At 35.8% G+C, this 72,089-nt stretch overlaps 1 protein-coding gene across 1 annotated transcript; it reads right to left on the reverse strand.

Annotated features, from left to right (window-relative positions):
* Positions 1-14,406: 14,406 nt before the first annotated feature.
* Fer1 (48 related 1) lies at positions 14,407-53,887 on the reverse strand. The gene is made up of 2 exons (XM_081737382.1): positions 52,061-53,887; positions 14,407-21,049 (listed from the first exon to the last, which is right to left on the reverse strand). The coding sequence occupies exons 1-2, from the start codon at positions 52,497-52,499 to the stop codon at positions 20,889-20,891; spliced, it is 600 nt and encodes a 199-aa protein (XP_081593508.1). The 5' UTR covers positions 52,500-53,887; the 3' UTR covers positions 14,407-20,888.
* Between the last annotated feature and the right edge of the window lie 18,202 nt (positions 53,888-72,089).

A 72,089-nucleotide genomic window follows, 5' to 3' on the forward strand; every position in this document is an offset into this window, starting at 1 on the left:
ACGACAAGAATTTTAATGTATGCAGGGACAAATACAAGAACTGACGCCTAGCCAAATCACCATCGCAGGAAAGGTATTTGAGGTCACACACAGCCTGCATTTCACAATGGTTGACGGCAAAGTCTGTAACGCGATTACGCACACAAAATCAGCACAGACCTGCTATGTGTGTGGCGCAACGCCAAAGGAGATGAACACATTGACAAAGGGCCCTAAGCCAGTAAAACCTGACAATCTTGGCTTCGGACTGTCTCCTCTTCATACATGGATCCGTTTTATGGAGTGGCTGCTTCATGTTGCATACCGCTCCGCACGCACAGTCTTCTGATGATCAGTGCGAATAACTGTGTTAAAGATTATTAACTGCCTATCTGCCACGTTGGTTCTGAACAAAATACTTGTTTTGTATGTACTGTACAATGCAACACGGACTGAGGAGTGTGCACATTTTGGAACCAACGTGGTACATATTTCAGTTAGAAAATATATATTTGTTTACTTTATATATATATATATATATATATATATATATATATATATATATATATATATATATATATATATATATATATATATATACATACGTTCATTTTATGTATTCATATATATATATTGCATGCTATTATACACATTTGGTGACTACATGTCTTATTTTTTTCCACAATCCGCCATATTGCATCCGCCATATTGGATCCGAAATTTTGCATTTTTTTCATTCGGATATCAGATTCGAATTCAGCGACCCCAAAAACCTTTATTTACCCAATTTCAGCTCCATGGCTTGATTTTTTCTTTTTTCTGTCCGCCATATTGGATCCGCCATTTTGAAGTTTTTAATTTGGATATCAGAATCGTACTCAGCGACCTCACAAACCTTTATCTGTCAAGTTTCACGGACATGGAACCACATCTTCCTATTTTGGCCACATTTTCAGGGTTTCTGGACCACTGTGCGGTGGTGTGTTAGGGCAAACTTCACACTACATCAGCTGCAGTAGGACTGCAGTGTGCAATGAACTGGGCAGGCGATGATAGTATAAAATGGATGACTTTTCTGATTTTCAAAGAGACGTGTTTGCTTAAGTCAGTTTTATAGACTCTGAAATATACTTTAAAACGTTTAAAGTGTGTTTATTCACTATTTCTTTAATTCATTTGGTAAATTCTTTATCTGGGAGCCATGAATTTTCAAAGATTTATTGTCACTCAATTCGCACATTATGTTAATAAGAACAATACAGGAACACAATTAAATTTGCAATGTTTATGTTTACACAGCTCTGTACAACTATTAGGCCGTGGCATTAACTGAAACAGTAGGACGGTCAGTGAGTGATACTGCAACAGTGCAAACTTCACAAAAGTTAGTGTTGCCAGTTCTAGAGATTAAAAAGTATGAAAACAAGAATTGAACTAGTAAAACTGTTGCTCATTGTGGATAGAATACTCAACAAATAGAACTTCTAATGTATTATAATTATAAAACTAATAATTTGTGATTTCGTATATAAAAATAAAAAGTAATGCATTCTTAAGAGTCATAGCCTGCAAATAAATAAAAGCAGCCTAAAATGTAACGTGTCGCCTAACTTAAAATTTTGGTAGCAAGAGCATTTAAAAAATCGCTCAATTTTCTACTTATAACCAAATTTGTCAACACTGCCTCTTCTCTCCCTGCCTTTGTATATGCATTTCAATGAAATTGTAATAATAAAAGACCATAAAATACTCCATTATTGGAATACATCTTGTACTCCTCTATTACCTCCGGAAGCAGCCTTTAATAAAAATGGGTGATTAAAAACCACCTTGAGGTAGGTACTAAATATGTTGCAAAATTCATTACAAACGGTTCAGACATTTTACTGTGGAGCGACCACAAACAACAGACTTCTATTTCAATATGGCGACAGTAATTACAAAAAATTCCCCTCCCTCTCAATAACATTTTTTTTTTAAACGGGCGCAACAACTAGCTGATTTTCGTTTTATTCAACTACATCTGGGCTTAAATGTCAAGCGTACTGTCACCAATCAGCTTAGCGACCCCGAAAACTATGAACTCCACCAGTGGCGTAGCACACTTTTGCGGGCCCCCACCGCAAAGTATAGAGAAGGGGCCCTAGTTGTAAAGCCGACAGAAGTAAGGTTGAAGTTCTACTTCTTTAAATCTTTATTCATCGCAATTCGCAAGACTTCGGGGCCCCCTATACGTCGGGCCCCCCCGCACTGCGGGAATTGCGGGGGCAGCTGCTACGCCACTGAACTCCACAGTAGACTCCCAAGTATCCGGTTCGCGACTGTCTGGCCTAGTTTTCTTTTATCGTAATTAAATGAGGTAGGCAAGGTCTTGCATTGGCAACATTGCCAAGGCATTGGAAGCGGGCGTACGTGTCGTGTGCAAAATACAAGTTGTGACAGGAAAAGAACAGCGTTCTGCTCCTTGTTCATTGTTTTGTCAGTGTCTAACGGACCTCAATACAGTACGCTTGCTGCAGTTCCTGTACTGTATCCGTAAATTGTTCTTAGGGTATGCTTAATGCTCATAAAGAAATGATATCATAAAACTCCCGCCTATCCGGTTGTTTTAGTTACCCGGCCTGCCCATACGCCACATTCAGCCAAATACTCGAGAGTTTACTGTAGATAGTTTTCCATTACTTTTACATGTCACTTCCTTCCCACCTTCTCTTCCGATAACGTTATTCTTCTAATATATTTTAAAAATAACTGGAAAACTGCCATTTTCTTAAATTATATTAATTTTCCTTCCTTCCTTTAAATCTGTTATCGGTGGTTAAGTGACGTCATGGATCTAACGTCCATATTGATCACAACCTTCAAATTGGTTTTATCTCACTTCAATATTGATAATTAAATAAATAATGTTATTTATTGTAATAATATGATAATCTGAAGGCGAATTTGAACTGTCTTACAATTGTCATAAAACTTAGTTAAGTTGTTTTTAACTATCATTAAGTTGTATTGATCAAATTATAACTTGAAAATGCACAAAATGTTCAACCGCCATTTGTATAAAAAGTTAAAACTGATTCTTTTAAGATAAAATTATACGAGGGTAGGCCTAAGTCAAAAGTTATCCGCAATTTTGTCATAACTCTTATGTTGTTCATGCTCACCTCTGTCCTTGTTTATTTTATTGTTACGTTGTTGTAGTCATGCTATAAAAGTTTGATCCTAATTCCTCCATTTGTCTTCCTTTTGTTGCAGATAGATCATGGTCGCTCCATCAAAAGTTTGCACCAAAGAGGCTTTTACCGGTATGGTATTAACAAATTTATTCGACTGTTAACTTACAATAATTGTTCACAGAATTGTTAATATTGTTTATCACAAATAATTTGTTTTGTAATACTAATTGTGCAAATAAATAATTAAAGGTTTATAATATTCTTGTAAATAGGAAAAAAATTATTCACACAAAGGACACGCTCCCAACCACTTATTCACCGTCTACCATTCCTTTATAGTTTCCCAATCAGGTATTTCGTTCTTTAACTTTATTGTTTATTTATTGAGATAGAAAATATTGTTCATTCTTGGTCAATAGTTTATTCACCAAGAAATGAATAAAATGAATATTAACCAAGTTTATTAACCAAGAAATGAATAAAATGAATTTTCTTCTAGATCAATCGTATCAAAAACAAATCGTGAAACAAATTATCACAAATAAAATCATATGATTGTAATTTCCAAAATCAAGATTTACTAAAAAAGAGCCTTATACAATTCATGAACAAAATCTAAACACACACACACGCTGGTACACTAAATTACACTGTTCTTGTAACTCATACTTAAAACTTAACTTGTATAGGCCTTGGGAAAATGAAAATAAAAAGAGTCTATGTGTGACAACTGATTTCACACAAAGAAAATTGAATTAGTGGACTGTCATTAGCTTCTAGAGACTGCGTTTGAATTTTTGACGTTCCGACTATCGACGTCCTACTGTATATATATATATATATATATATATATATATATATATATATATATATATATATATATATATATATATATATATATATATATATATATATAGACAGATAGATATAGATATAATTTTTTTTACAATAGCAATAATAATATATTACCAGGAATTTTTCTACTTCGACCAGGAATACTTGTATACTTTTAGAATACTGGATTTAAAGAAAATCATCACAATTGAAATCTATTTATGTATCATATCTCAAGATCTGGAAGTTCAAATAAATAAATATTTCAGGATATAGGCAATTATGCATACAAAATCTATGTCTTAAATGAAGAATCCTCAGAAGAGGAAACAAAACGAGATATATATCTTAAAATTATAATGGAACCTTTAAAAAAAAGTCTACTGCACCTTTTCCAGTTTCATCTGTGTTGAACAGGTTGTAGAGTACAAATTTTTCGCACATGAGTATTGACATCGTTAATAAAATAATTAATTTTTGAACAGTACTGTAATAAATGCTGTCGATTGTTCTGGGATATATTACTTAAGGTTACATTTTACTCCCTCCATTATTATTTGATGCATATATATGCTATTTGTAGATGTTTTGATCATATAAATGTATTCTTGAATGCCGAGTTCTCAATTTTACCTGCAAAATTGTCTAGCTCCTGATGTTCTTACACGTAGCCTGTACAGTACTAAAATCTTGAACGCAACAGAACGTTAAAAATATGGAGAAACGGAATTTTAAAAACCTATAAAAAGAATGAACAAGAAATAGCAAGTAATAAATTGTCGTGATTGCTGATAATTATGAATCGAAATCGAGCGTATCATCGTGTATCAAAGTGAGTTGAACATTTTCCGTGACAGAGTTCAACCGAATGACTGCTGGACAAACATTGCATCGATCCATGTTGGCAAAGTGTAGAGCTGCGTACATCCATTCGCTGGTTCCAGGAGAGGGGGTGGGAAGGGAATTGCAAAGGAGTCAGGTGTCCACATTCCCATGGGACGTCGATATCCTGCGAGAGGGGGGGGGACGAAGGAAAAATGGCGACTTGGTTGTACGGGAAGCAAGAGAGAAGTTTCACCTCATCTTTCTTCTTCTTCTTTTTTATATTTATAAGTTTGAGGACACGAATTGTGAATATATAAAAAGCAGGATTTCGTGAAACAGTTCTTTTTTTTTTTATCTCTTCTGTAATTACATTTGTGTTATAAAAGTCTTCTTTTCAGAAATAACAAATTAATAATCGTTATATTGCAGCTTTTGCGTTCATGAACACGATACTAAATGTAATTTATTAAAATAAGACTATAACACGCTACAAAATTATTTTGAACGTTGTTCTATATGACACAAAATTATTGTTTTCCGATTCTATTAGTATGACTACAAGTGGTACTACGACACATTGCAATTATGTCTGCACTGTTACGTATATGAGTGTCAATGTTGGAGAAACCGAACAACTGGCACAATCTGTCACTTAACAGTGGACAATTTTTCATATACAGTACATCAGTGGTTCTCAACCTAATTACTATCACGACCTCCATTTCACCACATCCACTTGCCAGCCACCTTCTTATAGATATAATTTCTGGTTTGTAATGAGCTTGTGTGGGATTTTTAACCCATCCGAAAAATCGGATGTTGTGTTAATTACGTTTTAATTCATTATAACCTCATATCCAGAATTTTGCGAACAAAACATTGTTGCCCGATCCTTTAACAGTCGTGAGAGGGTGTTATTGTTCTTCAAAAACTTACACTTTGGTTTTGCAGGGCAAATCCTTCAAAGGCGGCCATTTTTGTTGAACATAAATAATGTTTCAAGTACATGACTGTTAAAGAAATGTCAATTCATTGTTAATAACTAAAACCATTAACCGAATTAACCAAGTGTTAATGTTGTATGAAGAATAAAATATTATTTATTATAAAAACATTGGTGAAATATAGACCAATATATAAAAGTATTATATTAGTCCAATATATTAGTCAACTATTTCCGTGCATGTGATAATTTTTTATGGCACTTGCCGCCCACTACAATCAAAAACTTCAGGTAGAATCCGCTACAGTCGTTTAAAGTGCTCTACACATACCCCAAAACAACAAATTGTACGCGAATATTACCTCTAGGAAACTTCATGCACTAATGTTTTAATATACCTATTGCGGAGGTCTCACGATATTCATCTATTTCTATAGTAGTAGAATCAATTTTTGTATATAGTGGAACAGTAACTTCCCTAAAAGCGAATGGATTAAAACCAAATTTGGTCAGTTCATTCATATTACAAATATCAAATCCAATCCGTCATACTGTTTCAAAAGGAGCCGTTTGAAAATTTTCAAACTTCATAACTCCCTTAATTTTGGGTTATATGATAAAAAAAGTAAAGTGATTTCTAATTTTGGTTTTAAAATCTTGGACAGTTGTTAAAAAGGTTATTGGTATTTTAAATAACTTCATAATGTGCGTCACGAAGATTGAACCGGAAATTGCAGCACTAATGAAATATCACCATGCTCAGGTATCTCATTAGCTTTCTATTTTAATTGTATTTCAATATGAAGGTCTTGTTGCATTTGTATTTTTCGGACATTTCAATATGCAGTTCTCATTAGTTCTATATTGTACCTATTTCATTTAAATTGATTTTTAAACAACTCTACACCTGTTGAAAATGTTTAGTAGACCTATTTTTTTTCGTTGTTGTTAACAGTATATATAAAAATAAAAATATGCCTATCAGAAAAAAATTCAAAATAACATTTGAAAATATTTCTCGGTAATAGATTCTAATTATATTTGAGCTCTTCCACTTATCTTCGCGCCTCCCAGGTTGAGAAACATGGCAACGAAAGATCTACATTAGATCACAACAAGCTTCACGCGTTTGTATATAATAAATAATAATAATAATAATAAAAAAAAAACATGCCGATCACCATGTTAACGGAAAGGAAATGACGACATCACTATTTCAGTCTATACAGCAAGCTGGCACTTTCTGAAACTTCCCGATAAATGTTATCTGCATCGACTCAAGATTCTTTTTAAGACGACTGCGCATAAGGTTTTAAACTTGCTAATATCATGTAGATCAACTCTCTAAGATCTACCCATTAGTAGATGTATCATCTTTGATAGTGTTGCCACGAGACGGGACACAATACGAGGCAGAACCCTTTGAGGCGAGACACGAGACGAGACGAGACGTCTCGTGAAATGTCCTGTCTTGTCTCCAAAAAGACAAGCACAGTTTTTGGATTTATTCAAAGATGTATTAACTCGGGATAAATTATTTACCTTCGGAATGTATACTAGAGTTTATTATTTCAAATGAGGATATCTTACCAAAAAGTTATTTTTTAAAACGACTCTTACAAACAGCTTTCATTTCCATTTTTCAATCGATTTAAGTTTTATTATTTTCTGTTAGTGCTCCAGATTCAAGTACAATGTTAAAGCCATTATTGAGATCAGTGTTTCAGAAGTCATTCCTTCGAATCCTTGGCTGGTGGAAGTATCTATGTATAAAAATCCTGTTATAGAAGTACAAGTTCTCTTAATGGCAATTTTATCAGTAACTAACCATTGTTTCATGGTCTTTTTCGTTCCGAACAAAACAGAAACGTGTCAACCTTTCTCGGCACTGAGTTTTGAAAGTATGGTACTTTGACAATATTTTTTATTGTTTTATGATGCTATTCGAACCTAAGCTTTAACTTGTAACTTTAACCACTTGGCATAACAGCTCTTTTTGTGGGCTTTAGCTACTTTATCGTTGACACGAGACGAGACAGAACCATTCGAGACGAGACACGAGAGAACCTGAAGTCTCGTCTCGTGGCAACACTAATCTTTGGACAATTGTTTTCCCGGTAAATGCTAATTTCTATTAGTTTTAATTTTATGAACAGCCTCGAATCGATATAAAGAAAAACATTATTAGTTTTGGAGCAATATGCTTACGATCCTAGGCCCACACACAAAAAAAATCTGAATTGTTGGAGATGGTTCTCTATCGTTTCGGCTGTTCTTGTTGGTCGATGAAGAAGGCGGCTTAGGGTTGTCATAGTAACTACCTTGGATGGAGCGTTCGTTGATTCTGTTTTTGCAGGAGAAGGTGGGTGTTTCAGAGAGAGTCCCTTATTCAGCTCCAGCGTCGAGGAAAATGCGATTGGATTTTAGAAGCGCTTGCAACGTGGGAGGAAATATGTCTAAGATAAACCCTCTTTTTATTCTGTTGGGCAACGACGATTTTGCTCGCAGAAATGGAAACAAAAAGGCATACGTCCTTCCCTACAGCCCAATTTCTCTTATATTTTATTCTTTTCCTTTGTAAATTTAAAATAGGTCTATAATCTTAAAAACAAAGGGAGTAATATACATTTGCATAGATTATTCTAAGCTTTTTTTTTAAAAAAAAAATCCTGTATTTTTCACTTGCTATATTTGATGTTTGGAACAACAAGTTTACCCAGGGGCCTAATACTAACATCGGCTCTCAAGCATGATCAGAGTTTGAATTCGCTATACTTGGCCAATGAAAGTCAATCGTCACAGCATACGCCGTTCCCCACCATATATATCTAGCCTCCGAAAGAGCTGCATTACAGGACCAAGCCATGGCAATCAGTTTTTATTTTATGTTTTGTAACCATTAAGTGAGCTAAATAATCTCAGCCTCTTATTTTCCATTAATGTGGGGGCTTCGTCTGCAAAAGTCCCGAGTTTGCTCGGACTACGCCGTATCCCTATCATATCTCTAACGTTGGAGGATTTCCAGACATCGCCACCTTATTACAGCTTCCACCATTTTGTCTCTCCTTTTCCCTTCTATTGCAGAGGAAATTTATTAATTCAACAACAACAACAACGCTGAAACATGTAGGATATTTAATTATTCTAACGAAAAGTCTAAATACCAAATTCCATGTCTGTAACCTCAAAGAACTTCGAGATATTGCCATCATACATTAAGAATTGCAACTCCCGCCCTTTTTTTCTTCCACCTTTTTTCCCTTTTGTAGGAGAAATATCAAAAAATGCTGAAATACGTCTTCAAATGAAAAGTCTAAATACAAAATGTTTGTCTCCAAGCATAAAGAATTTCCAGATATGATCATCCCGTTATAAAAATTATAACTCCAACTTTTCTTCTTTCCGCTTTTGTTTTTTTCTTGTTTGCTTCCCTTCTAAAGGAAATATGAAAAAGTGTTAAACACATCTCTGATTAATTTAACCCAGGGATGCAATAAAATGAAATGAAATCTTTGAGTTTTACGTCCCACGGTTATGCCGGTTAGGCTAAAGGAGACGGTGATGATGAGAAATGAGTGAAATGGTGGAATGAAGAAAGTGGGAGGAAACGGGAGAACCCCGAGAAAACCCACGAGCACAGTGTTTGTCCATCACAAAATTCACACGGCGCGAGCTGGGATCGAACCAGGGACCCCAAGCACCGGAGGTGAACGCTCATCCCACAATAGAAATCATTTAGTTATCTTCGGTATGATATTAAATACTCGCCCGCACCGATGAACCACTCGCCCCTTACATCCCTGATTTAACCGTTCCAGGAGGCAAACAAATGGACACCTTAAAAATTGTCCAAACTTATGATTGGGTATTCAGTGATTTACTTGACAAGTTAAATGCAACTGCGGCTTATAAATCACACCTGTCATCTCTATCTTGATGACAGAGATAACGCCATCTTATTTTAGCAATTGCAACTATCACCTTTTTCTTCCCGACAATTTTCTTCTTTTACAGGGAAAATATTTTTTTTTTAAAAAGTAAGAAACATGTGTCTAATTATTTTAAATGAGAAGTCTATGTACAAAATTTCATGTCTGTAACCTCAAGAAGTTCCGAGAGATGGCCATTTTAAGATAATTACCACCTTACGTCATAAGTCCCATACTCTGTTCAAATTTCAAGTTTCCAGCTTAAGTTCAAGTTTCTCCTGAGAGTTGATCAATCAATTAGTTAGTCAGGATTTTCCCTTTTATATACAGAGATCTCCATGTAATTGAAAATATGAATTACAATTATGAGTTTACCAGCTATCCTATGGACAAGTATGGGAAAAGTAGTAGGACAGATACGTCTGTCCGTCGGTCGTCAAGTATCAGAGCAAACACGATTTTTTCTATATATAAAAAAAATAGATACAGCGTCCAGAAAAGTATGTTTTTCTCTACCCGTATCTAAGGTCCATGAATTTTCAGATTGAAAAAGTAAGACAGTCTATGAAAATTTCCAGTATATCCATCGTTCTGCACTTGCTTTCTCCTGAAGTATTAGATTTCGTTAAATAATAGGTTAACTCTCATCAAAATCGATTCAGGATGTTAAGAGTACGTTCTTTCTCCTCCCTTAACCATATATTCAATCCGGAATTTGTTCATATTAACGATTTCCGGTTTCAGCCTTTATCGCTCTGGAACAAAAAGAGTAAGGCATGACAAGTAATGACTTTTTCATATGGATTTAACGTCCGAGGAACAGGTTCTATCTTTGATCTAATTCCTCTATTGCAGCGAGTAGTTAGATGTACTACTTCGAGTTCAAGTATTGAATTTGCATACTGAGGAAGACTGCTGTAGTTTCACACTGGAAACGGAACTATTATTATTATTATTATTATTATTATTATTATTATTATTATTATTATTATTATTATTATTATTATTATTATTATTATTATTATTATTATTAGGGATGCGCACGAGACAAGATTTGTGGCTGTCTCGACTCGAAAAGGTGCTGTAAAAGTGATGTCTGGACTGGAAAAATGTATATATTTCTATTGGAAGAGTATTGTCTCGACTCGAATTTTGTCAGGAAAATCCTGTCTCGACTCGTCTCGTGCGCATCCCTAATTATTATTATTATTATTATTATTATTATTATTATTAGTAGTAGTAGTAGTAGTAGTAGTAGTAGTAGTAGTAGTAGTAGTTGTTGTTGTTGTTGTTGTTGTTGTTGTATTCGTATTGAATTTATGGGAATTCAATGGTGAATCTCAACTTACAGAAGGAATCAGAAAAAAAAAAAAAACACGTATGACGAACGAGTGTGAAAGAGGGAGGCGTGAAGCATGCAGGGTTTAAGAAAGGAGGTGTAAGGTAAACAAAGTTAGCTGATTGAAAATTAACTTCATCTAGTTTGTCAGCTTTCCACTGTTCAATAGTTCGCAGAGAAGTAAATATTGTTTGTAAATAATCGGCATAAGCATCCGCTTTTTCTTTATTGATATGAAGGGATTCATCATGATGAATTAGTGGATATGGCGTATGTGTCTTTTTACCTATGGCAGGGTGTTGAATCATTTGCAAAATTTCGCGGAATGAGTAGTGTCTGTAAGCTTATTGTATTTGTCTACTCAGTGGTATTGTTTATGTACTGATATGTAATTACGGATAGTTTGTTCAAATTGTCTTTGAAGCTTCTGTGATTCGACATTTGCAGTACGTTGATAATCTCGATAAAGTTCTCTGAACCACGAATAAATGGAAGGAAAAAGTGGGAAGCTGAGAGTGTTGAGGGTAAACAGTTGACTTAGGAATGTGGCAGTCAGTGAATTCGTGGATAGAAGTGATGATAACATTGAGTGCGTGAAATAAGTCGTCTTCTGTAGTGAGTGATTCTAAGTTGTCAAGTTCATGTGCAAAGGAAACATGCGATAGGATTCCCTGTCTTCTTTATCGACTTCACTGTGCGGAATAGAGCTACAAGAGATAAGATTCGATGTGTAGTATAACGCTTAATTGGGAAGGCGATCACTGCCCATAGGATCAAGGACGTGCAATGTACACTCATGTCCAAAATGGCTGTCGCATATCTATATCTGTCTTCTTGTAAGAATATAATTTGATAATGATTTTCAGGATACTTTTAATACTGATACTATGAGTATAATCGAGAAATGTATATTTGTGGTAAATTTAATAGGAAAAGAATTAACTAACTAACTAACTAACTGTATGGCCTATGGAACCCGGAGGTTCAATGCCGCGTTCACAAAAGCTCTCCACTGACTTCTATCCTTAGCTAACTGCATCCAGTTTCTACTTTGTATTCCAATCTCTGCGAGATCCATCTTAATATTTTCCTCCCATCTGCGCCTAGATCTTCCTAATGGTCGTTTTCCGATTGGTCTTCCAGTCAAGACTTTGAAAGCGTTTCTACTTTCTTCCATTCTAGCTACATGACCCGCCCACCTAAGCCTCCTAGACTTGACGACCCTAGCAATGTTGGGTGAACCATATAAATTATGTTGTTCCTCGTTATGAAGTTTCCGCCATTCCCCATTCCCGTTCCTCTTGGGTCCGAATATTCGTCTCAGGATCTTGTTCTCAAATACTTTCAGTCTATGTTCTTCCCTCAGAGTAAGTGACCATGTTTCGCAGCCATACAGAACAACAGGCATAATTATCCTTTTATATATTTTAAGCTTCAAATTCCGACGACAAGAGATTTTGAACCGAATAGTAACACGAATTCCCTGCTTTTAGTCGACATTTAATTTCTCCGTGAATATGGTTTTCGTCTGTTAATATTGATCCTAGATATTTGAAACTATCCACTTTATCAAAAGTATTATTTAATATTTTAACGCATCCATAATTTGCTGTATTCCGGTCCCGGCGCACTTCCATATATTTAGTTTTCTCTGCATTTACTTCTAAACCCATGTCCCTAAAAGCGTTTAATAAGATCTCTGCATTTCTTTCTATTGTTCTCCTATCATCCCCTATTAAATTTACATCATTAGCATACGCCATCACCTTTTGAACAACATTCAACTCTAGGCCCTGGTTGTTATCTTTGATTTTCCTTATAGCGTATTCCAGGACGAATTTAATAATAATGGTGAAAACGCATCTCCTTGCTTCAGGCCATTTTCGACGTGAAAGCTTGTGGACAGAAATCTTCCTACCCGGACTTTACTTTGGGATTCATTTAAACATACCTTAATTAATCTAATTAGCTTTCTCGGTATTCCAAGTTCTGTAAGAACGTTGTATAATGTTTTTCTCCTAACGGAGTCGTACGCCTTTCTAAAATCAATAAATAGTTGATGTACCGGGGTATTGTATTCCTACTTTTTTCGAGTATTTGGCGAATGGTAAATATTTGGTCGATAGTTGATCGATTTTGTCTGAATCCGCACTGATAATCTCCAATAATTTCATCTACGAAAATTAGAATGAGTAAAACAAAATGCTAAATGTACAAGAAAGTTTCATTTTCGTTTTACTGTTCTTATTTACTGCTCTTTTCACATGAAATTTGCCACATACATGTCTTTGCCGATTATACACATACTAACATTATAAGAAATACCGGGCGAATTCGTTATCAAATTATATTCCTACAACAACATATTTATAGACATGCGACAATAATTTTGGACATGAGTGTGCATCGATCAAGGAGATTATGAGAAACTGAGACTACGTCTGGAGTAGTGTTGGGGATATTTCGACTTGGTTAGGGTAATTTGCTGAATAGTACTTATAGTATACCTGGTAGCAAAGTTATGGAGGTGGTGTTTTTAACAGTCAGAGTGACTATTAAAATTGATGCCAGCCATAACATACATTCGAAAACTATTAAAAATATATTGGAAAATCTACAAGGAAGCTCATGACCAGGTCGAATGTGCAGCAGCAGAATGAAACATCTAAGCAGATAATGAGAAGTACGTATATATCATGTGTATAACGTATGCCGCATACGTATTTACGTAGTAAACATACGTATACCGTATATTTTTAAAATAAACCCTGTCCGGGTAACTGATTTTTCTCAGTTGAGACGATACGCTCCTCTTTCCCTTCCTCGCTACGTCAGTGGACAGATGATGTAAATCTAGTACTTTGCTAGGTAAATCAGGATCTCTGGGAGCCCTCCCTTATCTTTTAGTAGCAACAGAAATAGATAGATTCAACATTGATAAAGAAAAAAAGTTATAATATAGACGAGAAATAAGTTTTTTGATACGTAGTCTCAATCCCAGCAAACCTTGAGAATTCCTTTTAAAATTCAACTCTCCTATACCATTTCTTCCCCTACTTCGTTGTTGCCAGATGCTTCATGTGAGTCTCCAATTATTACCAATAATATTCTTAATAATAATAACTTACAAACTCTATGGTTTAGGATATGTTAATAAGTTCAAAAATAAAATTTCCCCACTGGGTTCTCTACAGTTCAAATAGCATCCAAACAAGATCCTTATTATACTACAATAAATTTCCTAAAGTCAATATGGCAGACGATTCTACATCTTCTTGGCTTTCCAGAAGTCTCTTTCCCAACTATGATCATACTACTTGAAAACTTAAAAAATAAAAAGGAAATACTTGAATAAAACAACGAAAAACTTTTTTCACAAAAAAGTTTAATTAAATAGATTCTCCTTTGATTTAAACTACATTTCTTAAGTACTCTGTCTAATATGTATTCTGTATATTTCATATTTACAATATAAATTTCTTAAACTCTACAAATATTCGATTTGGTTTTCTCATGACTAGACCGATTCTTTTCATTATATTACAACCAATTTTCACAATTACAAACTTTTATGTTTTGTCTTTAAAATATTATTAAAGCTTATTTGAAATGTCTGAAATTTCTAACTACAAACAAAATACTAACTTCTTTATGTGATGAGTTAGTTTCGTCTCGTTATAATTGGTGAATGTCATATGAGGAAATTCAAAAAAGTAAGTTACTTCTATTTTTATCTGTACACCAGTTACTCAAAAGAAATAATTATATTTTAATAGTAACAAACACACATACGTAGAGGCTTAAGTCAAAAGTAATAAGTGAGATTGTCGAATATATTCTTTTCTATTTAATTCTTACCGAATATTATCAATCTCCTGTGTTCAGTTAGTTACATTTTGCTTCTGATGACGTACTGTGAAAATATATAACTGGCAGTCATATCGAATTCAGTGAAGTCGTTAATAGAAGCATTCTTCCATCAATGTACCCCCACAGAGAAGCGATACAGTGAGATATGATCACAAATGGTGAGTAGTGTAATACACTCTTGCGTCCCTACGGAAGAAGGTGAAGACCAAAAGGAATGATCTAACTAGAAGAGGCGATGTTTTCCTTCATCATAATGCTAAACCTCATAGAGTAACAGCACGGAAGCTGCACTGGGAGTCCTGCGACACCCAGCCTGCGACCCTTATCTGCTCCCCATGTGTTAGAGGAGTCCAACAGAAGCTTAAAGAGAAGAGAACTTTTGATCGGAACAAAACGCAAACAAAAGAGTGCGACATTGAATTCATTGTTACCATACGAGCTTTTTGTAGCTTCGAGGCTACATGAGGCAGGACCTATTAGCTAAAAGTGGGATCTGAATTCTCACTCAGGTTTGTAGCTAACAACAAGCATCCTCCACCGGAAATTGTGCTCGTTAACGAAGAACTTCACACGACCACAAGAAAGCATTATCCGGTCAATTTTAATTCTTCATTTAACATCCACGGTTTAGCCTTTCGGATGATTAATGAAAGTGAATTATTATGGAAGCATCAGTGGAGAACCCCGAGGAAATCCACGGACACGGTGCTATCCACCACAAACTCGCATAGTCTGAAATCGAACGAGGAACCCCTCACATCAGGAAGGAACGCACTATCACTGAGCCACCATGTCTACTAACTGACACCTGAGTTCATTTGTCTTTCTCTTTTAAAGGCTTCCACTGAGCTTTATTAGGCCATCCATATATTAAAGAAATTCGAAACAATTCAAGACATATTTTTGTTTTTATTTTAAAATAGTGTTGAAAGAACTTGTTGAGGACCATATTTTAAAGATCTTAAGTATTTTGTGTTGTCTTCTAGGCCATTATCATTTTCGAATAACAAAATGATTTTAATCAATAGCTAATTTTAATGTTGATTTTTGAATTAAAATAACGCTTCAATTGACGAATCTATCAAAGTTACCTCGTGTTGGCGCCAATGGTGTATCCTTTTCTAAAATGTAACTTTCATAGTAAAGTATGTATAGGATATATGCAAGAGAGTGCACATACACATACGACAAATAATATGTTTGATAAAAGTATTTGACAGTTCACTTTATACACATGCAACTTGGCCCGATGCTTTCTTGGTGTTAAAAATACTTGGCAATTGATGTATGTTATTCTGAAAATTATTGATGACCTTCAATGACGCTTAGTATCATGTAAGAATAACAAAATAATTATTTATGAAATTTATTCTCTTGTTATGTTTTACGTTTGGGAATCAGAATATGATTTCATGAATCCATAATCAACTAAGGGTCTTTAAAAAGAAGAATCAAAATCATGGTATACTGGAAATGTGTTCCAGAATTCTCAATTTTGATCGGTAACTATGCACGAAAGGATTCTACACATTCCAGGCAAATGTTCAGGTTGAACATTTCTTTAATAACAAGATCCCTTCTTATACATTAATTATATTTATTGCTTGCCCCATGTTCTGTGAAATAATAATAACTAAAGCATGTGATAAACATCTTGGCATTTCAGCTAAACGAATAAAACTCAAGCTCTAACGGGATGTTGCAGAGTGAGAAAGGGGTGTGGCTATTGCTTGGCTAAGTAGACGAACTACAGCGCGATCAGGTGGCAGAGGGTGAATGTGTACGAAATAAACATGGCAATACCGCAACATTTTCATTTGCTAGCAGCATTTAAAGAGAACTTGGAGCGCCGCCTTCAAATGCCAAGATGTTTGTCACGCCGTTTAACATACAACAAACACTTAAAACCCTATTAATTTCTTTAGCCTCTACCTAACGATTAGTAACTTACTTTTTGAGAATTCCTCGTTTACATATATTTATTTAGGAGACGTTACATGGATAAAATGCAGTTGTAAACTTTGTACTTTTGACTCTAGTTTTGTGTAATATGTTTATTACCTTGTTTTTCCGAGCAAAGTTTTGACCAGACGTAAAGAAATATGAACAGTCCCTGAAACTTACGTTGCAATTAAATCAATGTTAATTTGGCTTCATTTTGTACTTCAGTGGCAGATCTTAACGGAAGTCATGTCGGTAAAAAAAAATAACATTTTATCTTCACAAGCTAAAGGAATCATTACACATTTTATCCCTATAAGCTGCACATGACAATTATTCTTTACCGTTGTGACTTCCCTTAAGAGCCGCCACTGTAATGTATTCTCTTAATTTTTTTTTTTTTTAACGAAGAAATACAGGAAATTGTTGGTTTACTCTACATTTTGGTTTATTTCCAGAAAATTTTAACGTTATCTTCAGTCTACTCGAAAATAAAATACCAAAACGATCATTTTTACCCATGATGACAAATTCTTTTTTCCAATCTTGAAACAATTCGGACATCCTGCATATATCTAGTAAATATATCGGTGTTTTAACAAAATTCCATGCTTGATTTGCTCTCTTTCAGTTGTCAGTAAGACAGGAGACTTTCAGAATTTAGGTATGGAGAAGAATGAAGAATGGGACGAACGGAAAAAGAATAAGGAAATATTAGAATTAGTAGGAGGGAAGAATAATTTTGGATCTAACTGAAAAAAAAAATGGTTGTGAGATTGGGTTAGAAAGAACTGTTTAAAGATAAGAGGGATTAGGTGAAAGAGGGGTGGGAATTAATTGTACGTAAACAGTTAAAACAGAAAATTCACACGTGAAGCAGTGTCGTGCCGTGGAAAATCAGCGCCCGGAGCAAGAGAATACGACAGCGCCCTTGTACTGTACATATGAGTAAGGTCAAGAGATCGGCCGCGAATCGTCATCATGGTTGACGCGAAGTGTGAGAAAATTTTCAAAAATAAAGTCTGATTTTCCTTGATTTTCCTTTTTATTACTTTTTCCTTCTATTTTATATAGAAAATATATCTTTTCTTTTTTTCCTTCCGAATTTCACGCCCCTTTAATTCGGCGCCCGGGGAATTCACCACGCTCCCCCCACTCCAACAGCACAACATTAACTTGAAGACGAAGTTACCTGAAGACCTTGGTACATGGAGCTTCTTAGTTGCCAACACTAGTAAATGCAGAATACCTATGATGATGATGATGATTATGCCTAGTACAGTCTAAATATAAAATACGCTATCTTATTTTGAAAATGAAATGAAATGAAATCTTTGAGTTTTACGTCCCACGGTTATGCCGGTGAGGCTAAAAGAGAAGGTGATGATGAGTAATGAATGAAGAAAGTGGGAGAACCCCGAGGAAACCCACGCACACGGTGTTTGTCCACCACAAAGTTCACTTGGCGGGGGCTGAAATCGAACCTGGGACCCCAAGCTCTACCACTGAGCCACCGCGGCCTCACTATCTTTTTTTGTCGATGACTGCAGAAGATATAACATTGTATGGAAATATCCAAGGGCGCCGATTTCTCTGTTAATTGGGGGGGGGCATTCAGATGCAGAAGGTATATATATGAGGATTTTAAGACAAATTGCAGTCAAATTATGCCAAATATTGTATATTCATAAATACAATAGGGGGCCCACATAAGTTTTGGGGTAGCCCGGCCCCCTGGCTCCCCCAGGATCAGCGCCCTTGGAAATACCCTTATTAAATAGATAAACACGATGTCCGAAAATTAACGAGATTTGAGGTCATTTATTTGTATTAAAGAATTTATCATCAGGGAGGTATTTGTATTCTAATGTGTTAATAAAAATGTTTTGTCCTCGCTTTGAAATACATTAGTACAAAATTACAAGCAACCATTTCTTTTGTCACTTTAAATCAATTTATTACATTACCATTCTTGCCAAGCTTTCTTTTTCTTTGCATTCCTTCACTAATCTAATTGACACAAATTATAAACTGATAGCTGCAGAAATATTACAATTGACTATTCCAGTGCTCAGAACCAGATCAAAAGTAAAACTAAAAATTAATTAGTTTATAAATAACAGCAATGCACATACTAATTTTTTTCTTTCATATTTTAAATAATAAGGAAGTATGTTTCAATATTTCAGGCATACTTTAGTAGAAATCTCACTAGGTAAACAGTGCTAGTTTACAAACATTTTAAAATATGATATAATAAGAATAACAGGTTAAGAAAAGACAGAAATGCATCTGATTGGACTCTGGTCACGAATAAATGAAAAATCGACGAATACTGTGTATTACAAAAGTAAGAGTTTACATTTTAATGTAGATGCTATAGTTCGCGTCACTTGAATTGGCGTATGGCGTCAGCCAATAAGCCCACTGTGCGCTGATTCTAAATCTTCAGTGAGGAATTTAATCTTTTGTAACTGATTTTGTTCATATTTATGGTCATTTACGAATGATTAGATATCTCACTGAAGGTGTGCCAACAGGGCACTGTAAGCTTATTGGTTGATGCCATTGGCCAATTCGAGTGACGTGAACTATAGTATGCACTGAATATTTTATCTTAACTATATTATACTCGGTCTTTCCTTTAGTTCAAGTGTAACATTTGATCCAACATTTGAGTGCTTGGTATAAGTTTTGTGGATCTTAAGCTCTCGGAAGAAGACGAAAGTGTAACTGCCAATTGTATTATCATAGTTTAGGGAAGGTAATAGATATTTGTCTTCAGTCGTGGCGGACTAATTTCGGTTTAGCCCCGCCCACTTGATTATGCTCGTTGTCTTGAAAACATATGGACTAGTCTGCACTGTTGCAAATTTGATAACATATTCCCACTTCTATAACCAGTTTTAAAGGTTGTGTAACTGTAACTGTATTCGTATAATTCTCGTTCTGTTCTCTTATTGTTGTTTGGATTCACTTGCTGTTTTGTTATTAGCTTCTTGTTGTCCAAAACTTCTATCTGTAACGGTCATGCCATATCTATCTCTCTGAAGTGAAATGCATTGTTCTTGTTTTTTTAAAAATGGCATTGAGTTGAACAGAGCTGGAAATTTATTGGCCTTCATTTGGTAACAATCTTCTTAATATTTGCGGATAGCAACGCAATGTAAATAATGCAACAAGTAATTATAATTGATATGATGACTATAGTAAACTAAAACGCAAATGTTTCGTTGAGACAAATTGCTTTGTTCTAATGTACAACAGCTTCATGCTTTCAATGACTTGTTATCAGCAGCTAACATGCAGAGTTGTGCTGTCTGTTTCTTTTTGTTATTGCTGCTATGTGATTGGAGGCAGGTTCATACGCCGCCGTGATTTTAGACCTGGCAACAGCTGAATGTTTTAAATGACTTGACATCATCGGCAGCCAATGACTGTGTCGTCTGCATTTAACGCGGCTACTTAATGATCGGAGGCCTATTTCTATAACGCCACGACTTTAAATGGCTTGAAATGTTTTCTTGCTTATTGCAGATCACTTAGAAAGAAATTCTAACATGATAAATCAGCTCTTAGATTGTCGTTATTAGCAAAACATAGTAGATTACCAAGTGAAATTGAGGACTTATTTTTACAGTTCAAAGTTCTATCAGAACTGTACATAGGGACTCTGGAGACGATACATTCTATTTTAAGATGAAAGATTGAATAAATAAACAAAATAAATTTGTAAATATAATATTTATCCCACGTAACACGGCTGTGAAGTTGCACACAGAGAAGAGCCGTCGTCCAAAGCGCACAGGCAATTAATAACATTGTTAACCTCAGACTTCAAGAGACTTACCTTACCATAAGTACTGTTTAATACTTCTGCATTGTTATACAAATGCACTTCGTCATTGTAATGAACATAATACTTTAGTCTTCTTGATTGAAGTCCGTTGAAGTAGCATTATCAACAACACAAAACGATTGATGCCACCAACTACGTCTGATGCTTCGTTTTATTATCGCGACACCTCCAGACTCGGTACAACATTAGTTCTTCATCCTTCTAATGGGAAAGGAGTGGCATTGCTTCCGTTTATTTTCGCTGACCTTGGGTCTTCCGGGGTCCACACTTTGGCAAACATAGTTCCATTTGTTCCATTCTCCTTGTTGCTGCTCCAGGAGAGAGAGTGACCAGCGTAAGGACCCGTGTCTCCACCTGGAAGTAAAGAACATAATTTCAAGGACATTAATATGCAAATATCACAAAACAAAACAGCTAATCAAATTCCAGAAACAAGTGAGATTATTACATCTGTGGAGGAGAAAAACAAATGAAAGTCAAAAATACGTTCGTTATATGTTTCGCAACACAAGCATCTATTGTTGAAGGCAGAATTGATACTGATACTGTAAAAATGTTATTGGTACGTTTTTCACTAATATCATCACATGTTTACTTCTTCATTTTCCATTAACACACGCTACAGTGAGTATGATTTTTAATAAAATAGGGTTAAATCCATTATGCATACTTGAACGTGTGGTCACAAACCTCAATGGAATTAGGTTTCACTCGATCTTAGTGGAATTCGTACTCGCTTGAACTCACGCTCAATGATTGAGATTGAGCTCAGTGGAGTGTGATTTGAAACTCACTACCTTCGAACTCACGAGTTTCATCTACGGTTGCCAACTTTTGAAAATGGAAATACCGGACACCCTTTTCGAATAAGTATACTCTTAAGACTGTGACATCATCGCTCGTCAAAAATGTGAACAAACTGAAACTGATTACTTCACATAAGATTGAACGATTTGGAGTTCCAATTTAATAATTTTAGTTACTTTTGAAGCTTTATTAAACTTACTTATTCCAGTTTTGGCTGAGTCGGCATGTGTAATTTTTGAAGTCTAACAGCAATAATACATTGCATTTAAACAGTAGTTTAAAACAGTTTCAAGTATGCACAAAATATACTGGAAAAATGAGTTTTACCAGCTTCGTTTGCGGCTGGTAATGTCTCACAATGCCTAGATACTTTTACTAGATCTGGATGCATTATTTAATTGGAAGATGTAACTGAGGATGAACCAGTGCTAGCTGCCCTCTTGAAAATATACTTTAGTGGACCTTTACCAGTTTTAATAAGTCCAGTAAATTTTCCTACTCTTCAGCAAATTCCACGCACGACAGGTTGATATCAAAGCGAATTATAACCATGTTCGTCGACAAATGGTTCCTTCCGTCACTCCAAAATAATCTGAAGAGGAAAAATTACCGGACATTTAACGTCCGGTTTTGAAGTCGTACCTGACACCGGAGAAGGAAGTCAAAAACCGAACTGTTGGGTAAAACTAAAGGACAGTTGGCAACCCTTGTTTCCTAATCTGTGTTAGGATGAAAGTAAATATTTTATTATTTCAATTTATGGCCAAAAATGTTAAATACGTAGGATGAGATATAGTAAACGTTATTAATCTTATCACAATAATCGATAGGCCTATGATCACTCAAATTCTTCATTCACATTGCCTCCAGAAGTTTCTTAAAACTAAAAAAATGTGTAACTGAACAGCTCCCTGCAAATAATATTAAGGGGAAGGGAATCACAACTAAATTCAAATCCTTACAACAAAAGTGACTACATGATTTGATCAGATTTGCCACCGACGTTAAACGCACAAGCGTTCTAAAAGGCTCTGGAGAAGTTGTAGAAGAATGGATATCCATAAAAGAATAACAAAATCGTCAACTTCCATCTATTGTTATGCTGCCAGTTTCTACTCACCCTGAGGAGTTATTATTTTCAACTATCACTAGCAATACTAGAAGTCTATCTCGTCTTTCGGAACGGATCATAATGATATAATGTAATTTTGAATTCTTAGAAAACATATAAGAGCTATGTCAATTTCTATGAAACGGGTATACATGTAGTAGGAAATAACACAGAAGAAGAAGATGAGAAGTTCCAAGTAACTATCTGCTAGTGCAGCCTACGAGACGAGACGTTAATTTCATCTAGAAGTCATTAGAATTTATGCCTTGATGCTTTTTCTCTTAATTTCATCTAGAAGTCATTAGAATTTATGCCTTGATGCTTTTTCTCTTAATTCCATCTAGAAGTCATTAGAATTTATGCCTTGATGCTTTTTCTCTTAATTCCATCTAGAAGTCATTAGAATTTATGCCTTGATGCTTTTTCTCTTAATTTCATCTAGAAGTCATTAGAATTTATGCCTTGATGCTTTTTCTCTTAATTTCATCTAGAAGTCATTAGAATTTATGCTTTGATGCTTTTTCTCTTAATTTCATCTATTAAATAGAAGTCATTAGAATTTATGTCTTGATGCCTTTTCTCTTAGTTTCATCTAGAAGTCATTAGAATTTATGCCTTGATGCTTTTTCTCTTTATTCCATCTAGAAGTCATTAGAATTTATGCCTTGATGCTTTTTCTCTTAATTATGCCTTGATGCTTTTTCTCTTAATTATGCCTTGATGCTTTTCTCTTAATTTCATCTAGAAGTCATTAGAATTTAAGCCTTGATGCCTTTTCTCTTAATTTCATCTAGAGGTGATTAGAATTTATGCCTTGATGCTTTTTCTCTTAATTTCATCTAGAAGTCATTAGAATTTAAGCCTTGATGCTTTTTCTCTTAATTTCATCTAGAGGTCATTAGAATTTATGCCTTGATGCTTTTTCTCTTAATTTCATCTAGAAGTCATTAGAATTTATGCCTTGATGCTTTTTCTCTTAATTCCATCTAGAAGTCATTAGAATTTATGCCTTGATGCTTTTTCTCTTAATTATGCCTTGATGCTTTTTCTCTTAATTATGCCTTGATGCTTTTCTCTTAATTTCATCTAGAAGTCATTAGAATTTAAGCCTTGATGCCTTTTCTCTTAATTTCATCTAGAGGTCATTAGAATTTATGTCTTGATGCCTTTTCTCTTAATTTCATCTAGAAGTCATTAGAATCCTCTCTACAAGAGGCCTATGAAAGGTGTGATATAACAACATTTAAAACCGCATTTATTATTAAAGTTTATTTTACAGTGATTTCTGCATCTTCAAATGCTAATAAATCCTCTTCATTGTTATCGTACAACCACTTTTTAGATTTATAGTTTTAATGCTATGAATCATGTACCACTAAAAACAGTGTTTTGAGATCAAAGATTTGGCTGAACTAGTGTTGTGCACGAGACTCGAACCATTTCTCGTCTCGTCTCAGAAACAAAACTAGCATTATCATGTTTTTAGTCTGGCTCGAATTTGAAAATGTATTTCTCCTTTCGTAGGTAATACGACTCTTTGCACTTTTTGTATCTACCGATTGGTTATCGAGGGTCCTCCCTCATAGATGTTTAAATTCATGGGGAGAAAATGATTGAGCGTAGTTTCGTGAAGATATTCAAATGATACCAAGGACGTCTACGGACCAATTTGGGTGTTAAGCTGTCGGCCCCAGCAAAAAATCCACAGGAGTCATTTGGAGGGCGTTGACCATCTCTTGTAGGTTCGAAGTAAGGACTTTTATATCAATTAAGAAAACAAGTATTGCAAAAAGTAGCCTTCGAGAAGAGTCAACCCCACTGCTCTTCCCGTAGAACCGCCACACTGAGAAAAAAAGGACTAGGATTTCCGTGTGGACACATCGTATTTACGCGGGTACGCTCCTTAAGTAATATAATTTCATGTATAAAAGTACAGCAGCTAAGAACACCATGCCAAGTCTGGAGTTCGGCGTCGAACTAGACTCGCTGTGATTGGATAATTTCATTCACATGATTGATTTCGTGTTAAAAACTATTACTCTCGTAAGGTAGGGAGTCACAGATTTAGAAAGATTCAAGAGGGGACACTCGTAGGAAGGTAGTAACAACATTATATACCTAAGTTACCACCGTCGGAATGGGTATGGCTTAATTCTAGATTTGAAATGGTGGTCCCACAATACAAAATTTTTCCTGGACGGTGGTGTAGATCGTACTACTGATGAAACAACATTACTTAATGTGCTGACGCGCGTAACCTGGTAAAAACAGCATTTGCATGCCGACTGGATTATGCATTTTTCTCCGTGCAGTGACTGGTCCACGTCTTATGCAGTATCTGCGCTGAAAGATACGTTTAATCTCCAAAACAAATAAGCAAATGGATGATTATTGGGTTTGAAATTTTAACGTCCATTTGTTAGTATTCACACACCTCTACGATATTACCCATTCCTCTTGTTAGGTTACTTTATTAATTCTTAGGGCCTCAGTGGTAGAGCGTTCACCACTATGTATCGGGTCCTGGTTCGATCCCAACTCTCGTCAAGTGAAGTTTGTGGTGGACAAACACTGTGTGCATGTGTTTCCTCGGGGTTCTCCCGTTTTCTCCCACTTTGAACCATTCTATTGATTTCTCATCATCACCGTCTCCTTTAGATTAGCCGGCATAACCGTGGGACGTAAAACTTAAAGAATTCATTTCATTTATTAATTCTTGAATAGGATCGCATTTTGTTTTCGAACTTTCTGCTTCCGTTAATCGAGTAGTTATCGTCCAGGTGCAGTTTTCTCACGCGTGGCCCCATACCCCAAGTTAGAAACTTTTTCATATTCTAGAAGTAATTAATTTCAAAGTACTTCTTTGTTTCTGTTGTATAGCAAACATTTTTTGTTTCTATCTTCTGTAATAAAATAATATACATGGATTATATATATATACAGTATTATTTTTCAATACATTTTTGTGGTTACAATGCTCATTATCAATATTTTTGTTTATATTTTACAAAACCAGTGTGTAGCACAAGTAATAAACGCTGGTTATTTTAAATATATTTTCGGTGTTGTTTTGTTTCTAGGTAATCAATAAATGATATTTATGATTTATTTATTTTTCAATATGTCTGTTTGTAGTGTAAACAATAAACCTGGGTTATAATTTTTTGATTAGTTTATCAATACTGCTTTCATGTAAAATATAAATAATATTAAATGATAGTTACCTAACTTGTTTATTTATACTTAATACTGTTTGCTCTATTTATAGATTCAAACGAACGAAATGTTTGCAGAAGCACAGCTAAAAACACAATAACTGTGACAGTACAATGACGTTTGTTTTGAAATATATACAACCTTCTCTAAAAATCTTTAGACAATTGTTGTTGAACAGAAACATAGCGAAAATATAATGTAAAAAAAAAAAAAAATACCGTAACTCTCTAGTTCCAATAACTTTGAAGACTTCCACGGGATTTATAACAATAGTCGCATAGCCCCTACCCTTAATGCTATATACAATAATACAATAATATTTAATAATTGGTATTAAATAATTATAAAACATACACTGAGGTTTTTAACATTCATTTCCGCTAAAAATAAATCAATAACGATTTGAGAATTGGTAAATGGCAACCCTGCATCCAACCTTTAAATTAAATTACGTTTACGAGGGGGTGCAACGAGGGGGTTGTTGTTCGGAGTAATGTTAGTAAGGATAATAAATAAATAAGTAAATAAATAAATAATGAAGACAGTGACGCCGATTTGGAGTTCAAAGCTAAAGATTACTACGGTACGTAAGTTTATTAGATATTATTGCTATTTGTTAGCAGTATTATATGCTTCTTTCTACCATTATCACGTGCATAACGAATATAAGATTATTTATTGTAATATACGATAATTTTAAAGACTGAAGGAGAAAATTGATAATTTTGCTCTCTGAGGTTGGCAACTCTGCGTTAAATCAAACTACAGAGTAATAGGTTTGATTGAATAGGGTGCAAAGAGCAACTTTGTGCAATAGTTTACATCAGGATGAAATATTTCGCATAAATCCAAATTAGATCGTAATAAAGAAAGAAAGAAAGAGAGAAAAAAGGGGCCCGGAATAACTCGGGTTTATCCATGTAAATGTAATAATTGGAGTTCATTCGGGAAGCGGTTAACCATACTATTGTCTTGTCATAATGAAAAGGCTAATGAAGGTATATTCCAGCTATCAGCGTCATATTAATACGTGGTATGATCATCATGGAGCATAATTTCTTTTCGGCTTACAAAAATTATTTTTGATTGTTATCCAATCTTATACAGGGTGTTTTTCAAAACAACACCGACAACACTTGGGAGGTGACGCCTGACGTCAAGATAAGACGAAAAGTATAGACCAACTTAGGTGCACAAATCCTTCCTTTCGGAGTTATAGGCTGCCGAAAACATGAAAAAATGAACTTTAAATATCCATATAACTCCAAAACTATGAGACTTACCATAGTCGGGTCAAGGCTTCATTTAGAAAATATTATGTGTTATTCAAAAATACACCTTTCAGAATCCTAAGGCACTCACGCAACAATTTTTATACAGGGAATTTGGCAATGGGCATATAGTTTGAAGTAGTCACCAACTGCTTCTATAAAGTTGTTGCGGAAGTACCGTAGGATTCTGAAACGTATGTTTTTGGATAGGTCACATGCTAGTTCCTAAATACAGTCTTGACCCGACTACGATAGGTCCCATTATTTTGGAGCTATGGACCCTCAATGTTCATTTTTGCATGTTTTCGGCAGCCTATAACAACGAAAGGAAGCATTTGTGCGCCCAGGTTGGTCGTCTATACTTTTTGCCTTATCTTGGTGTCCGGAATCACCTCCCAAACGTTGTCGGTGTTGTTTTGAAACACCCTGTGTATGACAGATCAGCTTTCACTTTAATGTATTATCCAAACCACATGTATTCTCCTGAAGATCGAACGAGGATGTCTTGTATGAAAGGGGGAAAAGAATTAAAGGAAAAACCTATGAGGAAGTTTGGCATTGAAATGATGTACTTACAGATATTTATTATCAAGTTATTTATGATATCGTATAATTTATGATTTTTATTCATGTTTAAAGTCTATTCTTTGTTAAATACATCAATTATATCCCCACGTTTTAAGCGAAGGAGAAGATAAAACACAAATTGCACTTCCTGTCACAGAGAAATCACGTGGTTGCGTGCTCACAATTAGTGGTTATCCTGGTGGGTTATCTCCATCTTTCTGAGGGTTAAACCCCCTGGCATTGAGAGGGGGACACGCGCACAGCTGGCCTTGTCTTCTTCTTCTACCTATCTCTCTGGGTAATGTCATAGACATGTCAACCTTTAAGGCGCTTCGCTCAGGATATGGCTAAATGCTGACAGGATTCCATTAAATAGAACAGTTCGTTACAAGATATATTGCATTTCATTGTTTCTCTCATTGATAACGATCAATATGGTCAGGCATTGATTGTTTTCATTCTAATGTTAATAATAGTTTACGTGTAAGACGCCACACTGTGGTACTGCTAAGAAATGTAGGTAATATATTTTAATGTGAGATAAATAAAATGATTGACTTAAAAACAACCTTCTTACATGGCCAAACTATCTCAGTCTGCTTTCTTACAGTTCTTCTGTTACTGATCTCGCCTTTACTGTTCCTTGAATTATTTTATTCTTAATTTTGTCCTTCCGCGTCACTCCACACATCCACCGCAGCATCTTCATCTCTGCAAGATGCGACTTCTGTTTCTCTCTTCTTCGTCGTCCAACAATCCATTTTGTATAATAAGGTAGGTCTGACTACTGTTTAGTAAAATTTTCCTTTAAGGCATAATAGTATTCTACGGTCACACATACTCTGCCGATTCTCTCCATGTTGTCCAACTCCTCTAGTATCAACCCCAAGTACTTGAATTTTTTCACCATTACCACCTCTTCTTCGCCCAGTCATATTCTTCTGTTTTTGATTGCGTATTTGCTGAAAGGGCAATGTAAATATTGTGCCTTGGTTCTACTAATTCTAAGCCCTTTTCTCTCCAATGCTCCTCTCCAGGCATCTAGTTTATCTTGCAGAGCTGCCTTGGTCTCACTCGCCGGGGGCGCGGACAAAATCCAAGCGGATAAAATCCAAGAGGACAAAATCCAAGCGGACAAAATCCAAGAGGACAAAATCCAAGCTAAATTCTGACAAGGCGGACAAAATCGAAGCGGATAAAATCCAAGGAACAGTATCATGTTCACTGCTGTGATATGTGCCTGTGAACACTCTAATTAAATTGTATGTTTGTTTCTTTCTTCAATTGTCATGCATTCTAAAATTTTATCTGTAATTCTTCAATTTATTGAAATAATATTTCATTTACTTTTAAAGAACTGAAAATCCAATAAAACATGTAAGATTGTCACAGTAAGAGTGCAGATGAGCTTTAATTACTTATCACATCCATATGAAAGTGTGTAAAAATATTATGTGTGTACAAATACATTGTAAAAGTATGTATTTTCTTCTCAATTTTATTATATACAGTATAATACATTTAAGACACTCAGCATATTATTGTGAGACCAATCATTGGAGTATTTTAATTCCATTCTTATGAGGTGGCATACAGAAGTCTTGATTTGTTTGTTAATAGTGTTTTATGTATATTTTGAAACAAATAATTATGATATACTAATCAAATTTTCGTCAGAAACGATCAAAATGTGAAATATGTAGTGCGTATTTTTAATAATGTAATAATGTGTGTGAATTAAATAATGTAAACGTGTTGTCTAGAAAATCGAAATGTGAAAATGTGTCTAGACAAACTAAATGAAAATGTATATATTATTGGTTATTTTGAGAAGTGTAACTGAAGTAAATACTTTGAGGGTAGAGAAGTATTTTTTTTTATCTAAATTATATCTTTTTAATTTTATTTTTACTTTAATTCTCAATAAATATAATAGAATTAAGTAAGTAGTGTAGTCTTTTTAAGACTGGACTGCTTTGCTGTTATTTGTTATCTCTGATATAGCAAGCCAGTGCTTTCATTTTCTGGTTAATTTATGTGAGTATACTCTTTTTAGTCAAAATATTTCTGATCACCCAAAATTGGATTCACCTGGGCATGTCCTAGCAGTGACCAGACTATTTTATGAGTAATTGAAGATCATCTGCACTCTTACTGTATCAATCTTACATATTTTATTGGATTTTCAGTTCTTTAAATGTAAATGAAATATTATTTCAATAAATTGAAGAATTACAGATAAAACTTTAGAATGCATGACAATTGAAGAAAGAAACAAACAAAATTTAATTAGAGTGTTCACAGGTACATACCACACCTATGCACATGATACTGCTCCTTGGATTTTATCCGCTTGGATTTTGTCCGCTTTACCAGAATTTAGCTTGGATTTTGTCCTCTTGGATTTTGTCCGGTTGGATTTTGTCCTCTTGGATTTTGTCCGCTTGGATTTTGTCCTACACTCCACTCGCCGTACGATGTCATCCGCAAATAGTATATTCCAAGGTGATAACTTTTAGATATCCTTTGAAGTTCGTTCATCACAATTGCAGAAAGGTATGGGCTAAGATTAGATTCATAATGAAGTCTCACTTTCACTGTCCAGCTCGTTGATGATGCATAATGATACTCTAACAGCACAAGATGTGCTAGGTATGCTACATTTAGGTGTTCTAAATTCATCTCTCACATTTGATGCATTTGTTGCTTCTTTTTCTAAGCGATTGTGTACTAGAAGCAACACTTGCATCAAATATATGCGGTTAAAGGAGGACTCTGATTAGCCAAATTCAAAAGATCTCAACAATTTATCCCTCTACAAGCAACATTATCTTCAATGTCTCCGTGGCCAAGTCGGTAGAGTACGCGGCTAGTAATCCAAAGATTGTGGTTCACGCCCACCTCGGCTACGTGTTTTTTAAATACTTTTTTAAAATGTTTTTTAGATTCACCTTAATGTAAACACATTACGCATATAGGTGTTTTGACATTTTGGGGTGTAATTTTGTGGTTCATTGACGCTTACGGCATGGTGAACATACCTAGAACATACTAGGCACGTTCCCCAGGAACATGTAAGGAATGTGCTTAGGGGCGGACATACACTGTGACTATCACTTGCCATGCATGTGATTTCTCTATCAGAGGTACATAAGGCACGCACTGGACACATACCCATGTACCTGAGGGAACATGATAGGCATATGCCTGCTATGTGATTGTGATTTTAGGATATTAGGGGCCCTAGAAATAATACTTATTCGTATAGCTTTGGGATCTGTCAACATTGTCTTTTTAATTAATTTGTCATGTATGGAACGGGCCCAGGGGCGTGCGGGAAGGTCCACAGGCTCCGGGGGCCCAAAAAGTATAAGAGAAAGATGGAAAAGAAGGGCGTATTTTGGAATTTTCCGGAAGGGCCCAAACCAACTTTTTCTAAGGGCCCAAATATTAATGCTTGCCCCCTCCCCCAGAGAAAATGTAATGTACGGCGGTGTTAACGTGGCTTCTCAGGTTAAAGTGCTTGTGGAATGTTGAGCAGCCAAGCAGTGACGTGTACAGAAAACCCTCCTTGACTATTAAAAAAATAATAATAATAATGTGTGTAGAGTACCGTTTCTCCTCATTGCAAATTATATATGTATTAATTCGTAGTAGAAATAAATATTGTAAATTGAGTAGTAGACTACAGTATCTTATTTTATATGCCCATTATATGCATGCACTTTTTTTTTTTTTTTTTTTTTTTTTTTGAGGATAGGTCTACTTTCGTTAACCGGAAACCTGTCTCTAAGTTGCGAGTCTCGTTCGGTTCAGCTAAAAACAGGTTTTACTGTATTAGTAAAGCTATATGTCTGTATTTTCAGGCTTTCGTCGTGCGCAGAAGCAATATATGGTGGTTGCAGATTGTTTCAGTGACCCAGAACGAACTCCGTTTTTCAGGTGTGATCTTCCTCTCCCTGTCTCTCACTTGAGAAGAGGGGATGAGATAATTAGTAGCTGTTATTCACAACAGAAACGAACACGCACGCACGCCTTCACACATATAAAGGGGGAAATAGTTCTCTATCATTTCCTGGCCACCTGGACTCGACCCCTTGGCCTCTCGGCACCACACACAAGAAAGACAAATGCATGGACGGTGGCAGTGGATGCTGAATGCGGAAATTAAACTTGTTACTAGTAATAATAACGATCTCCACAGGCCATTGTTTTCAACTTCCTCTGCAAACGAAAGACACGTGCTTAAAACAAATTAACCACAAATACAAAGGTCTACTGACACTCCATTTGATACCACTTCCCACATACATTTTTTCTGTAAAACTTTTTACATAACCTTATTTATAATTGTGTATTTTTTTTTATTATAATCGTAATTAGGTTCCTCATCCAGGCACTCAACCAATCATGGATAAAAAATATTAAAGAACAAAATACTAATATTTTTGTACTGAACACTAAACATGTGTAGACTGGCTAAAGTAATTCCTTCCATCCAATCAGTTTCTACCATTCTGAAATCTCTGTTTTAGAAGACGCGTGTTCGAAATTAGATAAGGATAACAGTTTGGAAAAAATTATAGGTGCAAAGGGTGAATACTGTTTCACATAGAGTTCAGCCACTTTTTTTAATTACAACTTTTTTTTTTAATTACAGACAACGTTATTTGCAAAATCTTGCGATAGAGATACATACTCAACATGTACAGGGTGTTTCAAAACAACACCAACATCGTTTGGGAAATAATTCCTGACACCAAGATAAGACAAAAAGTATAGACCAATCTGGGTGCACAAATGAATCATTTCCGAGTTATAGGTTGTTGGAAACATTAAAAAAAATGAATTTTAAAGATGGCTATGGGACCTTCCCTGGCCGGTTCAAGATTTCACTTACGAACTGGTATGTGCCGTATCCAAATACCCATGTTTCAGATTCCTACGGTACTTCCGCAACCATTTTTAGAGAGGTAGTTGGTGAGTACTTCAAATTATATACCCGTAGAGAAACTTCCTGCATAAAAATCGTATGAGTATCACAGGATTTAGAAACATGTATTTTTGGATAGCGCACATATTAGTTCATAAGTGAAATTTTGACCCAACTACTGTAGGTTCCAAGGTATTGGAAATATGGATCTTTAAAGTTTATTTTGTCATGTTTTCAGCAGCCTATGACTCCGAAACGAAGCATTTGTGCACCTAGGTTGGCCTATACTTTTCTCTTATCTTGGTGTCAGAAATCACCTCCCAAACGTTATAGGTGATGTTTCGAAACACTCTATAGGTGCAAAGAATGAATACTGTTTCACATGAGTTCAGAAAATTTTTAATGTTAATTACAGGCAACGTTATGTGCAAAATCTTATAATGCGTAGATATACTGTACATACTCAATCTACATATAGCTCACTGTACGATGAGGACAGAATTTGAATGTATAGACTCTTGTTTACTTCAAATTGGACATATTGTTTACTATCAATTTCGAAAATTTTGAGAAAATTCTTGTGAGATTTTAGCTAAATTTCTCCCAAACTTTGAAAAAGAAATGCAAGATGAGGATTACACTATCACTTGCTGGATAAGTTCACCATTACGTCTCTAATGAAATACTTCGTAATAGTGATAATTAATAAATAAGAATAAGCAATAATAATAATTATTATAATTATAATTATAATTATAATTATAATAAAACGAATTTGAAAAGTTCTCTTCTGTTTACATTTCTCCCTGTTGTTGGTTTATAATACAGTAGTTTAGAATAGAATATTAATCCTTTTACAAAAGCAAAGCGTCTCAGTCTGTGAGTAACGTCAATCCCTAATAGTTAACAGTCCCGCTAATAGTTGTCGCTACCTGCGATGCTTATCTGCCTACCTAACTCCCATTGATAACTTCAGCGTGCAGATAACTTTCGGTTTTAAAATTATTGAGATCAGTGGCGTATTTACGGGGCTAGCAGGTTCAATCTTCCCCAAAGAAATGTGATAGTTTTTCACATTCCACATACAAGAATACTAATTCTTCTTATCATTGCTAAGAATTTCATTGACTTTCCATTTTCTGATGCTCTTTGTTCAAAAATAATACTGTGTTTGTGAAATTTCAATCCATGTAAGAACTACGTTCTTTTTTTCTTTCTTTCGTTCATTCTACTCTTCTGTTTCTTTTTCTTAGTTGTTAGTTTCTTTCGTTTTTCCTATCACTTTCGATCATTGTCAGTTGTGATTCAAGTCGGCCGTTGTCAGTAACACCAAAACTAAGAGGAGCTGATAAGCGAAACTTGTGTTCCACACGAACTTGAACGGATATCAACATAACGGGAGTTTAGTTATTATAGCAAAAGAATATTTACATTGTTCAGTTATAAAGAAAAATAAGTGTTTGAATTAAAGAAAATCAAGAGGGGGAATAAGTAGCCTGGGAAATTAGGTAGGCCAAGAGGGTGCTTCCTTTTACTTCCAAGTAAGAACAGAGTAATAGGTTAGAGTCACTGCTAAATTTTTGTATCATATCCCATAACATTCACCGGTCTGCAATTCTTGCCATTAAAACTGCAATCAGTATATTACAGCTTTAACTTGTTTCAACATTTCCTTTCAGATAAAAACATACACAGAACTGAGTATTTCCATTTCTTTTCTATAATTAAACCAGTTAAGTTGAAATGGGATTACAAATATTCAACGACTGTTTGCACAAGAGTCATTTCAGATTTGCCGTTTGAGATGGGGTAAGGTCCTCCACCGACATAAAAATCTCACGTTTCTTCATAGTATATTAGTAGATAATCGATTAAAATGTATTTAATCCTCACACTCAGGTGGGCTCCCCTGCTTCCCTATGCTGTGCATACCCCCCCCCCGGAAGAAAATCCTAAATACGCCACTGATTGTGATAATTTAATTGCAAGTTAAGAAGTGCACTGTTTCAATTAAATTACTTCAAAATACGACGAAGGCCATAACCATATTTAGATTCGCGTCTCAAAATTCATGTTTGCCACTCAAATTGGTAAACAAACAAAAAAAAAAAAAAAAAAAAAAGTTAATTGCAAATAACTAGAACTTTCAATTAAGTATACAATTTTAATCTATAGCTATTGGCGACTCCATTTTACTACAAGAGGAAATTGCAGCGGAAGTAGGTTTGCATTCCTCGCCTCCGAAAATATCAACCCTTGGATTGATAAATGCAGGATGTACTTTACGTTTGTATGATTAGAACATTTGTCTTAACAGCTCAATTTTATTTTTCTGCTATGAAAGTTTTCGAATATTTTAAGAGATGTTTTTATACTTTCATTTTTTTCTAAATTCTGGATTAATTGGAATACAAATAGGTGTCAGTACTTAAAAATTATTTATCTTTATTGTGTGGGGGGATTGTAGAATAATACCCGTTAGATACTACAGAATCAGAGTGTCTTTTATTGGCTCCCTACCCTCCTCCCCAAAAAATCTGGGTGCGTGCCTGCTGGACTTTGACATGTTTTAATAGCACCCTCATTAAAATACTCTTGTGTAAAACGAATGCGACTATGATCGATATTAATTGTAGTTACTCAGTAACGTAATATAGAGTATGCGAGATTTAATTGCGATTTATTGGATCGAAATATCTAATATATTTCAATTTTAAAAAATTCTTGTACACCTTGTATCTTGAGAACTACACATAATGTAGCCAAACCCAAATTATCACTTAACTCAGTATCAAGTGCTTATTCCGTAGAAAATATGAAAAGTCGATTTAGGGGTCGTTCAAAAATTTTGTGGTCTCTGATCCAAAAGCTAGTTATTGGCCAAGATTGCAGTCTTTTGATCTTTGCATTTTTTAGATCATTTCTAAAACTCTTGTTTCTTGAATTTGTATTTTCTCTTTCAAAAAGGATTTTCATGAAAAACTTTGTAAGCAAAAAAGTACACCATTGATACAAACTATAAAATGAACATCATACATTTATTTAAAAAGCTATCAGAGTATATCATAGAGATAGTATATCGCTAACAATGTACTTTATTTCCCTCGTCCTTTGCAGTACGAGACTGTCTACCAGGTATATATAACATATTAAGGAGAAATTATGAATATAATTTTGATGGAATGAAAATAAATAAATATATTTTTTAAATAATATATTACTTTCTGATTTCTGTTAGTTGTTATTGGACGTTTTGACAGTTCTGTTGAATATTCATTTTATCTACATAATGTTCCTAATTGAATAGTAATCACGTTCACCTGAGCGTTTTGTGTACTCTGTGAGTAGCTTCTGTTTTGTAACTCTTTTAAAGAGATTGTGGTGATAGGATCTAAACCACTTAGCATCTGTTATTGTGTGAGTTGAAGGATAGAGGAAAGTGACGTTTCTGTCTCCAAAGGTCATGTTGACAACACTTTCCACTTAGGGACAGAACCTGACCAAATAACACTTGCCTTGGGGTAGTACAGGGACTAAAGCCAGCTGGGAACGATATTTACATGTTCTGTCTGTTGGGATTGACTTCTGGAGTCCTCTTATGTAATAAGATATCCATCCAGCTGTATATGTTGACCAAAGAAGAGAAAAATTGATTTATCAGATGGTTCTATTGTTAAGTCGCACTCTTGTTTGTTCAGGGTAAGGTCTACCCTCCGCCTACACTTAATTTTCAGACTGTATTTTGATACGATCTTCAGCTTGGAAAATCTTTATCTGGGTACCTCTAGATTTTATTATAAACACGATTACTTGTAATATTATTTTATCTTGCAAGGAAATTATAATCTAAGTGCACCTCATATTTCTCGTTCTGCAACATAAGCATGTAAGTTTATTGTGAAACTAAGCCTAACAGCCCAGGAATCAACATATTGTCTAAGTGGCACGAATCACGCCAGGAGAAACCTCAGCGTCCTCCCCTGCACACTTATTTTGGAGCAAAAGACTTCGACGTTTCACAATAAACTTACCTGTTCGTTGCAGGTGTTTTGCTGCAGACTGTATAATCCTGATTTACTGTCAAAAAGCAACTGTTAACACTGACAAAACATGGACTTCTTCTCTCTACGGTCCTTTGTCTATATTGAATTCGTGGAAATCAATCTCAAATCGTGATCTCTGAAGCAAAAGACTCGATGTAACAAATTGTCTTGCCTTTATATCCAACGATTGCCTAGGAATCTACATATATTAAAATGAAAGTGACTATGTTTGTGACTCTTGAACCACCTGATGATCTCAATCAGCTTTTCAACATAAATGAACTTCGGGCCTGGGTTGGTTTTTATCATTTCATTTTGACGGTACAACTTAGGGGAGGGGGAAGAGAAAGATATTTAAAATGATCGAAAATGACCAATATTAGTGTCGAATTTATAGTTTCCGGGGCCCTGAGATGAACAGTGACACTACCGATGCCGGTTAAATCCAAATTCACCCCTTTATGTCCAAAATGAAACGTATTCTCTCCGTGCGAAGAATGACTATTCTGCTAGTACATTATATTAAATTCTCCTTCTGCCCTTCAGTGAAATTTACAAAAAAAAAAAAAAAAGTACCAAAGTTATGCACATTAGACCAAAGGAGACAGTTAATTAATGAAAATGAAAGATTAGGAAATCAATGGTGGGGTGAGAATGTGGGAGAAAAAGGAACAACACAGAAAATTCACGGAAAATTTACAACAAAATCACATGGCTTGTGATGAAACCGGAGCATCCTTGCAATAGAGGTGAACGCTGTAGCACTGAACCACAATGCCCCCTCCCCTTCCTGTTTGAGAGCTATATGTTCAGCAGTTCAGAACAAATACTTATTTCTTCTCCAGCCTTTCGGAGCTTAATTTCGAAATTTTGGAGATCTTAAAAAATATAGCTCAACTTATGACCACTGATGATTCTTAATTTTTTTTCTTTTTAATTTATTTATTCATGAAATAGCTTTTACGTGATGGTATAGTTTACAAAATTATTTATTTTATTCCAAGCAACAAGATCTTTCACTCATCTCCCCATCTTCAGACTGACTTTTTTAAGGTTTAACATGAGATAAACTATCCCCATTTGATTATCTGCCATTATACAAAATATTGTAATTCACTAATACGTTCTTATTGAAAGTGCTATTTACGACGCTATTGAAGCCCCTACCCCCACTTCCACTGCATCCCCTAAGTTGAATTCCCAAAAGTGAATGACATACATTCATATTCTGTGAATAAAAATGTTCCCATTCACCAAAGTTTACATGTTTACGTCTAGCACATGTAATCCACTCAATGAAGGTCAAAAAACGCTAAATAGAAAAATAAATCGCGTAGTTTTGGAATTCTGCACAGTTGTGAGAAGAGTACCCCAAACGACATACTAAGTCTCCGAGGGTAAGAGTAAGGTAGTACAAGAGGGTTTAATGCTAGTTTTTCTTAAATACTTATATATATATATATATGAAAATATTCGTGTTATATATTATAGAATAAGAAGTTTAGAAGATAGAGGAGGATAAAAGTAAATATTACAAAAGGATCTGGTTATAATTTCAGTGTTTGGTCGATTATTTAAAAAAAAAAACTAAATCCAGCTTATACAAAGGTAATATACAATTTCGAGCACAAACACACTAACGTGTGGGTCGCTTTTAAACGATTGTACGTCGTATCCCACACCTTGCTTACCTTTCTAAAACTCCAAGTATGTGCAAACGTAGCTTGTATGTCTTGTGGTTGATAGCTACATATTAGAAACGGCAGTTCATAGAAACAAACAGTTTTCTAGAAGCAATTAACAGTCCCAAGAATATATTCCATCTCTAAATATATTCGTTGACGTTGCCTTTATAAACATCAGCGAAATAAATAAATAATGAAGTGTAACACCTTCGGTCAATATGCGTGTAATAGAGGACCTTTGGCGTTGGTCCTCTCAATATGAGTAAAATAAATAATACACCGTAAAGCAACGCTTTCGGCCTTCCCTTGTCAGTTCAAGGACTAACTGCCATGTCTGTTCTTGGAAAACTTGGGCTCAGATGTCATCTGGACTGTTACCAATCAGCTTAGCCTTCAATATATATATATATATATATATATATATATATATATATATATATATATATATATATATATATATATATATATATATAAACTATAGACTCGATACTAAAATCGGTCATTTTGAATATATTATTTTTCACCTCCCAATCCTAATGACGACGGGGCCTAAAGTTGAACTTTAACGACGTCAGAAGTGTTACTATTCATCTCAGCAACTTAAGAATTGTGAATTTCACACCAACATCGGTCATTTTGGACATGTTATTTTCTACGCTCTCCAGCATTATGGTGATGTTGGCTAAAATTGGACTTGAACGACATCGAGATTGTTACTATTCATCTCAGAGACCCCGAAAACTATGAATTCGACACTAATATATCCGACTTGAAGAAAATATTCGGGGGGGGGGCAAACAATGAATAAATATATAATCATATTCAGCTGTTTTCTATCAACTGCTTGATAAAGGAACCCTTCCCCCCTGATCTCGGTCCGCTGCATCCGCTCCTCTGCGAAATTCATGAGCGAAGTCAAATTTGTCTAAAGGCATTAAAACAAATTCAAGTTCAAATTCTGGGAACTTCGCTGCACCACACTGATCTTCACTTGTCACATCAGTGTTGCCTAGTGTTGGTTGAAGCTTCAGTGTTCTATTAGACACCGTTTTAAAAATGGCGCTTTCTAACGAATAAGAAGGCTGTTCCTAATATTGAATTAAAGGCAAGACGAAATTTACGACAGAAATTCTTGCTCCTCTTTGTTAATTCTTCCTCAACTGGTTTATATGGGGGGAGGACCCCATTTTTAAATATTCGGGGGGCCAAAAGTGCCCTGCTCCCCCAAACTCGGCGCCTATGAATATAGGGCTATCTCCCTTCATGCACCCATTTTACCTCCATGATTCCCCCGTGACGAAATTAGAAAAAAGGAGTTGTACAGAATTAGATAATCTGAACATCTACCCGTGTATCTAGTGGCGTATTTACGATTGTGTTTCGGGAGGGGCTTTGCTAACTTTATTCCTGAAAATGTGAAAATTCTGCGAGATATTTCATTTACTTTAAAATAGTAAATAACATTTCGGGAAGGGCTGAAGCCCGGAAGCCCTCCTTAAATACGTCACTGCGTGTACCTAATTAGACTACTTCTATCTTTGCAAAAAGCTGATGACAAATGGACAAACACATTATTTTATTAGAGTCAAGATAAATACAATAGACTTCCGATTATCCGAGGTAATTGGGACTGAGTCTACCTCGGATAATACGAAGTTCAGAAGTGATTAAGTACAACAATACACGTATTATGAGATTATTGAAATTAAAACAATACTTTTAAACACATACAGTGCTTTTTTTTTTTTTCAAATCAGCGATTGTTTCCTGGGACATCTTTTGACGTTCCTTTGACGCTGTAACGTTGCGCCAAAACTGTAGGTAGAGAAATTCAACTGGCATTTTCTTTAAACTACATCGGTTAAACCAGAGGCTCGGTTAACCGGAACTCGGATAATCTAGAGTCTACTGCAATGCAAGTTTATTTTATTTTATTTTATTATTTCTTTTTAGAAAGAAAGGAACATGTAAGATGACTTGAAAATATCGATAGAATTACACCATTAAAATTACTGTTTGTTTTGAAGAAATAAGATTACCGTACTTCCTTATATATGTAAATTATTGGGGTGAAAAAAGAAGGATGATGCCTTGTATAGCAAACAACCTTGACATGTAATTTTGTAGAAAAAATCAATTAACGAGGTGATATTAACAGAAGCAAAAGAAAACAGTGAACTAAATATGTAGAAGCGAAAGATTATGAAAGATTTAGCTTCGAACATACCTCTTCCAGGCACGTTACCAGGATTTTGTAAAAGAGGAGGGGTCCGTGACATGAAATACTGTGGTCATCACAACAGGGTCTCGATCATTCTAAACTATTTTACTGGAACATATATCGGTTCGTTCAGCCAGGATTTCGTAACGGGGGAAGGGGGGGGGATAACATGAAATTCTGAATGCCCAGAAGCTCGATCAATCTAAACTACTTTACTATCAACATAATGGTTTGTTAGGACAATAAAATGAGGATATGTTGCTAAGTATTTTAATAACAAACTATGAGAAATCTCGAGTAAAATAATAATAATAATAAAAACATGCTGAAAAAGATTTTACAATATTTACATCCTTCCTCTGTTCATTTAATTCAGCAACAATTTTCCGTTCAATAACAATTTTCCTTTCATTATGACCCCAACTATTATAAAAAGTACATATTCACTATTATAAAAAGTACATACTCAATAATGTCTTGTAAAATATTTTACAATATTTGCGTTTCTTTCTCTGTTGAATCAAATGTTAACAGAACTTTCTTTCCACATAAATTTTTGTTTTTTGTATTCCGTCAACTACTATCTGTTCCAATGACAGGTTAAAGGAGCAGTAGAAAATTGTTTTTGAAATAACATGTTTGGTACTGCAAGGATGCGATGACGAAAATTTATGATTAAAAAATGTTCACGTTGTTACACAATTGTACTATACTTTCGGAAGTTTGAAATCTCCCTTGAAATCCCCCTGACTAGTAGCAGGAATTCTGAGAATAGGTAACTTTTCTAGAAATTTCAAATTCGCTGACTCTTCCAGGATATCTCGTTCATCTCGCCACCATGTATTGCAAGTAATACAAATCTCCTCATAAGAAAGAGTAACCAAAAGCTTCTTGTAGTTTTTTTAATTATTTTTAACGCGGTCTTTCTTTTTCTCATTTCATTTCTTTCATCTTTCCTTATTTTTTTTCCATTTCTGGTCTCGAAGGGGGGGGGGTCCGGACCCTCTCCTTGGCTACGTACCTGCCTCTTCCATTGCAGTCTGTTGCGTATGTCTCATTGTAATGTCTCCAACATCTGTTACCTTTCCGGTTCCGGTGCATAGCGAGATATGGCTCCCGAATTAAACCACAAATCATGATCTACATTGTTTCGTAAAGAAGAGGAAAGAGAAGCCCTAAATCTGTCTGTTATTCCTCCCCCCAAAAAACTCAGAGCTATTTTGCGAATGGGCTTACATGCTCATCACTTAATGGGGCTGAAAACTAATGAATTGATCTTCCACGTGAACTGAGAGTTGTGAACGCCGGAAGTGCCATAAACCTCAAAGGACAACAGCTTTTAATTGTGATTTCCGGTATCTGATTGAGAATCTCGAATAACCAGTGTTGCCAGACAATATAATTGTCAGCCAATGTTAAGTTAAAAATGAAATGTTAGTAATAAGAATTAGAATCTACCCTGATAAAAAATGATAGAATTTACTCTTTTAAATGAAGTAATTTTAACAGTAATTTCTGTAGAAAAATGCAAGTTTTCTAATTTTACTAAAGTGCTACCTGATCAGGTTGATTAGCGACCAAACTTGATGCCTGGTTGACAATCTTACATTCTTTATCTAAGGTATGAGATTTATATATGCTTGTAAATATATTATTAATATTATAAACTCATTCTGCCTGTTTTAATACATGGACCGGAGACGTCAACACTTAAGAAAATCAGACATTCACCGTTATGCAGACTACACAACGAAGCTTGGAAAGCGGAGACCCGGGTTCGATTCGCAGCAAACTCTTGTTGTTCGGATTCCACGTTAAAATGTAGGTGCATGTCTCATGTAGTCTCTCTGCTGAAAGGAATGCTAAACTCAAAATCAAATCAAATCAAATGAAAAGATATGTGTCTTAAATCACTCGCATAGATAGAGGAAGAGTTATATGGAGCAGAAATATGACAGAATAATAGACCTAAAACAAACGCATTGAAATAGGAATGGACAAGACATTTTGCAAGAAAAAAAGGTCGATTAGTTGATAGAAACAATCCTTGACTACATACCAAGAGATAAAAAAAGGACCTAGGAAACGGCCTCATACGAAGTGGTGTGATGAAATCAAGAAGTACTGCAAAGTAATGTAGAACGAATTCCCCAAATTAGATGGCTGAGTCAAGAGATAGAGACGCCTTCTTCCAGCACTGGATTGATAATCTTTGATTATGAAGGTGATACTATATACGAGCATAAGTAATTTTAATTTTAACAGGTAGACTGCCTTGAGCATCATATGTGGTGCTCACTTTATTTCTCTATGGGGCCATGAGCACCATATATGATGCTCATATTTGATATCACAAATTACTAACCTATCCAGGTTCTTGAGCATCATATATGATGCTAATTGTCACAAATTACTGTGAAAGACCATGAGTATCACATATGGTGCTCGGCTCCCATTGGTACATTTTCGGGAGAAAAAATAGCGCGACAAAAGCGTGATATTACTACCCATAATCGAGCCAAAGGTAAGAAGAAATTTATGGCCCCCTGGGACCAGTACCCTCAAATCACTTTGGCAGTCAGAGTATAATTCACAACTAGTAAAATGCAAATTAAAATTAGTATATAGTAAATTAAAGAGAGGAATCTGTGAACAAGGTATAGTTTTAAATCGAAAGATATAAATTGATCCGAAAGGGGATCAAGCACAATTGAATCCGATCATCTATTGACATGACGAAAGAGTTCGAACATAGATACCGGTAGGTCTGTGATAAGACGCCAAGCACTGTTTTAGAAGAGACTTTTGAAAGTTCGGTAGTCGGATTTGAAGAGATGGTTCGAATTTATACTCACCTAAATCTATTAACTCAATTTTTTTAGTTTTTATGAGTCACTGTAGAAGGATGCCGGGATACCACCCTTAATATTTATAATAACGTAAGAGAGGTTCAGGCTTAACACAATTTATTAATAAGAAGTTCTTTAAGAAAAAGTAAACCATTTGAATATTTTAGTAGAATAATGTGAAGATATCAATCTTGAAGTGGATGTAGAAAACACAGAATAGACCTACTTGAAACAGCACGACACTATGTTCAATATACATGAAATAAATGAATTAAAAATAAAATCTTTGACTTTATGCCCCACGGTTATGCCCCCATAGTTAAAGATGATGATTTATGGGAGAAAATGATTATAAAATAATTTGTCGAATGAGAATGTGGGAGGAAATGCGAGAAAACTCTAATATATAATGTTGTCCACCATATAACCTGTGATCCAGTCATGGATGAGATTCAGACAGGGACCTGTCGCACCTGAAATGAGCGCTATACCACTGAACTACCGTGGCCCCTGTAGGTGTAAGTATAGTCCCAGATTCAATATAATTAGCTTCTTTTAATATCACCTGGCAACATTGAAAGAAGGGTAGTATTTCGTGTTGTTGTGATTTTCCTAACCTGCGCCCTTTTACGCCTACCATCTGTTGTCTAATGGAAAGGGGGAGGTATGTGGATGCTGCTACGAATAATGACCAGATATTAGAAGGGTGAGGGACTGAAGAAGTGATGATATTGTACTAATGGGAGGAGGGTAGAACATCACAAAACACGTGGTTGTGTTATTTTGCGTGTAGCCTCTGACAAGATTGAGTGCTTATCTATTAACGGTATACATCATACATTGTCTATAAGTTGTGCAATTGTTCTAACAGCGGGGAGTGCAAAATGTATTACAAATTTTGAGACAATTTTTGGTTTCTTTGGAAATAGCCTGCTTCTATAATTTTTATACAACCTCAAAGGATTCACGCTAGTTTTACATTAACATCAGTGTTATTTAAAATATGTACACCATTTTTAGTAAAAGAGCTCATATATTTTTTAACACTACGATTGTGTCCTTTAGTCTGATGGAGACAATGATGAAGACAAGTGAATGATAATAAGAGAATCAGTAGAATGGTAATGTGGAAGGAAACGGGAGTACCCCAACAAAACTCGTGGACTTGGAGTTATCCACCACAAGTATATCGGAATGCAAATGCAAATATGAAACATATTGGTTCGATAGTTCCTATTGAATTGAAGAAAATGGTGTGGGTGATTGGAAGTCCTTATCGGAAGTTTTCGAGAAAACAGAAAATCTACTCTTGTAAAGACAGTAGAGAGGATCACGAGAATTTTATGTATGTGATATGGATAGTCACTGTTAAAGTCTCCGTTGCCCTTTAAAATATTAACGGATTGACTGAATTAACGAACTCAGGTGGGGGTAAAGGCTCTAACTAGATCTATCTATTACAAAAAATCAGAATTAAAAAATCACATTCATTCAATAATTGTCGTGAGTAGTAACGAACGGACAAGTCGACTAACAATGCAATCTTGTAGTGACCCTGCGTGGCGTAGTCGCTGACGCTCTCGTCTTTGGTGCAAGCGGTCCCGGAATCGATTCCCGGTAGGAACATGCCATCGAAAAAGTGTAAAAGCATTTCCAGGCCAAATATCTTGAGCGATATTTTCCTGAGTTTTCGTCATCTGCATCAAACAAATGCTGGGATGGTATCTAACACAGGTCTGAGCCCGCTTCATTCCTTCCCTTTCGCCGGCTTATAATTGCCGAGTGACGTTATCCGTCATACGTGACGGACTAACATGGACATAGGTGGCGAAAGCCCAGAAATTTAAATCTAATGGAATCTTATGTCTCGCCGCGTATCCCCTCATCAAACGTTCCATTCTGACGCAGTGTTTAATGAGAGAGCTTTAACCCAAAACTATAATGCATTCTTAATCTTTAGTTTTTAGCTAATAACATATCGAAAGATGAGAGATAAGTTAATTTATTCATAACACCAGTCCAATAGATCACATACTTTTGAGGATAAATGTAGTTTTCGAAAAGAAAAAAATAGTTTCCGTGAAGACAACGCCATTCACCAAATCACTAGTAATTATAACACCTACACCAAGAATTAGTGCTAACTTTACCGCATAGAAAGAAAATTAGTGCAGTTATCAGAAAGCCAAAGTTCCACATTTTTTGTGGATGTCACGGTCTACACGTGAAAAGAGTCCCACTCACTTTTAGTGATGGATCACTCATTTTGGAAACTATCTCAATTAGTGTTACATCATTGGTGATGACATTGCATAGAGAGAAAACTAGTGCTGTTACTAGAAAGCAATATTCTACAATCTTTGTGGATGGGGCCGTTTTTATGTGAAGAGCATTCCACTCTTAATAATGCAGGAGTAACTTTGGGAAGTACGACAGCATTGAGTGCTAAATTAGTGCTGAGTACACCTAGGGATACGCACGAGTCAAGTGGAGTCGAAATTTAAGCCTGTCTCGACTCGACTCGAGAAAATGTCTTGACTCGAAAATATATTTCTGTCTCGACTCGACAGTTTCAGTCTCGACTCGACTCGAATTCGGAACGGGACGTCTCGAAATTTGAGTCGAGACAACATATACGAGTTAAAATATACGCACACATCAGCCAGAACATTATGACTACCTACCTAAGTGTCAGTATGTCCACCTTTGGCACGGATAACAACGGCGACGCGTCTTGGCATGGACGCAATGATCCTTGGTAGGTAGAGATGCAAAAAAGCCGGCTTTTTTGAATCGATGGTTTTTTTTTCACATAAAAGGCGGCTTTTTTGGGAAAAAAACGAGAATTTTGGAAATTTTGGCTTTTTTCAACTTCATGATTTTTCTATCCAAATAGCTTTCTTATAGTATATTCTATAGTTAGATAAGAATTCCATGACCTGAATGTGATATTTCGCTCTGAAATTCACCATCAAGATGGATGGAGCACGTGTTTTACGAATTAAAGCTAACATGAAGAATGTAGTATTTGAGGGTAATTTTAGAGGCTATTTAACTTTATTTTAACTTTTGAGTTATCGACATCTCTTTTCTTCTCTAGTTTGTCATCCGTGTTTCATTTCTAAGAGCTTTTAGTACTCTAGCTTCTAGCGCAAAAGTTAAACTTGCCCGTTTTTCTATTTATCCGTCAAAGCGTACGTTTTTCAATATATCCGTCAAGCCGTACTTCCATATTTCTGTTATACTGTAGCTGTGAAGTGATTTAGCAATAATTTTCCGGACACAACCTTGAATACCAATTTATACAAATAATCAGTAGCGGATTTAGAAAAGTACTTTAGGAGGGTTTTTTCTGATTGTTTCGTTTCCTAAAAAGTCCTAATTTTATTTGGGAAGTGCTTGAAGTTTATGAGTACAGGCATAATATTTCGTTTCGTTTATATGTTTAGCAATAATCTTCCGGATACAACTTTAAAAATCATTTTACACTGAGAATCAGTGGCGGATTTAGAAAAGTATTTTGGAAAGGGTTTCTTACTAATGTTTAGTTTTTTTAAACATTCGTAATTTTTATTTGACGGGAGCTTAAAGTTTATGAGTAAAGGCATAAATGATAGATATTTCGTTTGTTGCAGACATTCCGTAACTTTGGGGAACGGGCTTCAGTCCGAAAGACCGCCCCCCTAACCTTCGCAAAACCGTCACTGCTGGTAATTAGTAATAATAACGATTTAAAAACAATAAAAAAGGAAGTCGCCCAACTCACAGTACACGCACTATTTCTACATTCACAGATGGAATGAAGAAAAGGTTTGTCAGAATGGTCGAATGCTGGTTGAATCCCGGACTTCCCGATAGAAGCGCCAAAGCTAATCACTCAGTCATGTTTGTTGTGGAGTTGTATTTAGCTTAACTTAAATATATTCCGTAGTTTTTTTTTTTGGGGGGGGGGAGTTCCGTAATGATATGTTGAATCCCTCTTGTTAAAAATTCAGAAAACTTGAGGACTGGGTAAACTGTGATGGTGGTTCTATAAAACTTAACTGTAGAATTTCAAGAATATACAGAACCAAAAGCTCTAGATGTGCAGCCTTTAAGTGTATCATATAAATCTAAGTATTTCTCTTATGTTTTATTTTAATTTTATTTTGTTTCAAAAAGAGGGTATGGAATATTTTGAAGTAAAATACTAGATACAATTTGGTAGTTATTTGTGTGTTTTTTAAAAAGAAGTGTTTACTTTTAGGGTTGGCTGGTTTGCACCTTTTTTTTTTTTAATAACTGGTTTAAACCAAAAAAAATAAAAAGAACGAAAAATGCGAATCGTGTGAACTTCATGGAGACGTTTCCACATATGAAACCATCTGCATTCGTTTTATTTAATTTTCACCTTTTAATCAAGGCGTCCCATGTTCAATTCTCGGTCGAACCACCTTCTTTCATGCGTAAACCAAGTAGCGGTTCGGATGTCACTTTAAGCGAAAGTCTTCTTGATAACCTCGCTATTACGTAAGTATGTTAAGCCTAAACATACGAAACGAAACCAAATTGTATATCTCTGCATGCCTGAATGCCTGTTGTTTTATAAAGAAGCCAATATTGCTTAAATATATTGATAGAAATTGGCAAAATTTATCGATTGCCTACGTAGCTTCCAACATTAGCTTGGATTGTATTTTCAATGATATGTACTCACTAAATTTGTAATTTAATACCTCAGTTTTAGCGTACTGATTATGATACGTTGACCTTTAAATTTTACATGCAAAGCAATAACAGGATTTTCCCGTTATTGTCTTACATTTCAAGTAATGACGGGATTTTCCCAATGGCTAGGGCGGGAGATTCTCAACTTAAGAAATTTACTGACCGCACTTCTTTAAGCTTATGGGAGTTCTTCCGGCATAACCCCGCTGTTGCATAATAACATCAAGGCGAAACAAACTTAGGCTATTTCTGTGAATATGTAATATAAATACATAAAGCAAAAAATCTAAGTTAAAAAAGCCTGGTTTAAACCAAAAAAGCCTGGTTTAAACATCCCCCAAAAAACGGGTTTTTGGCATTTTCAAAAACAACCACGGTTCTTGCCAACTCTGCTTACTTTTGTATATAGGAGGTTAAAAAATTCTTATTATATACATTGGTTAATCCTGTGGAATTCATAATGTAAATATGTTGAAGAAAAATTGTTTGAAATATTTTTTTGAAATACATAGTTTATTTTCGATGTTTTATATTATTATCAGCATCAACCACTAATTAAATGATTTTTTGTGTTATAAAGAAGCGATACAAAGTCTGTTTTATCAATTTAAAGCAGTATTTTGAAAAAAGCCCAAAATTTCCCAAGCAAAAAAGCAAAGCAGAAAAAACCGAGTTTTTTTCCAAAAAAGCCGGTTTTTTTCCGAGCCCTTGCATCTCTATTAGTAGGTCGCTAGAGAGAGTTGGCAACACATGTGCACACACAGGTCACCTAATTCCCGTAAATTCCGGGGAGGGGGCGATGTGCTCTGACTTCACGTTCAATTACATCCCAGATATGTCCGATTTGTTTCAGATCCGGGGAGTTGAGGTTCCAGCACATCACTTGAAACTCGCCTCTGTGTTCCTCGAATCACTCCATAACACTCCTGGCCTTGTGACATGGTGCATTATCTTGTCGAAAAATGCCACTACCATTGGAAAACATGGTCGTCATGAAGAAGTAGAAGTGTGAGTCGTAGTCTGCAAGCAGTGTGCGATACGCCTCGGCCGTCATAGTGCTCTGCTCGAGTTCCACTAGACACAAGGATGCTCACGTGAATGTTCCTGAGAGCATAATTAAGCCGCCGCCAGCTTGACTCCGTCCCACAGTACAGGTGTCAAGGAACTGTTTCCTTGGAACACGACGGATTCGCACCCTCTCATCTTTATGATGAAGAAAGTATCGGGATTAATCAGACAATGCGACTCTCTGCGACTGCGCTAAGACCCAGTGGTGATGGTTACGTGTTCATTTCAGTCGTAGTTGTCGATGTCATGATGTTAACATTCGCACATGGATGAGTCGTCGGCTGCGGAGGCCCATCGTTAGGACTATTCGGTGCATTGTGTGTTGAGACACACTTGTACTTTGTCCAGCATTAAAGTCTGATGTTAGTTCCGAAACAGTTCGCTGCCTGTCCTGTTTTACCAGTCTGCCCAGTCTACGACGTCTGACCTCTGTAATAAGGTGGGAGGTGGCCAAACCCTCGACGTTTGGACGTCGTTTCCACTTGGTTTCGCCATTTGTTGAAGCACTCTTCGAACAGCCGACAAGTCCTGCAGTTTCCGGGCAATTACAACCTGCCTTCGGTCAAACTCAGATGGATCTCGCGCCTTCCCCATTCTACACATGGCCAACACTCTCACTGATACTGCGTGCACCGTACGTGTGTCTGACTAGCAGATATTCCGCGTTCTGTACCTTTCTGAAATAATAAATGCTGGAATTTGTTTCAAGGCTGTTTCTGAGTGAATATTTTCTTCAAAATAATATTAAAAATTCTAGAAAGATTTTCGAGACATTTAAGTCGAGTGGAGATTTTTACGAGCAGTCTCTATTCGACTCGTGTCTGGATTCGAAAACTCGAGTAGATAAATAAGTTTGTCTCGACTCGTCTCGAATTTTACAAAGTGTGTTTCGACTCGAATCTGTCGAGTCGAGTCGAGATACGAGACATGTTTCAATTCGAGCTCATTCCTAACGACACCATATAGAAAGAAAATTAGTGCTTTTAGCAGAAAGCCAGTATACCACATTTTTTGTGGGTGGGACTCTTTTCACTTGTAATATCTTTTTGATAAAGACATTTTTTTTTTCGTCATCACTAACTTTTGCCATGTGTGTTATAATTAGTCTTCGTGCTGTCTTCACGAAGGCGAATTTTCATTGGTTATAAAGTACGTCGTTCAATGTCATCCTGATACAATTTCTCCTGCAATAGATTATTTACCTACTGTGCATGAAAAATATACAGGATGTTTCATTCAAATCTCCTTGACTTCAATTAATCATAGAAAACGAAATATGAATGATAGGGCAATGAAATTTCAGAGAATTCAAGAAAAGCTTATAAATTTATATTTCCTACACACTAATACACCTCTGTATGTGTCCCATTGGTAGGACGAACAATATCCAGTCTGTATTCCGTATTCTTCAACGTTTTGATCTGACTCGCGAGCGCGAGCTCTACCAGACTCTTTAGAACACTTCTGGTTGACTGAATCACAGCTAAATTGATTTAGCATGAGGTGTAAGTCCTCTGTATACTCATCTAAAATTCCGTTGCGTTGTCTTCATATACTACACCACTGCCTGTGTGCGTTGTTAAGCAAACTTCATTTTTATTTATATGGCCTTGGCGCTGCGTAATATGCAAACGGACAACTTCAAGTCATAAAAAAAACTTTAAAAGTCTAGTATTGTATTGTGTTTCAGTTATTTCATAGTTCATCGTACTTCGTTGACAATACTTAACTGAAATTAGGGAGATTTGAACGGAACACCCTGTACAATATTAAGTAAGGTCTATTAGATATTATGTATTGTTGTTTGATTTCTGTTAACACCGACATGCAAAATCCTAACAGTGACTCACCGCTCACGTGCAGTATTTGTAAATTAAGAGAGGAAGAGATGATATGCGAAGTTTTCCGTGTTTATGCAGGAAACTTGTCACTGACAATGGTCCACAACCGCACATAAAATGGGTAAGATAGTTTAAAACTACACTACGCAAAAATCGAATTGGTGTTCAGTGTGAGTGAATGAAAATGCAATGAGCTGTTGCTACGCTCCGATAAGAAATTAGCTTTAAATGAATATTGGGATGTGTTGACAAACGTTTTAGGGAAGAAACAAAAGTAGGGAAGAAGAAGGGGCCATTTCAAAAAGTTTTCCACTTTGTATTTATAATCTGATAAAGTAAGGAAATGATCGAACTGTTAAAATAGATTTTGGAATATAGATATATTTAGCACTAAACACACTTGGATTGGAACGAGTATTCTAAGCGGAAAAGACGATACACCTTTCAAATATTCAACATAAAGCTATTCTTCTCATGTAAAGAACATACATCTCGGCTACTTCTAATTAATGGTTATTGTAAGAAATGCCATTTCAATATGTGTTCAAAGTCATATTTTTCTAATTACTGGAGTATTTATTTTAAAAAGCGAAATGTTTAAACTGGATTGAAGTTTTAACCTGGTTACAGTACCCCTTCATGGCTGAGTGCTTTCTCTGCGCAATGTTCCGGTTCTAAAATTCGATGGGACATTTACCTCGGATAGTAACACGAGTTTTGTTCGGATACCACTTAAAGTTGGAAGTTTCGACTCATAAAGCCTCGGTGCTAAAAAAAAAAAAAAAAAAAAAAAAAAAAGGCTTGAAGATCCGTTTAATCAATTAGAAAAATTCAACATACTAAGAGCCAAACATTACAACTATTTTTTTGATATTCTAATTGACAACATGACTTATCAAGACTTAAATCTGGAATATCGATTGTTACTTCCTCTTCCTTTGTGAGATTCAAGGAGAGAGATAACGTGTCATCACTAAATCAAAATTATAATTCCTCACAAGATCTAAGTAGTATAAAATATATGTAATAGTTTTCCATTGTCTTACCTCGCACGATGACTTTTTTCGGCTGCTCCTGTGCTTGGTGATGGATCCCATCCGCTGGGTTTCTGTCAGCCCTCACGAGCTCCGATAGAAAGTTGATGTACCCGATGGCTAGGCGTAGCGTGTCCACTTTGGATAGGCGTTTCTCGTAGGGCAACGTTGGAATGTGGGCCCGAAGGCCTTCGAAGGCGTCATTGATGCTCTGCATTCTCTTCCGTTCTCTCAAATTGGCCGCCTGCCGCTGCTGGATTTGCTGCTGGGGGCACTTCCGCTTCCGGCGACGCCCTCGCCCAGAATTCTCCTGGTCGCTGTGCCCAGAGTAAGGAGATCCGGCAGCTGAACTACTGGAGTCATAAAGACCGGCATCCACCAGGTCGAATCCCTGTGCTTCCAAGAACTGGCGGTTCACCGCCTCCAGGTCCAGATTTTCCATGCTGAACATCGGGAGGCGGCGTTGGTCACCCGGAGGACGAGAGGTCACGGTGAGGCCAAGAGGGAAGAGGGAAAGAGCCACCGAGGGGGGTGGGAGTTGGGACGATCAACAATGACAACCAGATTGTTTTCTTCGAAGAGATTGCAGTTATTAATTTCAAGTGAACGTAAATAGAAATGCAGTTTTAAATTCAATGCAGTCTGTAAGGGAAAGAAATTCGTTTATAGCTACACGGCATTACAAGAATATTGTATTGGGAATTCTTTCTATCCTTATCACGAAATATTTTTTGTTATATTTAAAGTAACGATTCAGAAATTGAAATTTGATTGTATAACAAATAAAACGAATCACGTGCTTGTAGTTCAGAGCAAAAATGAATCAGTGGGCTTAAAGTTAGGTTCACACTGCGAAATCCATTTATCACAGAGAAATTACGTCAACTACACAATTTTACACAAGACACTGTGGCGAACAAAATATTCAACAATTAGTTTTTCTATAGCAGTATTCAACAACTTCGAGCAGAAGTTAGCCTTTGCTAGTAGACAAAAAAGACGCTCTAGAGTAATAAAAATGTTCACTCAGAGTTTCAAACAAATAGAATATTTACTTGAGAATTTGTAGTTTAAAAATGATTCGTTCCAAAACTTCCCGAAATAGAAAATAATTTTCATAGTTTCGATGTATGGAAGTCCAGTTGGGTTTATATATTGTTTCTTGTGGACCAAATGACACAAATTTTATGAGAAAGTCACCTCAAAAATACTTTTAATTTTAAATGACACTAATGTTATGGCTATAAGTTTCAAACCAGATAATTTAAAATGGCGTTGACAAGACAGGTCACTGGTGGTTGCGGCACCTGTATGGCTGTCCCAGAACACACATTTTTTAAATTAATTTTTTAAACTTCACAATCCTCGATATTCTTGATTTTTAATTGTTTTCTACTTGTTTAAAAATAAAAGAATATAGCTAGTATTGATTTTTTCCTTAAATCCATTGCATCACTATAAATTGAGAAATTAAATTGTCACAATTAAACTAGGAAGTATTTAAAATAATGCACTACAACGTATCTTTCGAAGTGTAGAAGAATTTTGTAGTTGAAATATCTTCCTCCATAAGAATGTTCACAATTATTCACTGCTCGAGAATGAATTCAAATAGACAAATGAATCACGACGTTGGCACACGTGCTCTCCTGACGGTGAACGATTGAACGGCTGCACCAGAAGTGTGTCCTCGAACAGCAACAAAACATTGGCACGCGCCCGTCACGCGGACAATCATCACCTCCCACGGACGGACAGCCGGAGACTACATCATTACAAGCTCACCTCTCTCTCTCTTTCACACACACACACAAACACACACGCCAACCCATGTAAACCATAAACAATCGGTCAAACATCGCGCACACGTCCCGGAACAGGAGAGTCAGTGGAGGGGGTACTGGTAACAGAGCAGGAGACAGGGAGAGGTAGACCAATCAGATAGCAGATGGAGGGTGGAGTCTGCACGTGATCATCAACCAATCAGAAAGGAAGTCATAGTTTTGTCTCATCTTTGGGAGGAAGATCAACTGAAATTTCCTCCTCTTTACTCTGCAGTCGACTTAGAGAAATGGTTAGAGGCACGTTGCAAAAATAGATGTATGTAATCTTCAAGCTTCACACCTTAAGTAGATTTCAGATCAATGCAATAAATATTCCACTTTTCTTCAGGTGTAATACATCTAAAGAGAGAAGGATTTCACTCCAGTTTGAATAAAACAAAATCTGTTTGTAGTGATCCTTAAAATACGAATTTCTCATTTAAAAAAAAAAAAAAAAAAAAAAAAAAAAAAAAAAAAAACTACATTAATGATTAGTGAACGAGTGGTATTTTTATTTAACTATGAAATATAAATAAGCAGTAGAATACTTCACAGTAGTAAGCAGTACTATATGAAATAAGATTATTTACTTTCACAGATATAATGGGGCATATACCACTTATATTTTTATAATCCAATGTACATTCACCTTAAATTTACAAATCAACAAGCGTATACAGGATGGGTATGCTACGTTTTTGGATCAAAAGATCCAATATATTTCAGGCAAAAATTTTCTTGTAGGCCTTATATCTTGAGAACTACATATAACGTAGCCAAACCCTAGTTATCACTTAACCCAGTATGATGTGCTTATTCCACAAAAAATTACAAAAACTCGATTTAGGGGCCATTCAAAAATTTTGTGGCCCCTGATCCAAAAACTAATATTGGACAAAATCGCAATGTTTTGATGCATTTTTTTAATCATTCTTATAATTCTTGTTGGAAACGTTCGATCGTTTAGGCCTAGCAATTAAACATTCTACCATTACATCACTGTTTTTATCCATATATAACTGTTACGATAATTGTTTTGGAGTAACTTGAGGCATTAGAAATGCGGTGGAACTAGGCTAGAGAAAATTATTGAGTAGGATTTTAAGAGAGATACTCTTACAAGTTAGAAAAGAAATTGAATCCTGAGGGATATGATAATATGAAGAGGAAGGGAGAAGAGAAAAAGGAACTTTCTTTTAAATGATGGATGTTATTAAACAGTACTCTTACGTCTAGGAAAAGGTTTACTAGAAAACTTGGTAGCTTTTCCACAATAGACCTATCGGTACAGTTTTGACCTGCTCATGTTTAGGGAAAAATTTTTGAATTAGTATAAGCTTGACATCCATATGCTATCAACTTCCATTCCATACCAATGTTTTTATCATTTGTCTCCGGAGTAATGCATGAAAATTTGCAAAGGATTTCAAAGCTTCATGGAAAGGGCTTGAAATAAGCGTTTTATTTTATTTTATTTTATTTATTTTAACAATCACCAGATACAGCTCAGAGGCCATTTTATACTGGATATCTAACAAGAACAACAATGGAAAGGATTTGGGAAGGTATCGGCCAGGGCCTGTTTAGTAGGTACCATCCAAGCATTTTCCTGGTACAACTGAGGAAAACCCCAGTCAGGATGGTCAGTAGCGCGAATCGAACTTACGACCTCCCGAATGCGAAGTCAACGCTCTACCACTTGAGCTTGTTCGCTCATTTTTTTCCCCTAAAATACTTATTTGGAATAGTTATTCTTGTTAAATCTGGTTTAAAATGAAATTTTTAATTTTATACCCCACGGTTCTCCACTGGAGACTAGAAAAGACGGATAACCAATCAAAGTGAACATTGAAATATTTCGTTGAAATGAAAAAAGAAAAAGAAACTGGACGATGTTGTGCACCACAGATTCATGTGCCTGGAATGGAAACATACATTAATGCTCAACCACTGAAAAACTGTGTCTCCTATAGGAGAGTCCTTTTGTTTATTTTTTAAAAAATGGATTAAGGACAATCCGTATTATCTTAGCAATAAATATTATTAGTCTCTTTCAGGGGCGGATCCAGGACCGACTTCTGGGTGGGTAATGGGTTGTCATACTGCTACTTTTAAAGGCTCCAAATTTTGGGATGGGTTTTATTTATATATATATAAAATAAGAAAGTTTCCTCATTTTTTTGGGGGGGGCGATCGCCCCGATCGATTCCCCCTGGATCCGCCCCTGGTCTCTTTTGTAGTGCAGCCCCTGCAGTCAAAAGATACGAGCGTTTCCTTAATACCTGTAGGAATACAAAATATTCATCTATCATTGTGAAGCAACTTCGGCCAAGAAAATGAAAAACACGACAATAAGGGTTGATTGTTCTTACGAGTTCGGAGAATAAAATCTTTAGAACATCGTTCAGATCTTCAATGAAACACCAATCAATATCGGTATAGTTGTTGATTAATCTAGAATAAACATTGGAAACCGTGCTTTCAACGAGGGGATCAGCACCAAATCACACTGCAATCAGGCTAGAGCACGATCTAAAATATTGACACAGCTTTTCCTTATCCTGGCATTGTTCAGAGGATTCTTCAAAAATACATACTTTTTTTTTTTTTTTTTTTTCAATATCAAAAATCTCTGCAACACGTGTCTTTTGAAAATCATGACTCATCTGGAGAAGGAAAAATTGAGGGATTATGTTGTGAATAAGAGTCTCCTGCCCAATATACAAACATGGAACGAAATCACATAAATTTCTCACAAGCGTTTAGAAGGAAACTGCAGGAAATAGGAAAAACAATATGCTTCCTTTAATAAACTCGTAAACCTGCCCACAACCTTCATCCCAAATATTTTTACACTTCTTCGCATATAAAGAGTGTAACCCTCTGGGAGAAGTAGCCTATTTACCAAATTACTAAAAAAAGTGTTACTTTTACATTTGAATAGAAATTGTGGAAACTGAAATGTATAGCATCTGCGTTGTTTATTTGTTGTGCATTTAATTTTTCCTTCTGATTTCTGCAGATACGTATGCTCTGTGTTCGCTTGAAATATTTTAATATACATTCCCTACTCTAAAGGGTTTTATATTATTGAGTACAACGCTTTCATTTCCAGAAATAAATAGTTAATAGTGAAAGTATTAAGAGCGATCGCAAATATATTTGCATACATAAAAAAACATTGCAGCATGTGTATGAAAACTTAAAGAATATACGAATAGATATAAAGGAATCTATCATTTCTTAGAGAAGTAGCTGCAGCTTAGCATTTTGTAGATTTGAGATCCAAGTTTGAGAGGATTCAGCGTTTAAGCTTTCCCCCTCGTGCCTAGTCTAATGGCTAGAATTTGTGCCTTTGATGCACGGTGTTATGGGTTCAAATCCCATTGAGAGACTATTGCAACTGGTTCAGATCTCACTTTAAACTGTAGGTTTTGCCCTACATAGCCTCTATGTTGGCAAAGGAAATGAAATAAATCAAAGATGCAGTCCTTTGCCAACAATATTTCAATCTATCTATCTACAAGAGATATACTACTAAAAAAAAAAAAAAAAAAATGAGTCTACAAAATGAAGACGGCATTTCAGTAGGAGGAAGATGATTAGATGTATACAGTTTGCAGATGACATAGCGCTTGTTCGGAATCAAAAAAGAAAATCAATAAGGTGTTACAGAACTTGAGGAAGGGCTGTGAAGAATATGGGGTGAAAATAAATGTTAGAGAAACAAATGCGATGGTGATTGGAACGAAGCCGTTGGTGTCAAATATAGAAATAGGAGGGGAGAAAATAGAATGAATGACTAGTTTTCGACACTAGGTAGTATTATTAGTGATGATATGAACTACGAACGCGAAACAAAAACAAGGATAGGAATGGCGAAAGAAGCCTTTAGGAGGAAGAAAAATCTGTTTTGTTGGTTCTTTAATAAGAAATTTATAGAAAAAGGTTCATAAAATGCTTTGTGTGAAGCATTGTACTCTATGGCTCAGAAACATGAACATTACGCAAAAATGATGAAAAACTACTGGAAGCATATCCCAAATGTGGATATAGAGAAGATTAGAGAGAATTAGTTGGATCGATACGAAACGAATGAGAGGGTGTTAGAAATGGTGGGGGAGAAAAGAGCAGTTTTTAGGGATGCGCACAAGACAAGATTTGTGGCTGTCTCGTCTCGAAAATGTGCTGTAAAAGTGATATCTCGACTCGAAAAATGTATATTTCTCTATTGGAAGAGCAGTGTCTCGACTAAAATTTTGTCAGGAAAATACTGTTCCGACTCGTCTCGTGCGCATCCCTAACAGTTTTAGATATTATTGAGAACAGGGAGATGATTTGCTTGAAACATTAGCTAAGAAGGAACTGTGATGAGGGACATGCTAAAGGAAATGGTAGCAGGAAACAAAAGGAGGGGGCGAAGGAGACTACAATTGGTAGATGATATTAAAAGAGAGTAATCCGACATGAAGACGAAGAGATTTGCTGAAGACTATGGAGTTTGGAAGGTTCTTTGTTGCAGCAAGTGACTTACCAATAATTGCAGAATACCTGCGATAATGATGAATCATTTTGATCTTAGTGCATTATACTGTATGCACAGTACATTTATTAAAGTTAATACTAGTAACTAACACCATTTTTGCAACACAAAAATAACTGTTTATAAAAGCGAAGTTTCCTGATGATTTTGCGCATAGAGATCTCTGATCGCCTAAGAGCCTGTCGTAACACGTAAGCATGGTTTTGTACTGTTCCCAGGGAGGCAAAATACTTACTTTTAAGAGATTGCAGTGAGTACAAATTAAGGTCGAATAAAGAATTATTTTATGTCATGGGATAAGTACTGAATACGAGTTTTTTAACTGCTAGGATATGTGTATAGGAGCAGTAATCAGTGTATGCCTGGAGTTAGTACACGATTATAACTCCGAAGTATTGGGGGTTATCTAACCATTCAGGAACAGACACCAGCACTTTCTAAACAATAGTATGATAGATGCTTGAAGAATGTCTGTAACAGAATGCGAAAGAAAAATATGTTACTCACTTCAACGTGTTAAAATAATTGAAACAATAACATTAGTCATCCACATTTATTTACTCTCATTTCTCTAACTGGATACACAGTTGCGACCTTATTACTCGTACTATACTATAGCATAGCAATGCCTAAGTTTGATCTTATTTTCTTAGTTTTTTTTTTATTATTTATTTGTTTATTTATTGTCTATATTCATATAAACGCACAATCAAACTAATACACGTCCATTAAAATATTTATTTCCTTATGAATAATTTATTAGTATTTTTTTCTACAGGCTGTTATTCTTTGAAGAGTTATGTTTCAACAAGGTAATTAGGATGGTTCAGTGGTAGAGTGCTTACCTGTGGTGCTTGGAATCTCTGGTTCCATCACCGGCCATGTAAATTTGTGATGAACAAGATCGTGTCCGTGGGTTTCCTCCGGGTTCACTTGTCTTAAGAGGCCCCATCACGACGAAATTAAAATACCGTTAATTTTACAGTAATTACAGTAATTTAATCGCCTTAGACAATATTATTTTACATAAGATACCGATGTCATGACTCACTTATCTCGTTTCGATTTCCAATTATTCGGCATTTATTTTCGCGTTTCTAAATGGCTGCAAACGGAAAGCTACTAGAGGACTCGTGATAATGGTATCTCATGCAAAATAATATTGCCTAGCGCGCTCTTGTTCCACATTTTGATTATCTTTTATCTCTTTGAAGATATCATATAAGTACTGTAAAATTAGCAGTATTTTAATTTCGCAGTAATACGGGCTCTTAATCATCCGTCTCCCTTAGCTTAAAGGACATAATCGTGGGACGTTAAACTAAATGTTTTATTTCATTTCATTTTCAATAAGATAGCATACTGAAAATACAATACTACTACTACTACTACTACTACTACTACTACTACTACTACTACTACTACTACTACTACTACTACTACTACTACTAATAATAATAATAATAATAATAATAATAATAATAATAATAATAATAATAATAATATGGATATATGTTCGTATGTCTGAGTGAATGATGGCTTATTCATGCTTTCACATCTTGAAACAAGAATTTTGGTTTGCTTTTAGTATGTGGAAAGTCCGCCCACCTCTGAAAATGCCGTGCTCCCTAAAACAACTTCTTGGCTATTGTGTTGATTGTTATACTACTAATACCAATAAATAATATACCCCATTGAAATATACTTTGTCGTTCCAATTTCTTAAATTAAATATATTATGTGACAGTTGTTAACGGAAGAATTATTTAAATGAAATATGAACAAATTTCCAGCGTTTTTGGAAAACTTTCTCGGAAGAAAACTCGTCATCCATGATTAAATTACCCTTTATGATTCATTTTATGAGAAATCGCTTACAACGAATTGTAGAGTTGTTAATGATATACAGTATATTGTATATAAAAATGAACAAAATTATCTCAATCATCTTTCAAAATATCGACCAGGAAAATTACTCTCACAAGTAAACTGTCTTCTATATTTTCCCCACACAGGATTTTAATGAAAACTTGACACAATGGACTCAGGTCACGAACTTCACTCGTTTCGTAACATTACCCGCGAACCTAAATTATTTTTACCATTGAAATATATGTAAATGCAATTAATCTAGATACATAGTAGACTAAATAGAGTGTGTATTTAATTATATACAAAGCAAAACTTCTACTTATGGAAAATATTGCAATTAATCTGTTCTGGTCACAGAAACATGGTATTATATATATATAAGTGCTTTTCACTGAAAAAGATTCTGGAGTGAAAATAACTTCATTCGTTTGAAAGACTTATAAGTACACGAAATTAACCAAAGCAATATGACAGCTAAAAACAACAAAAAGTAACTTTTGATCACAGCACTCTGATAGATAATATTTACGGAAAACGCGCAAATGCACTACTAGGTGTATCGAATTGTGGGTATACATGTCCCTTCATACTCCTAAATATTGTTTGTAAGCCAAGGAAAAATTGTTTGTAACAGATTTGTTTGCGGACCGATGATCCACTATATATGAAACATAAACGAAATTGTTAGATCGGGTTTTGAAAAAAAAAAAAAAAAATCAAAACTTTTGAATTCCACTCTTCACTAAAATACCCTTACTTTTAGTTGTAGCAATAATTCTAAGAAAGAAAAGAGTGTAAGATTTTTATACACTTTAAATTTACAATTTGATTCTGATACGTTGAACGGTATGGCCTCTGGAAGAATACATGTACAGCACGAACAGACATCCAAAAGTAACTTTTCGGTATTTAGGGTCTGAGAAAGGTTTAAACACATTAAATTCTTGAATTATATTCTCACAATCTTCATATTTTGTATCGTCACTCGAAATTACGATTAGGATTATGAGTTAGGTTTCTGGTCTTTCGGCATTTTTGGCACGTTAGTCCATCACGTATGACGAATAACGTCTCTCGGCGATCACATTATCCTAGGAAAGGAAGAAAGGAAGTGGCCTGGGAACTGTACATTAGTACCATCCCAGCATTTGGTTGGTGTGAATAGGAAAACCTAAGAAAACTTCACTCAGGATGGCTGGTCTGAAAAAGCTTCTACACTTTTTCGACCGTGTGTCTCCATCGGGGATCAAACTCGGAAACACTCGCACCAAAGACAAGAGATTTAGCGACTACGCTACGCGGGGCCACGTCACTCTAAATTAAAGTTAAAATTGGTTTAACTTCATATTAAGTATTTATCTTATTTTAAAGTATTGAAAAAAACGTTGCCAGATTTATGCCCCACGAATGTGTTCTTTAGGCTAAAGGAAGGATGCAGAAACGCCCTTTTTTCCAAGGGCGCAAACGATCGATACACGAATGAAGTTGCGAATATATTCATTGCACATTGTATAACTTTATTAACTATCGTGTATATATATAATACTGTAGTTTCTGAGTAGGCAAATCTAATATGGTTTAACACATATTCGAAGAATCGAACCCCTTTTGAAAATCAGAGGAAGTAATTGACCCACTATCACCACGTGCGCCCATTGACGGATGATTCATGATAGTGAATCATTGTAAAATATAGTATAATAAGAATGTGGGAGAAACCGGGAGAACTTCAGAAAACTCACGAACACGGTGTTGTCAAATACAGAGAGGAAAAATGCTTGTGGCATACGTAAAAACGTAGGTTACATGCTTAAATCCTGTAGTTTTTGGACTTAACGCAGGACTACGTGTACAAAACGTATAAGTGAAGGCGCGTATTTTGTAATACTTTCCGTATAAGTGTTTCATCTATATGTACTTTCCGTATGAAATAAAGAAATTTATATATGCGGTCAGGATCTCACATACAGAAGGACGTATATAACATAAAGCTGACATATGTAAAATACGAAAGATTGTTGGATGTCAGACATTCTGCAGCGACATGATGTAACATCTAAGCGCGAGAAAGGCAGTATGTATGTAGTATATTGTACTATGTACAGATTTCCGTAGTAAACATATGGATACCGTATATTTTTACTATATATCGTTGTCCGGATAACGGATTTTTCTCAGCGCACAAAGTCGAATGCCGAAGATCGAATCAGAGATTCTCCGTACCAGAGCTGACATTCTAAAGTGTTTCGTTTTAAAAACTTTAGTTCATGATGGAGATGCAAAAAATACCGAAGTTTTTGTAGTTATATAATTGAAGTTCTAGATCAGTTGCAAGGCGTTTAGTACCCAATGCATTTTCCACTTTTGTTCGTTGTCAGTTGTGCGGGCTGTGAAGATGAGAAGAAAGCCAGAACAGGTAGAATATCCATGTGGGAGAGTTCCAGGTGGAACTTGTACACTTCACCTGTCGGAGTCTCAGGCACTGATATCGAAAGTGGAACAGGGCAAGGCATCCGCGTAAGATAAACAGGAAGATGGTGAGAATCTCACAGCTGGAACAGTTTCGTGGCTCATTGCCTTTAATATCAATAATATTATCTTATTAGCCTCACGTACATTATCATGATAAAACTACAATTTAATGTTGTAATTCACTCTGAAGCTGTTCTTGTTTATTGTGTCTTCTCTAACAACGCAAATAAATGTGATATCTAACTATACTAAATTAAAACACTTGCTTCTCTTCCCAGCTGACACACGTTCAAATTAGTGGTGTGTGGTGAACGTATCTACGTAATTTTTATATTTAAATATTTTCCTCTTGCACAACATTCTGTGTTTCTTATCTCAGTACATTTTTAGAATTGCTATTCGATTTTGAGTCATGTACTTGCCAGTGACGGATCTAGCCCTTAGTCGGGGGGGCTAGTTCCCCAAGTTTATTGAATAACTATAATTATTTAATTATTATTTTCATAAATTCATAGTAAACTCGTGATATACTTATCATAATTTGGGTTTTGGCTGCTCCCCCCACATTTTACCTTTTACATCCGCCACTGGCTCTTGCTTCATAAAGTCAATTTTAATATATTAAATTAATAAAAGTTGTAATTTGTCTTTTATATTCAGTAATATTTCGGGATCAGTAAAATGAACTGAAATCTTGAATTGTCCCGGACCGAATTGTCAGGTTATTATACTCTCAACCAGGCCCGTGCTGGGATACTAATGAGGGCGGTGGACAAGTCTACTGAAAGGGCGCCCATACAAACGGGAATATATATATATATATATATATATATATATATATATATATATATATATATATATATATATATATATATATATATATATATATATATATATATATATGTGTGTGTGTGTGTGTGTACAGACCTTGAAAGAAAGTATGGGTGCCATTTTATATCAAAATCACCACCAAATTTGTTTAGCATTAACGCAAATAGCTAATTTGTGAAAACCTCGAGTCGAAATCCTCTTTACTAGAGAAAAACGTTTTAGTTCCTGTTAACAGCATTTCTGTCAAATAAAAAGAAGATAAATATATCAACAACTTAATGTAGCTCTTGCCTATGGACACTGAAGGTTCAGTGCCACGTTTACAAAAGCTCTCCATTGATTTCTGTTCTTAGCCAACTGGACTCAGTTTCTACTTTATGTTCCAATCTCTGCGAGAACCATTTTAATGTTGTCCTCCCATCTGCGCCTCGGTCTTCCTAATGGTCGTTTTCCTATTTGAACTTCCAGGTAGAACTTCGAAAGCGTTTCTAATTTCTTCCATTCTAGCTACATGACCTGCCCATTTGAGTCTCCTAGACTTGATGACCCTAACAATGTTTGGTAAACCGTATAAATTATGCACTTCCTCGTTATGAAGTTTCCGCCATTCCTCATTCCCGTTCCTCTTGGAGTTCGAATCTTGTTTTCAAATATTTTCAGTCTGCGATTTTCCCTCAGAGTCAGTGACCATGTTTCGCAACCTTGCAGCACAACAGGCATGATTATCGTTTTATATTTTAAGCTGCAAAGTCCTCAACAGAATTCGCGACAACAAAAGATTTTTAACTGAATAATATCACGAAAGCCCTGCTTTCAGTTGACACAAAATTTCTTAGTGATTGTGGTTTTAGTCTGTTAATAATGATTCTAGATATTTGAAACTATCCACTTTGTCGAAAGTAAACATTATCTGGTATTTTAACGCATCCATAAAATACAGTATTACGATCCCAACAAATTTCCATGTATTTAGTTTTCTCTGCATTTACTTCTAAGCCCATATCCCTGCAAGCGTTAATTAAGATTTCTGCATTTCTTTCCATTGTTCTCCTGTCATCCCCTATTAAATTTATATCATCAGCATACGCCATAACCTGGTAAATACAATTCAGCTCTAGAACCTGATTGCTGTCTGATTTTTCTTATAGTATTCTCCAAAACAAAGTTAAATAATAATAGCGACAACGTGTTTATGCCATTCTCAACGTGAAAGCTCGTGAACGAGAATTTCTCTATTCGAACTTTACTTTGGGATTCAATTAAACATTTTTTAATTAATCTAACTTTTTCGACATTCCAAATTCTGTAAGCATGTTGTTCAATGTTTCCCTCCTACCCGAGTCTAAAATCAATAACTGATGTGCCAGGATATTGTATTCCCATTTCTTTCCAAGTATTAGTTGAATGGTAAATATCTATCGATAGTTGATCGATTTTACCTAAATCCCCTCTGATAATCTTCAATATCTGCGTATGGAGTCAATTTTGCTAATAGAATGTTTAAGAGGATTTATTGGATGTTGACGGAAGAGAAATGCCTCAATAATTATTACAATCAGTTTTGTTGCTTTTCTTCTGAACTGGAACAATGGTTGATTCTTTTCACTTTTGTGGTAATTCCTCCTTGTTCCAGATAAGGAGAATGAGTTTGTGTATCTTGCTGTAATTTTTCCCCTCCAGCTAAAGTTGCCAGCCAGAATTTCGTCTACACCCGGAGAGGTGTGTTTCTTTACTTTTCTAATAGCGATTTCTATTTCTGTCTGGTTAGATTCTGGAATATACGATTATGCTGTGTGCATTTCACTTTCTCCACGAACATTAGTTTTTGGCTATATGTTAAGTAAATCGTCAAAGAAATCTTTCCATCTATTTAAGATGCTATCCTTATCAGTGAGAACTATTCCGTTGCCTTTCTTTTATACTCGTATATAAGCACGAGATTGATATGCTTCCTTAAATTCGTTGCTTCCCTTATACATGTCCCGAATTTTTTTTTTTTTTTAACTATTATCTTCAAGTTAGTTAATTTTAGCTTTCAAAACTCACCTTTCTTTGTTCTAAAAATTTTGGAAGTTTTCCGCCAGATGACAATGAAACTTTATGTAGTTATTTCGTTCCGATTTTTTAGCCAACGCTGTTTCTTCTATTTTCTCTTCTCTGCTACTTTAGTGCATTCCTGTTTGAACCATGGTTTGTTCCTACGTATCTCTGCGTGCCCCAATTTTTCTTTTGCTGAAATTTTAATGTCATCTCTAATTTCAACCAAGTATCCTGAACGCTAGTGCATTCCAAACTTTCTGAAATCGAGGATCTATTTGACACTTTAATCTGGCTCAGATCTCACCTGACTCTCCTCAAATTTCTTTAAATTAAACCTCTCCGTTTTCAGATATTGAATATTTCCTTTATTCAACGATAGTCTCTCTCTCTTATTCTTGCTGCTACCAGGTGGTAATTAGTAACACAATCAGTTCCTCTGAACTACCGAACATTAGTTGTGCTAGACTGTTTTCTTCTGTCTACTAAAACGTGATCAGTTTGATTGTGTGTTTCCATCTAATGAAATCCAAGTATATTTATGAATGTCGCGATGTGGGAATTTTGTAGTCTTTACGATACGGTTTTCAGGGTGTTGTAAAGTTCATGAGTAACGCCGTTGTCACAGCCTTTCTTATGCAGACATTTATTCTCTATAATCGGTTTGAAAATACACTCTCGACGTACCTTCGTATTGAAACGACCTAACAGAATTTTCATATGGTATTGCGGGAGATGGTCAAATACGCGTTTTATTCTTTCGTAAAAACTGTTCTTTTTATCTTCATCGTTATTTTATGTTGGAGCATGTGCATTTAAAACAAAATATTACACCACCGACCCTTAAGAGAAGTAAAAGAAAAACCTATCATTAACAAATTCTATCCATGTAATTGCTAATATTATTAGTTTGTGAGCGGATAGCACTGTTCCTAGTTGGTAATTTTTAATTCGTTCCCCTTGAGAGAACGTAAAATTTCCCGACTTGACTCCTCCATTTCCTTCTCAGCTAACTTTCTGATATCCCACTAGGTCCATCCTTTATTTCTAAACTCATTCCTTACAAATTTTAACGTCGCTACCTTATAGGAACTTCTTATATTCCATGTTCCAAATTTCATATCGATTTTACTTTGCTGAGTTCGTGCCAAGTTATCAGTTCTAATCCGAGGATTCTGCGAATATATCTAATTTTTTTTTTTTTTTTACAGGATAAGGTTGTTCGCCCCACACCAAATCCCCAAGCTGGAGGATCACCCCTTGTCATCTGTCCGCGACTGCTTATTCAGTATATTCGCAGCTAACCTCTATATCTAGAGGCCTTCTCCTCGATCTACAACCTGAGGTGACAGGAAGACCATGCCGTGGTGACAGGAAGACCACATTTCACAGAAATTAATATAGCTATATCTTAAAAATACAATAGGTATTGATTACCCGAACACTGCTTTAAAACACACAGGAACAATCAATATGCTTTGATATGTGGATGCATATTAAGACTGTGCAAGCTTCGATGCCGTAAAAATCGTAAATTAGAGACTAGTTTCAATGTAGTATTTCATGAATGCATCGTACGTTTGACTACCCGAACTATTCTTGATGTTTTTTTCTAACAAGAGTTTCATTCCCATCCAATGAATGGGCGGGCCGTAGAAGGCAACACCTTCTCTGTGGCCAGAGATATTTTCAACTTTTTTGAATTAGATGACATGGAGAATGATTTCAGGCTATAGAATAATGTGGATTGAAGTAAGGAACTAATAGAAAATCAAGTTGACGAGGATGTGTAAGAGGTGGCTATTGTGTTAAAATGTTTCTTGGGTACATGTGCGGAGGTTATGAGCAATATATATGTGGATTTCGGTGGTAGATACGACGATCAGGATTATACTGATCTATGGCTTCGGTGCATTCGTATATTGCTAACAGATGATCTAGTGGTGGGTAGGCATAGCGTGGTACAGCAGAAACTTGGTCTAACAGCTCATGGACAATGGGATGTGCCAATTGGATTCGTGTCGCTATGTAGCGTTGGTGTAGATGGTAGAGGTGTGGCAAAATAGTTGGAAATTGCGCACGACGATATATTTCAGCAGTGGGGGTATCGAAAGCGAGAGAGTAGGCCAGACGTAAGGCATGTCTTTTGAGAACTTTCAGACGTTCATAGTAAGTTGGTGCTGCTGATAACCAGGCAAGATGTCCATACGTGAGTGCTGGGCGTACGAAGACTTTATATGTTAGCAGTAGAAGTTTTGTATTAAGACCCCACGTGGTGCCTTTAAGGTTTCGTAAAAGGTTCAAACGGCGCCGGATATTAACTTCCAATTGTTTTAGATGAGGCTTCCAAGTAAGATATTTGTCGAATATTACTCCCAGATATTTGAGACTGTTTTGAATTGGGATTGGAGAGTCAAAAAGGGTTAAATGTAGACGTTCCGGATTGCGACTGTTACAGTATATATTGCGTTTGAGCCCAAAGAGAGTCATTTGAGTCTTAGTTGAATTCAGCTTGAGCTTCCATTTCAGGCACCATGTAACTAGTTTGTCCAAAGCTGGTTGTAGGAGTTGATTAATGCGATCCACAGAAGATCCCAATGCGACATAAGCGGTTTCATCAGCAAATTGTAAGGCATATAGTGGGGGCTGAGGTTGAGGCATGTCGGCTACATAAAGAATATATAATAGAGGAGATAAAACAGATCCTTGGGGCACACCGGCGCGGAGTTGAAAGATGCGTGACTTTGCCCTGTTGATCTGAACGAAAGCCTGGCGTTGATGTAGAAAATTGGCTATTAATCGGACATACCTGTAAGGAAGCAGACGTTTGAGTTTGTAAATTAACCCCTCATGCCAAACAGTATCAAACGCTCTTTCAATATCAAAGGAGATCAAAACAGATGGTAAACACTTATTAAAATGGTTGACAAGTAGTGTAGAAAGTTTGAGTAATTGATCAGCAGTGCTATAGAGTGGACGGAATCCAGCTTGAATAGTAGGTAGTTTGTTCGTGATTTGTAGATAGTGATGTAACCGTTTTACCAGAAGGCGTTCGAGTGTCTTGCTGTTAGTAAGGCTAATGGGTCTGTAAGATGACACAGCAGTTGGATCTTTGCGAGGTTTTAGAAAGACCACAATTTTAGCAAGTTTCCAGGTAGGTGGAAAATAGCCTGTAGATAAAATAGTTGTATACAAAGAAGCAAGTAAGACTAGAAACGCCACAGGTGCCTTAAGCAGTTGACGATACGTAATTGAGTCTGCCCCCGGAGCTGTGTTGCGACGGCATTTAAGAACAGCTGTAATATCATCTGATGTTATTGGAGCAGTGAGCTGATTTGTGGGATCAAGGTGGTAGTTGTAATCAGGTTAGAATGATGGCTGCACTAGAGAACCAGCGTGTGAGATATGGGTATCTGTAGGACAAGTGAACAAAGTTGTAGTGTGTGGAGTGAAGACTCCCTCAAGATATGTAGCGAAAGCAGTTGCCTTTTCTTCATCCGTCGTTGGTACTTGGTCAGCACATATGATGGGGTATTGTGGGGCCTGTTTTTGAAATGTTAGACGTTTAAAAGTATTCCAGAATTTAGTAGGATTTGTTTCTTGGCGCAAAGCATTACATGAGGCACGCCAGTCTAGTCGTTTGCGGGCTACTATGTAGCTCTGTACCGTTCGTTGGAATTGACGATGGAGAAGAAGAAATCGGCGGTCATGTGTCCGACGAAACTCTGTTAAATATTCGTGTGAGCGCCGGAGAAGATCGAGGGCGCGTGCTGGTAAACGAGGTCTAGATGATTTGGTGGTACATTTAGGAACTGCGTAATCCGTAGCGTGAGAGACTATGTTAGTCAGAGTATGTGAGAGTGTTTCAAAAGATGCAACTGTTGTGAGAGTAGGTGCAGTAGCCGGCAGATTTTCGGTAATATGTGCTGTACTGATCCCACCGAGATTTGCTAAAGTTATATCTGGGTGTGCGTGGTGATGCAGATGCAGTGGATGTCAGACGTGGAGTTATAGAGAGAAGTATTGGGAGATGATCACTATCTATGGAACCAAGGACAGCTATAGTAGTAAGTGGTAACAGATTATTGGAAATGATTGCCACGTCGGGACTAGTGTCACTTTCCGGACGAGTAGAACGCGGCAGCTGCAGTAAATTCTTGATGTAATTATCACATTGTTTCGCTTTATAGCTACATAACTTTACTGTGAGTGTTTATACTCTTTACCTGATCTTCACCAATAACAACTGTATGAATTTGTATAATACAAAACTGGTATCCAGAAGAACATATTTAAAAAAAATATGTCTATAATGTGATAATGCTCAGGGCACCTTATATAAAGGGAGACTTGTACCCTTCACAGATTCTTTATTAACAGCCACTATTTTAATTTATTATACAAACCTGGTATACAGAACAACTAAAAAAAAACTTATCTATAATGTGATGCTTCGTAGGGCGCCTTATGTAAAGGGCGCACTGTTTCTTTCACGGATTCTTTACCAATACTAACTGTATGTATGTATTATACAGGACTGTAGTATACAGAAGAGTGAATAAAATCGACCATTTTTTATGTGGTCTCGCAAGGGCGTCTAATGTAAAGGGCGCACTGTGCCTTTCACGGGTTCTTTACCAATAAAACTAGGTGATGTTTCGGAGGGCGCACCGGGACACGTCCCGGTGTCCCGGTGGGCCAGCACGGGCCTGCTCTCAACGTAACAACTGATTCGATGAGAAAGTGCTGCTTGTTATCTAACCAACGTAAACTGTTCTTTTAGCTACTAGTTCAATGCAGTATTTCAAAATCACCGAACTCTATACCGTGTCTCGACTATATTTATTGTTCAAACACTACACCAGTGGTTCTCAAACTTATTGTTACCGCGACCAACATTAAATAATAAAATGTATTTTGTGGCCCAACTACTTTTATTCAAATACACATGGACATTCTACGTAATAGGGGTGTATTTCAAACTAATTAAATTTTGTAAATCATATCTCTAATTTGTTATTTCCTAGACTAAAAAAAATAAACAATAAAAATTCACATGATATACAAAAAGTGGTTGGAAAGCAAAAACTCTGTACAACTATTCATAATGAGTCGCATGCGATGCATGTGCTTGTTTTCGATATTTATTAATAACTATATCGATATCCACGCTGACGAATTAGGCTACTATCAGGCGCAAGGAATTAGACACTTGCAGTCGATTTCTGTATTTAGTGTTGATCCCCGCCATCGCTGTTGCTTACTTTTTTCTATATCTTTAAGGAAGTAACCAGGGCTCTGAGTAACCACTTACTGTATTGTTTACCTCATTAACAAACGCTTCCAATTTTCATTTTCTGAATAGTACGTCACAACTTCAAAATAAAATTTCAATAATTAGAAGGAAAAACTTCTAGTGACCCACCGAGAAAAACTACCCGCGACCCACCAATGGGTCGCGACCCACACTTTGAGAAACGTTGCACTAGACCATAACTCTGAGGATCTATCCCCTTTAAATTAACTGTATGCATTCTAAGACAATCTTAATTAATAAACATACCATATTCTATATAATATTAAAATCCAATAATTAAAAGCCTGAAAAGCTTTTAGGATTTCAAATATACTCCTTTTTCTACGATTTTGTCAAAAACTACGCATAACGATTTAATGCTGGATATTATTTTGTTAGGTTAATCTGATATATATACGGAGCGAACCGGTTGTTAAAATACTTCGAGATCGCAGAACCGTTTGTTATACCGAGATAAACCTACATATACACATACACACATCACCAAGCCAAGCGTGAAAGAAAGAAGCCAAAGAAAGTATGTATTTAAACTTGGCAGAACCCATTTTCAGAATTTGAAAATTAAACCATGCAGATCGTTTGTTCACGATTGTTCTCATAAAATTTTCGTTTGTTCAGCATTTATAAAAAACTTATATCAAAAACAAAATGGGCGGTGGCAACTTCACGTAGCAGAACCCATTTTCGGCAATCGAAAATAAACCATGCAGATAAGATTTCTGTATCTCCTGTATTTCTATTAGCATAGCAAGTGTGTGCATTGCAAATTTCAGCTGGAAGGAAGAGCTTGCAGAATAGAAAATTTTTCACAGCCAAAGACAATTGATCTATTTGAAGAACATTACTTTGCTCTCTACATACGAGAAGATTAATGGAGGGTGGGAGGAACGGTAAATTTTATTTTAAGTGTCTTTGTTCTTAGAAATTCTTACAGCTACATGGTCAAGTACTATATCTCAGAAGAAGGTATAGACGTTTATTCCTTAATCTCAAATGCTCAGATATCAAGAATGAGAACTGGAATCATATGAGTGAAGCAACTCATCCATACCATTATTAATAATTGTCGATCGATTGCTGGATGAAGGTTTTTAAAACACTTTTTGACAACCATCTATTTTGGAAAAATTCGTTTCCAAGATATTC

The sequence above is a fragment of the Thermobia domestica genome, chromosome 13 (genome assembly GCF_964235325.1).
Source record: "Thermobia domestica chromosome 13, izTheDome1.hap1.1, whole genome shotgun sequence".
Classification (NCBI taxonomy): Eukaryota; Metazoa; Arthropoda; class Insecta; order Zygentoma; family Lepismatidae; genus Thermobia; species Thermobia domestica.

Excerpts from the sequence above, each read along its gene's own strand:
- Fer1 (XM_081737382.1), bottom strand. The coding sequence starts at position 52,499 with ATGTTCAGCATGGAAAATCTGGACCTGGAGGCGGTGAACCGCCAGTTC. Across the intron at positions 21,050-52,060 it reads GAAAAAAGTCATCGTGCGAG|GTGGAGACACGGGTCCTTAC; the intron begins GTAAGACAATGG and ends CTTTACTTCCAG.